Source organism: Lactuca serriola, chromosome 5 (genome assembly GCF_051521515.1).
Source record: "Lactuca serriola cultivar US96UC23 chromosome 5, Lser_US96UC23_V15, whole genome shotgun sequence".
NCBI classification, from domain to species: Eukaryota; Viridiplantae; Streptophyta; class Magnoliopsida; order Asterales; family Asteraceae; genus Lactuca; species Lactuca serriola.
The window spans coordinates 193,547,047-193,619,135 of record NC_136412.1 but is presented as its reverse complement, the minus strand read 5'-3'; the positions used below and the strand labels follow the sequence as shown (position 1 = coordinate 193,619,135).

At 39.1% G+C, this 72,089-nt stretch overlaps 1 protein-coding gene across 1 annotated transcript; it reads left to right on the top strand.

The window, feature by feature from the left end:
- The first annotated feature begins 185 nt into the window (after positions 1-185).
- Positions 186-602, top strand: LOC145050065 (protein SMALL AUXIN UP-REGULATED RNA 12-like). Its single transcript, XM_078998379.1, has one exon. It carries the CDS (start codon positions 186-188, stop codon positions 600-602), a length of 417 nt encoding a protein of 138 aa, XP_078854505.1.
- Positions 603-72,089: the final 71,487 nt, after the last annotated feature.

Here is a 72,089-nt window from a genome sequence, read left to right as displayed (position 1 = left end):
AGTTTCCATTTATTTTGTTTTTTTGTTAATAAATTAATATGACAAAATAGATTTTGTATTCATTTATGATACTACGTTTAAAGTCTACGTTGGAGTTCTAAATACTCCCTCCCTCGAAGCTTTTCTACCTCCCCTCTTTATCCCAATAATCGCTTCACACCGCTGGTTTTCTGATTGAATCTGCAATGAAGAGGGTGAACAAAATCAGCCAGATCGTCCGCCTCAAACAAGTCGTGCAACGTTGGCGTCGCCGCATCCCCTCTGCCGGATCTCTTGCCGTCTACGTTGGTGAAGAACACCGCCGCTTCGTCATTCCCACCCGCTTTCTCAACCTACCTGTGTTCGTCTCCTTACTCAACAAAGCGGAGGAAGAGTTCGGCTTCCAGACCACCGGCGGACTCGTCCTCCCCTGCGACGTCGTTTTCTTCAAGGAGTTGCTGAACGTTCTGGAGAGAGACGAAACTGGATTCGGTGCGTTAGATTTGGATGATTTTTCGGAGATGTTTTCCGATTTGGCCGCCGATTCTTATTCTCTTTGTAAAAAAGCTACAATTTCCGATGCTCATAGCTTCACTCCGCTGCTGCAGAAAGCCAAAGTTTGAAGGTTCATCCTCTTTCCTGCCTGAGGTTCGACTCTCTTTGTTTTTTCTCATTAGAGAACGTCAGAACTAGGGCTTAAATTGCAGTTTTATATCTTTAGCGATTTAAGATTTGGGCTAGGGTTAGGGTTTCCAGTTTTGTGCATACATGGTGGATCGATTTTGAATTCGATACCTCTTAGTTCCTTTTTTAAGTTCCCTTCGTTTCCGTAGGGATTTTGATTTTCAATCATCCTTGAACCTGATTTTTCTTTTTTGTAAAACGGGTTACAATGTGATGAAGTTTTCGATTCAACCCAATTTTGGGGTGCTAGGTTTTTTTTAGATTACAAAGGCATGTTTCGCCAATTGTGGTAATGGTGATGATGATTTGTGTTCGTTATGTTGGATTAACAATGAAAAAAATGTACTCCTAAATTTCAATTACTGCTTGTTCTGTTAGTTCGTTGTTGTGTGATTGGATAATAATAATTATTGCTCACTTTTGTATTATAAAAATGGCATTGCTTGTTCTAATGTCATTATACATTGTAATCTAGCTTATAAATTATTTTTTATCAAATACCTTAGTTTTTCGGTTAATATGTGAAACATATCTTAAATCTATTAATTTCTGAAAGCACTATCACTAAACCATATTCATCGCTTTCAAACATATATTCGTTAAAAACAACAAATTTCCATTCTTTAAACACCTTCGGAAAAAAAAAACTCATATTCATTGTTCTTAAATGTGACTTAATGGAAGTTGTTGTCCACAAAGCATATAGTTTTTTCTTCTACATAATCATTAAGGCCCTATTTGATAGCCTTTTAATGGTTCGTTCTAATCATTAAGTCATTAAGAGCGATTGATTTGTAACCATTTAAGAGTATTTGATTCATCAAATTTGTGCATTTGAAAGTTTAAATATGGGAAGTGATTTGTACACAATCATGAAAGTTTAAATATAGGAAGTGATTTGTACACAATCAATTTTTTCAATACACAACAATTATTGTTTTATATAGTTATATAATACAATATTTTAAAACACAAGTTGTCATGTATGGATAAAAAATGTTGTGTATGAATCAACTCACTTTGAATATTTATGAACTATTTATGAACCATTCAACTATGAGTATGCTCGAACTATTTGGTGGTTCAAGAGTTCCCTTCTTACCCTTAAACCCATTTTCACTCTTCTCTTTCCTTTTTCTCATGCCTCATCCACACTTCCTCCACACTCATCAACGTTGGCATCGTCCTCCTTCCCTGGATCCACCATCCTTGCTACCGTTGTCGATTTCTTCTGGTATCTACCGTTGTCGATTTCTTTTGGGATCTGGCACAAGTGTGCTACCATCATCGATTTGTTATGATGTTATCTAAACCGTTTACCATTGTCACCTTTTTTTTTATTTGTTGCTAAAATTGGTAAATCCCACAAAATACTTTTACTATCTATGACTCGGTTTATTGGTTGTACCCTAAATGCTATAGGTTCTAGGGTTTTGTGTTCGTGTTCTTCCCATCTCGGTAATCACCTGTATGATTTTTTGTCATTAACCTATATGGCATTATATGTGTTCTATACTCTGTTCCTAATGTATCTCGTAAAACTTTAGGCTTCATGGTGTCCGAATCTTGAATTGTGGAAATGTCTGGTACTTCGTATGATTTATGTCATTTTACCTGGATGTATGTTCATTTGTTTGTCAATATAACTATGCTTGTGCTCACGATCTTTTTTTAGTTGAATGATGTTTATGTGTACTAATTTGTTCACGCTAGCAATAAAAATACGACAATTTTGTTGTAAAGTTTGCAACGAGTGTTTCATCGCTTTTTATTTCAATGGTATTGGCTAATAGGTGTGGTATAAGCTTATGTTGGAACACAATTTGAAGTAGTTCTATTATTTAATAGAAATTTCATTTACTTTATTTTTAAGAATCGGTTGGATGTTGTTGTGTAATTGTAAATAGAAGAGTTAAATGGCAATTTAATGCCACTTGTCTTTTGTCTATAAAACAATATTGTGTTTTTTCCGCTTATTGAATCTACATTGCTAATTACAATTTTACACTTTCTCCGTTCACAAATTCAAAAACACCAGTAAAATGTTAATCCCGTTAAATCAGGGACATAATTGTCGATATTTTGGTATACACTCTATCAATTAAATGAAATCTCAAATTAATTCCACAAAATTAGGAATCAATTCATCTTGGGAAAATGACTTAAAATGACAACCAATAACACAAAATTTGTTCATTAGGTCATTAAACTTTTAATTATATCATATAAGAAAACAAACTTTTTATTTTGGTTTTAAAATACAATCGTCTGTGATTTTTATCAATTAAAATAACAATAAACAACGTATTTGTCCTTGTCATATTTAACTAAACGCCTATTGTAGTCGTTTTTTTCAAACCATAAACGATAACCATTAACAAAGTCATATTGGTTTGTGACCTTGTCATTTTAATCGGTAAAAGTCTATGTAATTGAAGTTGTGGTTTGAGAAAAATAATTATAATAGGCTATCAGTTAGACGTGACAATGGCAATGACGGTATTCGTTGTCATTTTAACCGATAAAATCGTAATCATTGGTATTTTAAAACCATAATAAAAATTGGTTTGCTTATTGTATACAGTTAAATTTAGTGACCTAAAGAGCAAATTTCAAGTTTGTGGTTGCCATTTTAAGTCAGTTTTTGCATTAATCTTCTACTCTTCAACCTACTAATCGTTCACGAGAACCTTATACTCGCCTTTGTTTCTTCCTCACAACTTATATCTCTCTTATTTGGGGGTTAGTAGATATTATTTCACCGATGTGTGTCGTAATGGAAGATGTTATCCAAATGATATATCTTACGCTTCCATTCATGAACTCATAAGGACTTGATAGCTGGAAAAATTAGGCGATTCAAAAGGGGTTATACGAGTGTTTGGGATAAAATATGCTAACAGGTTCCGGTGCAAATTCACTACAAAACACATGTATAAGAAGTCAACTAGAATGGTAACACCATTACGATCCAAGCTAAAATTGGAAATGGTGAAAAACTAGATATGGAGTTAGATAAACTAATTATCTCCGATTCGTTTCTACTACATGGTTGGAAGACCTACAAGTTGCCTCAAGAAAACATTTTTGCATGCCTATATCTATCGGTTGTAACCGACTAGGTTACCTTTGATTAATTATTTTTCCTTTGTTGATATACGTGATTTTTGTCAATAAACTATTTATTAAAATGGAGACTATCGATTGCTATGATATTGTTGGGTTTTAGTTCAAAAATAGTTTCCAAAAACTCAAAATATTAGCAATAGAAGTCTTGTAAATTTCGAACTTAATAACAAATTACAACCCACCAAGAATCTTCTTGCAAGAAATGGAAAGATAAAAAAAACACAACCATAGAAGGAAGAAGTAACAACAACCTTGATGAACTTTGGGTCCTCTAGGGGAGGCTTGGAAGTTAAAGAAGATGGATGAACTTTAAGACACAAACACTTGATCAACCTAATGAGAATGCTAGTTCCTTTTGTTAACTCTTAAGCTTAGAAGCAAATACCCAAGTATTTGATCTAAGAGAGCATAAAACAAGTAAGAACTCCTTAAGATTTTGCAAGAACAATTCTAGAGAGCATGGAGAAGGGAAGTTACGGTTTTGCATGCAATAGTGAATGATCAAAGTGCAAGCAACTAGTCTTAAGTCATAAAGCAAAGTCCTTAACCATTAGATCTTAGTTCTCTAAGACTATTATGTCCCTATGTCATCAGCATGCATGTCTTAGGTTGATTACTTTACATTAAACAAATGAAAAAGCCATGCCCTTCACTAGCCAAACTAGTTTCAGCTATGCATAAAAAAAGAAGACAAAATGTTTAAATTTTATAAACTCAAAATCTATATAATATAAACTTTGTCTTTAGGTAAAAGACAAAAGACTCAACTAGTCCAAGATCTTGTACATGACTTATTAATTCATTCCTTATGAAATAAATATGTTTCCAATTCATTATAAGAGTTTATGAATATTAATTAAAATCAGTTTCTAATAAATAATCAATTGTATCAAGTTGTTGTTAGTGTGACCCTTAGTATCACATGTTAATTAGTAATATCATTCTAGTATGACTCTTGAGCATATTAGATCTTTCAATCTCCCACCTGCACAAGACTCATATTAGATTGATATAGACAGTGGTGAACGTCTAATAACATTTCATTGCCCCATCAACATACGACTTTGTGCCATTCTAAATACACCGAATTCACAGAAACCCAAGGCTACAATTGGTGTATAAGTGTAACACCGTAATTTTTCAAACAAATTTTCACATTTTAAAAACATATTTTTCATTCATAAACATTTTAAAATCTCATCGTTTCACATATCAATCCATATAATACAACCCAAGATCATAATGTATAAAAACTCCCCATGTGTGTACTGATCATGTCGGCGCCTTCCCGCGATCCTCACTGGTACTTGAAACACATAACACCAAACACTATAAGCATAAATGCTTAGTGAGTTCCCCAAAATACCACATGCAACACATATTAGCCACTCGAGGCTATAACTCTGTATGACGCTCTAGTCAAAGTGTCTCAGTGGGACCCTCCAGTCCCATAACTCTGTCGACCCTCTGGTCCTAACTCTGTGGACCATTCGGTCCTAACTATGTAAACTTTGAATCACATATAGCACAGAATCACATAGATATCACATCATGTAATAGCAAACAATATACTCTGTCACATAACTCTAATTACCACTCTAGGTAAAGTATAGTGAGAAGACTCACCTCGGGTAACTCGGAAAACCTCGAACTCTGAAATACTGCACTAGCCTCCGCCTAATCACATAAATAATTACTCTAATTAATACAACTTCTAAAGGCTAGGCTAACCCCTCTCTATAAGTTCTCTAAGAAGGGTAAAAGACCATTCTACCCCTCTAATGGCTCATAAGTCCAAACACTGACTAAACCCTAAAAGTCAACAAAAGTCAACGGGCAAACTTTGACCCGACTCGTCGAGTGCACTCATGTGACTCGGCGAGTACATGTGTGTCCTCTTCACTCCTGGTTCTCACTCGACTCGCTGAGTCAACCCTACACTCAACGGGTTATCACACGTCGCGAATCGCGGGGCAACCCGACTCGACTCGTCGAGTCCCTTATGGGCTTGGCGAGTTCCTCCCATGACAACACTCATCTGACATCCTGAGGTCAGATCTGTTTCTCTAATCTATAGATCTGGCTTCCCCATGACCAATAAACACGTAAAGGTCGAATCTTGCTACACATGTAATGCTCCCAAGGCTTATTTTGGTGAAATCCCTTCTAATATGGCAACCTATGTCCATTTCCTCCATAGAACCACAAAAAGCAGCATGGTTCAGGCTCTCTGGACCTCAAAAGGTCCAGATCTAGAGTTTAGCACTAAATGGGACACTATACTCAACTAAACAAGCCATAAAAGGGTATAGAAAACCCTAAATTTAATGCCCTTAAGCAAAATAGAAGGATAGGATTGAATATCTACCTCAAACTTGAAGATCCAAGCTGAAAACCCACTGAAATGCAATCCTCTTGACCTCCCCTTGCTGGAAACACTTTCTCCTTTGCAAAATCACACCAAAAATGATCAAAAAGGCTCAAACTCTCTCACAACTCGCTCACAATCGCTAGGGTATCTGTCTCTGGACTGGCAGCCGCAAATGGAGGCCATAAAGGCCTTTAAATAGGGCACATACCCCGAGAATTAGGGTTTCAATCCATAGCGCGGACTCGTCGAGTCCACCCTTTCCAACTCGTCGAGTCCGTTCATTAATCCAGTCAGCAATCGCGGTCCTACTCGACGAGTCTACGACTCAACTCGTCGAGTTCCTCTCATTTTCTCAAAAACAAATGATAAAATATAATAGCTGGAATTCTGGATGTTACAATAAGGTAAGTTTATCAGTTATCCTTTTGGTTCAGACATCATGTTGAACATGAGATATAGATCGCAACCAATCTCATATAAGTGTTCAACTTTACATCAGCCCTTAGATGTCTAACTATCAACGAATTATAGTAACTAATCCCATCTTGACTACATACGCCCCTTCCATGTTTCACATCACACCTGAAAGTAGCTTTTATAACTACATGTTTAAAGACATCGTTTGACTATATCAAGGCACAACATTTACCACACTTAAGACCCATATATGTATCTCAGGTGTTAAGGATATACATATATTACCTTTTATCAAGTATCATTTATGACAACGATCCATGAAGTGATCTTGAACGAGTACGTCAATCAAATACTTGTTCTCTATCAAGTACTTATGAAACTGGTTACAACACTTTATCAAGTATTCCAATTCATATTAGCCTTATTTCATTATTGCTCCCACAGTAGTAACCGATTATAGATTTTAGAGTGTATAAATTTACTCAAGGATTAAACATGTTAATAAATAACTCAACAAATATTTAATGAAAAGATCATATGCCATATATATCATAGTCATTACAATATATGATGCTACAAAATGTTCCAATATTCAGTATTAATGCATATATCAAATCCAATCACTAGAATAGCGAAGTCCAAAGTCTCGAGCATATCCTTCAAACTTTATTGAAGAATGGGCTTTGTGAAAGGGTTCGCCAAATTTTGCTCGGTGTGAACTTTGCGAATACTAATTTCACCATCTTTAACTTTATATCGAATGAAGTTGAATCCCCAGATTATATGCCTAGTCTTCTTGTATGATTTGGGTTCTTTTGCCAAAGCAATTGCACCCTTATTGTCACATAAGACTTCTAGGGGATTCTGAATGGAAGGCACCAAACCTAGATCTCCAATGAATTTCTTCATCCAAGCAACCTCTTGTGCAACTTCTAAAGAAAGGATGTATTCTAAATTTGTAGTGGACTGTGCTACAACTCAAACGAACCAAAACACGACCCAATTTTTTTTTTTGTTTAAATAGTACCAAAAGCTAACAATCATTCATAATATATAATGAAACCGTACCTCGCAAATCTCAAAAAGTTATAATAGATGTGTCATGACAAAAGAACTGTATCAATATATCATAGCATCTGAAATAACCTCCCAGGATAAAAGCTAAAGCTGTGGTGTGTGCGATGCCATCATCCCAAGCTCTTCCTTTTGCTAGCGGAAGTACCTGAAACAAAAACTGAAAACTGTAAGCACGAAGCTTAGTGAGCTCCCTCAAACTACCACATATCATACAACAACACATAAACAACTATTGGGCCTTTCCCACTGCATCGGACTGATGTCCGGACACTGCATCGGACCGAAGTCCGGAACTAACCAGGGCGTTGCCCTCTGAATCAGACCGAAGTCCGGAACTATCTGGGACCGTGTCCCCTGCATCGGACCGAAGTCCAGAACTAACTGCATCATACCGAAATCCGGAACTGACCGGGACCGTGTCCCCTGCATCGGACCGAAGTCCAGAAACTGACTGAGCATAACATAGCATAAACATATCAACTAGCATAAGCACATATACTGCATACTACATCGGACCGAAGTCCGGAACACATAGCACAAGGACATGCTTGAATCACAAAGACATCAAGCACACTGAACTACTGCACCGGACCAAAGTCTGGTACTACTGCTAACTAAACGGGCCGGCATTGTGGTCGTAGACCCGTTCCTACTGGAAGGAAAACTCACCTCGTGCTGCTGGCTGCTGAGATGCTAACTCCGACAGTGGCTGGCTGCTGCTCTGGAACTGTTCGACTACAAATCCCAAAAACACTAGATCAGGTACTTATAAATACCCTCAGGGTAAAATGACTATTCTACCCCTGGTCAAAGTCAACTCCCTGGTCAAAGTCAACTTCCAGTTGACCGCACTCGTCGATTCAGGCCGCAGACTCGCTGAGTCCCCCTATTACTAACTCTGATTTTAACTCTCCGAGTCCCTTTCCCACTCACTGATTCAACCTGAACTCACAAATCGAAGAAAGATGGGGGACTCGCGACACGACTCGTCAAGTCTGAAGAACAACTCGCTGAGTCCTAACGTGCAGATTCCATACAATCGATTCTAATCCATTCCAGAGCATCTAACTCGCAGATCTAAGCTCCTGGGACCTTCTGAACACATAAAGTTGCCAACTTCACATGTAACTAAGAAGGAATGAAGCTATTTCCCTCAAACTCTACTTTAATCGGGAAAACTCATCCGACTTGCCGAGTTCTATGAACAACTCTTCAAGTCTAAGGCAATCTTCATCGGACTCGCCGAGTTGCTCATCCAACTCGTTGAGTCCACGGCTATCTTCATATGACTCGCCGAGTCAACCTTGAGACTCGTCGAGTCCATTCAGTCCTTTTTCCATACAGACCTGATTTGAGCCATGCAGCGGATCCAAATCACAGATCCAAGCTTCTAGGGCATGCTTATCACGTAAAGTTGCAAACTTTACGTGCATGCATGGATTTAAAGGCTTCGAATGCCAAATCTAAGCTCTTAATGGGGTTCCAAGCTCAAGGGGGACCTCAATCACGACCACAACTGAAACTTTACACTTTTAGAATGTAATGAGGATCCATATCTGAAGTGCAACTCGGTCATAAGGCTTTATCACCAAGGATTTGGGGTTTTTGGGCATAAAAGCAACAATTTGGGGGCAAACAAGATCTACTAGATCAATAAGCAAGGTGGAGAATTTATTACCAGAAAAGATGACCATAAAGGAGTGTGTTCCGGATCTACTTTTTCTTCCTTGAACTCTTCAACCTTCTCCTTCTTCTACTTGCTCCAAAATGCACCAAAAGTTCCTTTATAAGGCAACAATCACTCACACAATCTTTAAGGAGGCTAGGGTTTGATATGAAATGCTCTGAAGGTGATGGAGGCGAGGTTGGGGCGCATAAATGTGTTTAAATAGGGTGTGGACCCTTAAAATTAGGGCTTCATCCAGACAGGCGGACTCGCCGAGTCCGAGCATAAGGACTTGTAACATCCTGAATTCAGGTGTGTTTCTTAAACCCTTCTTCTTTTCCCAAGTTGTCAAGTTAAGCCCTTAAATGAATTGTTAGGATTGTGAATACGCTGGGCGTACATAAGAGTACATTGTGCGTACTCGCGCACTTATTTTGGACGCAGACTCGCCTGGGTACGCTGGGCGTAACGAGTCCAGATGAAAACCCTAATTTGGGGCTTATACACTATAAAAGGAATGCTATGGCCTGGACCTCAGCCCCCATTCCAGAGAGTGAAACCCTAATAGAGAGTCCTCCTTTGTTTCTAGCTAGTGTGTTGGTGTTCTAAGCTTCTAAGTGTCATTTCAAGGTGGTGGAAGAGAAGTAGAGGCCATTTTGGAGACTAGAAGTTGTGAACAAGAGTAGATCTGAGCTTTTCAAAGGTTGGAGCTTCTTCTTGAGGTAAAAAGCTCAAATCTTGGCTTGTTATTTGTGTTGTGTGCTTCTTGGACCAATATTTAGTCTTTTTGGTCCCAAGATGGAGACTTGATAAGCAAATAGTCTCCATTGGCCTAGATCTATCATATTTCAGGACTTTAAGGGTTGTATGATCATAAAAATGCAATCTTGGACGTGGATATTGAGCCATGCATGAGATCTAGACCTTTTGCGGAGAAAGGAAAAGTGTTAGAGGGTGTAAGGACCTTTACAGCCATGCAAAGGCTTAAAGGTTCTGACTTTATGGGATAAGAGGTCTAGAATGAGTCAGATCTGATAGTTGAATGAGTGTCTTAACCGTTTAATACCAAAAATCCAGGAAAGGCTGAAACTGAGACTTACGTTGGGCGTAACTCTCAGTACGCGCAACGTAAGGGGTTGAGACCCCGTTTGTGACTCGCCGGTGTACGCCCCGCGTACAGAGAAGGTACGCACCGCGTACTGCCTTCTGTTGACTTCCATTGACTTTTAGGGTTTTGCTCAACATTTGGACTTTCAGGGTCAGGAAGGGTAAAATGGTCTTTTTCCCTTCTGTGGAATTGTAGAGTGGATCTAATCTAGCCTTTGAGAGCCATTACTTATTTTAGAATGATGTTATGTGTTTAGGCGGGGGCTAGACTAGTGTGTTCGTGTGCGAGATTATCCGAGATACCCGAGGTGAGTCTTCTCACTATACATTACCTAGAGTGGTATATTTGTGCAGACCCGGGGGGTCTTGTGTGCTATGTGTATGTATGAGATTATGTGCAATGTGATATACGTATGCTATGTGATTATATAGACCGGACCGGAGGGTCCAACGATATAGACCGGACCGAAGGGTCCAACGATATAGACCGGGCCGAAGGGCCCAATGAGCTATGACCAGACCAGAGGGTCCAACGAGCTACAGGACTGGAGGATCCCTCTGAGACACATCGACCGGAGGGTCAAACTGTAGCCTCGAGAGGCATATTTGTTGTATGTGGTATTTTGGGGAACTCACCAAGCCTTGTGCTTACAGTGTTTGTGTGATTGCGTCGGCATGACCAGTACACACTATTGGAGTTTTATATGTTTGACCTTGGGATATGATTTTATAAATTTGTTATGCGACACTTTGAGAATTGGAATCTTTTTATGAATGAAATTGTGTTATTAAAAAGTGAAAAATTGTTTTGAATTTCACGTTGTTACAAGTTGGTATCCGAGCCTTGGTTTGAGGGATTCAGATGCACCTTCGGGCGTGTCTGGACTCAAACTGAGGGTTTGAGAAAGTTTTAATAAAATAAACAATTTTTCTAAAGAAGTAAAAGAGAGAAACATGAGAAAGCAGTGTGTACGGTCAGCCAACGCCCGAATGGTGATTTCCCAAAATACCCTTGCATTATGTGTTATGATTATGATATGCATGCTAGAGTAGGCTAGGTATTCATATTAGGACTAGAGTGGCCTGATTTGTGATGCCTTAGCTTAGGGTGATTTCTGCTGCTTGAGAGTGAATAGGTAGCAGTGAGGAGCTTATGAGAGATCTACCGAAGGGTAGCCTATGCTAGCGAGATGTAGAGTACTTGTGATCTGGGATCCAAGGAGGAGGACTTGGAGTGAATACTGATGCGGTGTGGACGGTAGTATAAGGGCCCGTACTACCGAAGACACCGTATTAGTGCGCAGTCCAAGTAAGAATCCCTAGGATACTAGGAAGCAAGTAGGGTTGAGTTATTAAGTGCGAGTATGCTTGAGCGGGCCTATGATATTTTATGTTGTATTTCAGAGAGACATCATGGTTGGGACACGCCACACACCTGAGAGTAGTGGTGTTAGTGATGAGGAGATCCGCAGGTTGATTTATGAGGAGGTGGTTGCTTCCTTCCGAGCCGAGATACTGGAGATGTTTGGGTCTATCAAGACCACTCTGATTGAGACTTTTGACGAGCGTTACGCTACTCTTACTGATGCTGTTGTTGATGTTGCCACCATAGTCGTCGCTGCTGCGAGGCCGTAGGGGTGTGACTCGTTGCTATACCGAGAGTTGAGCAACACGAAGCCACCGGAGTTCGACGGGACGCAGGATCCGATCGCTGCGATGAGATGGATTTTAGACATTGAGGGATGTTTCTATACTTTCTCGTGTCCGGAGCATTTGAGAGTTCGGTTTGCACTGAACCAACTTCGCTTGGAGGCGAAGGACTGGTGGAAATTTGTGACGGCAGACTTCACTACAACAGAGCTTACTGTGGTGACCTGGGACTGGTGGAACGTTTAGCCCAGGAGTTCTTTTCCCTCAAGCAAGGAACTGAGTCTGTTACGGTGATTACGAGGATGTTTCATGAGAGGGCGTTGTTTTGCCCTGAGCACGTGTCGACCGAGCAGGCACATATGAGTCGATATTTAAGCATTTTGATGAGGGAGATCCATGAGTTCGTGGCGAACTCGTCATATCGGACATTTGCCGAGCTCCAGGCAAATGCCCGTAAGAGGGAGATTGAGCTGGAGACCCAGTTCAGGGAGGAGGCCAAGTCTCAGAGCAGGGACAGGCAATCGGCATAGGCGCAGTCGGTAGCCAAGCGAGCAAAGCCCGCTGATTCGAGATCTTGGGGTTCGAAGGGCTGCACTTGTGGAAAGTGAGACAAGAGTCATGAGGGAGTGTGCAGAGTTCGGGTGTGTTACAAGTGTGGGAAGGAGGGACACTATGCGAGGGATTGTCCCCAGGGATTCATGGTTTGCTTCCGTTGGAACCAGACCGGCCATCGGAAGGCCGAGTGCCCTCAGTTGCGGTAGGGATCGACACAGGGATCTGCACCTGCTGCCCGATCTATTGAGGCCCGGCCGGTTAAGGATGAGGCTACAAAGGCTCGCGGGAGAGCCTTCCAGTTGACAGCGGAGGAGGTCCACGCAGTGCCCAATGTTGTGGCTGGTATGTATTCTTTCTCTTATTTATGCTGATTTATGAGATGTTGTGCTTATATTGTGATATGCGTAGGTACTTTTCTTGTGAGTTATGTACCTTCTTTGGTGTTATTTGACTCGGGTGCAAGTCGGTCATTTGTGTCAATAGCTTTTAGTCAGCACATCAGTATCCATTGAGAGCCGTTGAGTCAACCTCTACGAGTTTCCATAGCTGACGAGCGAGCGGTGTATGCCACTGACGTGATTCGAGGTTGTGTGCTCGAGATTTTTAGCATTGAGTTTCCGATTGATTTGGTCCCAATTGCAATGGGGGATGTCTGTGTCATCGTGGGCATGGACTGGTTGAGCAAGTTTGGAGCGGTTATCAACTACGAGCGATAGTTGGTGACCATACAAGACCCTAGTGGGGGAGTTCTTACGATTTATAGCGAGGGTACCCGTTCTGGGTCAGCATTCTGTTCGGCTGCCAGAGCGAGACATAGTTTACAAAAAGGCTGCAGTGGGTTTGTAGCCTATGTGATGGATGTACGAGTGGCCGCCGAGATGCCGAGTTCGATTGATGATGTTCCGATAGTGTGCGAATTCCCGGATGTGTTCCCCGAGGAGTTTCCGAGTGTACCACCCGAGAGGCAGGTTGAGTTCCGCATCGATTTGATTCCGAGGGCAGCGCCTTTCGCCTTGCGCCGCCAGAGATGCAGGAGTTATCCTCACAGCTTCAGGAGCTGCTGGGGAAGGGGTTTATTAGACTGAGTAGCTCACCGTGGGGAGAGCCGATCCTTTTTGTCAAGAAAAAGGATGGTTCACACCGGATGTGCATTGATTATCGGGAGTTGAACAAGTTGACGGTCAAGAACCGTTACCTACTACCGAGGATCGACGATTTGTTCGACCAGTTGCGGGGGGAATCTTGGTTCTCCAAGATTGATCTAAGGTCGGGATATCATTAGATAAGAGTACGGGATGAGGATATCCAGAAGATGACGTTCAGAACTCGTTATGGGCATTACAAGTTCGTGGTGATGCCTTTCGGGCTCACCAATGTACCGGCGGCGTTCATAGATCTCATGAACAGGGTGTGCAGGCCGATGTTGGATCGTTTAGTGATCGTGTTCCTTGATGATATTTTGGTATATTCGAGATCCAGAGAGCAGCATGAGGAGCATTTGAGGGAGGTCCTCGGAGTTCTGAGATCGGAGAGGCTTTATGCCAAATTCTCCAAATGTGAGTTCTGGTTATGGGAGGTCCAGTTCTTGGGCCATCTCGTCAACCAAAATGGGATTTTGGTCGATCCGACCAAGATTGAGGCAGTTATGAGGTGGGAGGTGCCGAGATCGCCCACCGAGATCAGGAGTTTGCTTGGGTTGAGGGGCTATTATCGGAGATTCATTAGGAATTTCTCCAAGATCGCCATGCCACTCACCAGGTTGACCCGGAAGGGTGTCGCTTTTTCATGGGTTCCTGAGCAGCAGAACTCATTTGAGACACTTCGCCAGAGATTATGCGAAGCCCCGGTGTTAGCCCTCCCAGAAAGGATGGAGGATTTTGTTGTATATTGTGACACATCGATATCAGGGTTGGGTGCAGTACTTATGCAGAGGGGGCATGTGATAGCATATGCATCGAGGCATATAAAGCCTCATGAGACGAGGTATCCCGCCCACGATCTGGAGTTGGGGGCAGTAGTGTTCTCCCTCAAGATCTGGCGTTACTATTTGTATGGGGTTCGGTGTACTATATACACAGACCACAAGAGCTTGAAGTATTTGATGGATCAGTCCAACCTGAATATGCACCAGAGGAGATGGTTGGATGTGGTAAAGGTTACGATTGTGAGATCCTGTACCACCCGGGCAAGGCTAATGTTGTAGCTGATGCCCTGAGCCGTAGGGCGGAGAGCGCCCGATTCGAGACATCTGTATGTGAATGACAGTGATGACTCTGGTGTTGGACACCATTCGGGAGGCCCAGGCAGAGGCTGCGAGGCCGGATAACCGTAAGAGAGAGCGGGTGATTGGGCAGGTACCAGAGTTTGTTACCGATAGCCGCGGGCTTATGACCTTTCAGGGTTGGATTTGGGTGCCGTATGCAGGTGGGGCGCGCACCACATTGATGGAGGAGGCGCATCGATCGAGATTCTCGATCCATCCCGGGGGCACTAAGATGTATTTGGATCTAAAGAAAGACTATTGGTGGCCCTGTATGAAGAGGGACGTAGCATGGTTTGTCGATAGGTGCTTGACCTGTCGCAAGGTTAAGGCTACACCAGCGTCCGCATGGCAAGTTGCATCCACTTGAGGTTCCCCAATGGAAGTGGGAAAAAATTTCCATGGATTTCATCACCAAATTGTCGAGGACCGCGAGGGGTGTCGATGCAATTTGGGTGATCGTTGACCGGATGACGAAGAGCGCTCACTTTCTTGCTATCAACGAGGGCTCTTCTGCAGAGAGGTTGGCCGAGTTGTACGTGAGAGAGGTGGTATCAGATGGAGTGCCGATCTCGATTGTGTCGAATCAGGATGTACGTTTCACTTCCAGATTCTGGAAGAAGTTCCATGAGGAAATGGGCACGAGGTTGCATTTCAGTACCGCCTACCATCCACAGACGGACGGGCAGAGTGAGCAGACGATTCAAACGCTCGAGGACATGCTCCGAGCATGCGTGTTGGACTTCGGTGGAAGTTGGGACACGCACTTGCCGTTGGTTGAGTTTTCTTATAACAACAACTACCATTTGAGTATCGATATGCCTCCGTTTGAGTTATTGTATGGGCGGAGGTGTCGGACTCCCATCTGCTGGGGAGAGGTCGGGCAACGAGTGTTGGGTAGCACTGAGTTAGTGCTTCAGACGACAGAGCAGATACATCAGGTCAGACAGAGATTGTAGACAGCTTAGAGTCGCCAGAAGATTTACGCCGACAGGCGACGATCCGAGCTCGAGTTTCAGGTCGGAGATTTTGTACTCCTTAAGGTGTCTCCTTCGAAAGGAGTGATCCGGTTCAGGAAGAGGGGCAAGATGGGGCCCCGGTAGATCGGCCCATTCAGAGTGTACGAGAGGGTGGGCAGGGTAGCATATCGTTTGGAGCTACCTGCAGAGTTGAGCCAGATTCATGATACCTTCCACGTGTCTCAGCTGAGGAAGTGTATTGCCGACGAGTCGGCAATGGTACCATTGGAGGATATTCAGGTGGATGCAAACCTGAATTATGTTGAGAAACCGATCGCGATCTTGGACCGGAAGGTCAAGATTCTAAGAAACAAGGAGGTGCCTTTGGTTCAAGTCCAGTGGCAACATCGGAGAGGGTCCGAGCTGACTTGGGAGCCGGAGTCAGAGATGCGGGAGTAGCATCCGGAATTGTTCGCGGCATGAGACTTCGAGGGCGAAGTCTGGTTCTAGTGGGGGAGAATTGTAAAATCCCGAATTCAGGTGTGTTTCTTAAACCCTTCTTTTTTTTTTTCCCAAGTTGTCAAGTTAAGCCCTTAAATGAATTGTTAGGCGTGTGAGTACGCTGGGCGTACAAAAGAGTACGTTGCGCGTACTCGCACGCTTATTTTGGACGCAGACTCGCCTGGGTACGCTGGGCGTACCCAGGGTTATGCTGGGCGTAACGAGTCCAGGTGAAAACCCTAATTTGGGGCTTCTGAACTATAAAAGGAATGTTATGGCCAAGACCTCAGCCTCCATTCCAGAGAGTGAAACCCTAATAGAGAGTCCTCCTTCGTTTCTAGCTAGTGTGTTGGTGTTCTAAGCTTCTAAGTGTCATTTCAAGGTGGTGGAAGAGAAGTAGAGGCCATTTTCGAGACTAAAAGTTGTGAGCAAGAGTAGATCTGAGCTTTTCAAAGGTTGGAGCTTCTTCCTGAGGTAAAAAGCTCAAATCTTGGCTTGTCATTTGTGTTGTGTGCTTCTTGGACCAATATTTAGGGTTTTTGGTCCCAAGATGGAGACTTTATGAGCAAATAGTCTCCATTGGCCTAGATCTATCATATTTCAGGACTTTAAGGGTTGTATGATCATAAAAATGCAATCTTGGACGTGGATATTGAGCCATGCATGAGATCTAGAGCTTTTGTGGATAAGGGAAAAGTGTTAGAGGGTGTAAGGACCTTTACAGCCATGCAAAGGCTTAAAGGTTCTGACTTTATGGGATAAGAGGTCTAGAATGAGTCAGATATGATATTTGAATGAGTGTCTTAACCATTTAAGAACAAAAATCAAGGAAAGGCTGAAACTGAGACTTATGCTCGCCGTAACTCTCAGTAAGCGCAGCGTAAGGGGTTGAGACCCCGTTTGTGACTCGCCGTAGTACGCCCCCCGCATATAAAGAGGGTATGTGCCGCGTACTACCTTCTGTTGACTTCCGTTGACTTTTAGGGTTTTGGTTAACCTTTGGACTTTCAGGGTCAGGGAAGGGTAGAATGGTCTTTTTCCCTTCTGTGGAATTGTAGAGTGGATCTAATCTAGCCTTTGAGAGCCATTGCTTATCTGAGAATGATGTTATGTGTTTAGGCGGGGGCTAGACTAGTGTGTTCGAGTGCGAGATTATCCGAGATACCCTAGGTGAGTCTTCTCACTATACATTACCTAGAGTGGTATATTTGTGTAGACCGGGGGGTGGGGGTCTTGTGTGCTATGTGTATGTATGAGATTATGTGCAATGTGATATATGTAGGCTATGTGATTGTATAGATCGGACCGAAGGGTCCAACGATATAGACCGGACCGAAGGGTCCAACGATACAGACCGGGCCGAAGGGCCCAATGAGCTATGACTGGACCAGAGGGTCCAACGAGCTACGGGACTGGAGGGTCCCGCTGAGACACATCGACCGGAGGGTCGAACTGTAGCCTCGAGAGGCATATGTGTTGTATGTGGTATTTTGGGGAACTCACTAAGCCTTGTGCTTACAGTGTTTGTGTGATGTGTTTCAGGTACAGTGAGGATCACGAGAAGGCGCCGACATGACCAGTACACACTATTGGAGTTTTATATGTTTGATCTTGGGATATGATTTTATGAATTTGTTATGCGACACTTTTAGAATTGGACTCTTTTTATGAATGAAATTGTGTTTTTAAAAAGTGAAAAATTGTTTTGGATTTCACGTTGGTACAGGACTCGTCGAGTAGCCAACTCAATTTGTGTGATCATCCCGTCTCTACTAGACGAGTCGGGCTACAGACTCGTCGAGTACCCCTTAAGAAACGAAAATACTTATTTAAATTACATACCAGAAAATGGGGCGTTACAAATTTCCCCCACTTATCTTAGACTTCGTCCTCGAAGTCCGTTGCTGCTATATCTGAAAATAACTCTAGGTAATGCTCCCTCATTTCACCCTCGGTCTCCCATGTCCACTCTAAACCCTTTCGGTGTTGCCACTGCACCTTCACTAACTGAACCACCTGGTTCCTCAAGGTCTTCGTCTTTCGATCTAAGATCGCAACCGGTCTCTCGATATAATTCAGGCTGCTATCCACCTGGATATCCTCCAAGGGTACAAATGCTGACTCGTCCACCAAACACTTCCTCAACTGTGAAACATGGAAAGTGTTGTGGATCTGACTAAGCTCTGCTGGAAGATCCAACCGATAAGCAACCCGACCCACCCGGTCCAAAACACTAAAAGGACCAATGAACCTAGGGCCCAACTTACTCCTCTTCCGGAATCTGATAACACCCTTCCAGGGTGATACCTTCAGGAGGACCATATCGCCCACCTAAAACTCCAAGTCCGAACGCCTCCTGTCGGCGTAACTCTTTTGTCGACTCTTCTCAGTCTGCAATCTGCTACGGACCTGCTGGATCAACTATGTGGTCTTGAGCACCACATCGGTGCTCCCGATGACTCGCTGACCGACCTCACCCCAACAAATCGGGGTCCTACACTTCCTCCTTTAGAGCATCTCGAAAGGAGGGTGGTCAATACTAGCGTGGTAACTGTTGTTATACGAAAATTCCGCCAAAGGAAGATACATATACCAACTGCCACCAAAATCTAGGACACATGCCCGAAGCATGTCCTCGAGAGTTTGAATCATCCTCTCGCTCTGCCTGTCCATCTGGGGGTGAAAAGCGGTGCTAAAAAGATGACGAGTCCCCATCTCGTCATGAAACCGTTTCCAAAACCTGGAAGTAAAACGGACGTCTCGGTCCGATACTACTTATACAGGCACTCCATGTCGTGCCACTACCTCACGCACATAGATATCAGCTAGCTTCTCGGCCGATATGCTCTCCTGAGTCGGTATGAAATGGGCGCTCTATGTCAGCCGATCCACTATGAACCAAATCGAGTAAACTCCATGTGCGGTCCTGGGAAGCTTAATGATGAAATCCATAGTGATATCCTCCCATTTCCATTTCCACATAGGAATGTCTAACGGCTACATCTTGCCGTGGGTCTCTGGTGTTCTGCCTTGACCTTCCTGCAGGTCAGGCATCTTTCTACGTACCAGGCTACGTCCCGCTTCATGTAGGGCCACCAATAATCGGGTCGAAGATCTCTATACATCTTTATCGCCACTGGATGGATAGAGAATCGAGACTTATGAGCCTCGTCCATCAACACCTGCCATACTCCGCCCCAGTACGGTACCCAAACTCTCCTATGAAGGGTCAACAATCCTCGACCGTCATAGTCGAAAGAAGCTATTCGGCCCACAATTCTCTCACACTTTTGCCTCTCCTCCTTCAGGCCCTCGACCTGTGCTTCTCTAATCCGCTCCAACAATGGAGTAATCATTGTCATCCTCAGACATATATCTATGGTTGGTGCCTCCATCGCCTTGGGGCTCAGGGCGTCGGCCACAACGTTGGCCTTGCCCGGATGATAAAGGATCTCACAATCGTAGTGCTTTACCACATCTAACCATCGACGCTGCCTCATGTTCAAATTCGGCTGGTCCATGAGGTACCTTAGACTCTTGTGATCCGTGTAAATGGTATTGCTGACCCCATAGAGGTAATGTTTCCAAATCTTGAGGGAAAACACCACTGCCCCCAACTCTAAATCGTGCGTCAGATAGTTAGCCTCGTGAGGATTCAACTCTTTAGAGGCATAAGCTGTCACATGCCCTCACTGCATCAACACTGCTCCCATCCCCGTGATCGAAGCATCACAATAGACTACAAAATCATCCATTCCCTCTGTCAGGGTGAGAATCGGTGGCTCGCACAATCGCTGCCTGAGGGTCTCAAATGCTGCCTGTTGCTCAGGCCCCCAGCGAAACACCACTGACTTCCTAGTCAGTCGGGTAAGTGGAACTGCTATCTTGGAGAAGACTTGGATGAATCTCCTGTAGTACCCTGCCAACCCTAGGAAGCTCCAAATCTCAGATGGAGACCTCAGGACCTCCCACTGCATCACGGCCCCTATCTTGGCCGGATCCACAAATATCCCCTTCTGGTTGATGAGGTGCCCTAGGAACTGCACCTCGCGCAACAAGAACTCACAGTTGGAGAACTTCACGAAAAGTCTCTCCCTCCTCAAAGTCTCTAGCACCTCCCTCAGGTGCTCCTCATGCTGCTCCTGAGTCTTGGAATAAACCGAGGTATCGTCAATGAGCACTATCACAGGCCGATCTAGCATCGGCCTGCATACGCCGTTCATAAGATCCATGAACGTGGCTGGAGCATTGGTGAGCCCAAACGCCATCAACACAAACTCATAATGACCATAACAGGTCCTAAAAGCTGTATTCTGGACATCCTCACCCCTGACCCGCATCTGATGATAACTGGAGCGCAGATCAATCTTGGAAAACCAAGATGCTCCCTGAAGCTGATCAAACAAGTCATCTATCCTCGGGAGTGGGTAACGGTTCTTCACCGTTACCTTATTCAACTCTTGGTAATCAATGCACATACGGTGCGACCCATCCTTCTTCTTCACAAATAGGATCAGGGCTCCCCATGGTGAACTGCTCGGTTTGATGAAACCCTTGTCTAGCAGCTCCTGTAACTACGTAGACAAATCTTGCATCTCTGGAGGAGCCAACCAATATGGCGCCTTGGCTTTCGGAGCCGCACCCGGAACCAGGTCAATCCGAAACTCAACCTGTCTCTCCGGAGGTATCCCAGGAAAATCCTCCGGGAATACGTCCGGGTAGTCTCGCACTACCGGTAAATTGTCAACAGTCGCCTTGCCCTTCTCTCGGGCATCCAAAACATAGGTGACGTACCCCGCACAACCCTGATGGAAGTGCCGTCAAGATCTCGCTGCCGAGCAAATAATCGGTCCGCGTTGTGGCCTCTCACCCTGAATCACTAACTCTCCCCCACCAGAGGTGCGGACCCTCACTAGCTGTAGCTCACAATCAATCACCGCCCCATTAGGTCGCAGCCAATCCATACCCACTATAACCTTATTCCCTCTCTAGGGAATAGGAACCAAATCCACTGAAAACTGCTCATCAAATAGCTGCAGCGAATAAGCCCTATGTACTCTCGCGACCCTGACGGTCCTGTCATCAGCTATCTTAACCTCAAGTGGACAATGCAGCTCCCTCGGAGCTCTGCTAAATCTCTTGCTAAGTGCAAGTGAAACAAATGATCGGGTAGCCCCCGAATCAAACAACGCTGTAGCTGATATGCCGTTCACTAAGAACGACCCTATATAAAAACATATAACTATAAGAAACAATCAACAATAATAAAGAGATGAAGGGGAGATACATACCCGTCACCACATCAGGAGTCGCCCGCGCCTCCTCTGCTGCCATCTAAAAAGCTTTACTCTTTGCCACTGGCGCCTCACTTCGACCCTGACGGTCATCTGTAATCCTCAATGTTGCAGGGACAGGTGGTGTCACCTTCCCTGCTGCTGCTGCTGCTAAAAACTCGGACACTGGGACATTTTATGTCCCCTCTGATTGCAATGGAAGCAAATCAGATCAGATGTTGTGGTAATGGTGGGAGTAGCTGTACAATCTCTGCTCATATGCCCGGTCCGACCGCACTTGTAGCAACCGGGACTCCCTGCCTTGCACACCCCATCGTGCAATCTCCCACACTTGCCACACCGACCGTGGGTCTACTGACCTCTAGATCTGTGATATGATGCCTTGGGCTTTTTGCCCGAAATCCCTGTGCCAGATACTGTCTCTGGCTTCCTCTTCTTCTCCATCTTTAAATCAATCTCTCTCACGAGCCCTAGAAATCATGTCATCCAGCGTTTTACAGTTGGACCGACTTATAAACTGGCGGATATCACTCCGCAACATCTCATGATAACGAGCTTTCTTCATTTCCTCGTCAGCTGCATACTGAGGAACGAGAAGAGCCCTCTCCCTAAACTTAGCGGTAATCTCTGCCACTGTCTCGGTAGTCTAGGTGAGATCCTGAAACTCCCTGGCTAATTGTTGCACCTCGATAACCGGTGCAAACTCGGCTCTGAACCTGGTGGTAAAATCAGCCCAAGTCATCGCATCAAGTGCTGTGTCATCCTCGATGACATACCCGTTCTCCTCCCACCAATCTCGTGCCCTGTCCTTTAGAAGATAGGATGCTAGTCTGACCTTGTCCCCCTCGGGACATCTGCTGGTGCGGAAAGCATTGGCGACATCCGCCAACCACCTGGTACTCACTACGGGGTCCGGCGCCCCATGATAGTCAGGAGCTCCACAGGCTCTGAACTCCCTAAAAGTGAGCGTGCGCGACCCCATTATGGTCGCCACCTCAGCACGAAAGGTGCTCAACCTCTCATCCATCAGCTCCAAAATACCCTCCTTGATCGAACCAAAGATCACAGGAGTCTGCTCGAGTATGATGCGAGTAATATCTGAAGAGAGAAACTCCCTAGTCTGATCATCTAAATGCTTGGCTCCCGAGCCTGGTCCTGATCCCTCATCGGCACCTAAACTGCCAATTGCTGGTCTAGGGCGTAAAACCACCATTCTGAAACACATAACGACAATGATAGAAATACTGATATATCTCGAGGGATCACTATTACTACAAATTTCCTGGTTTCGCCTTGGCCTTCCTTGATTTAAGTACGGATCCTCTGCTTTCCGTAGTATAGGCCCTACTACCTTCCAGATCTATCTGTACCTTCCCCCAAGAACTGCCTCGATTCCACCAAGTTCCTTCTACTACTACCGCTGATCTCATGCTAATCTCGTCCTGGGCTTGCCCTAGGGTGATCACCAACCCACTCTCTACCATCAGCTGCATAAGAAGTCCCCACTTTCTTCCCCTAACTAGCTCACGAATACTATTACATATCACTCAGACTAGATAATTCTTCGAATGAGGTATCCTACCCTATAACGGTTGGACTCAAACGAGAGCTGCAAAATAGAGCTAGACCTAACCTTCTGAAATTATTTAGTCCTTGCAATATGTAACTTAACATATTCGTTTACTAGTTAGTGAAAGACAACTAGAACTCCTAAAAGCACAAAGCAAGCAGTATTCAGGCATTAAGTACATAATCAAGCGTATACCACTCTGGCTATCATTCAGACTAATCTACACTAGCATACAATGATAAGATCATACTATCAGGCATAACCTAACCAGGCTATCCTACTGTTGTCTACTCAATACTAGCATGCAATTCTCATAAAGCTGAAACACATATAGCAGGCACATAAGGCATCCTCCTAGATCCTTAGTCCTATTCTAGAATGTTGTTCTAATGAAACTGAAACTGATAATCATAACAAAAGCTTGTATGGGTAATTTGGGAGTACTTACTTGAGCTCGGCTGATCGCATGCACCACACCCCTTTTTAAGAAAACTCCTTTTCTTTCTAAGTTCTTTTCAAAATTTCTTTTCGAAAACGTTTTGTGTTTTTAAATCTTTCACCTTTTCCTTACTTTGACTTCGGACACACTCGAAAGTATGCCTGAATCCCTCAAACCAAGGCTCTGATACCAACTTGAAACGACCCAAAATACGACCCAATTTTTTTGTTTAAATAGTACCAAAAGCTAACAATCATTCATAATATATAATGAAACCGTACGTCACAAATCTCAAAAAGTTATAATAGATGTGTCATGACAAAAGAACTATATCAATATATCATAGCATCTGAAATAAACTCCCAGGATAAAAGCTGAAGCTGTGGTGTGTGCGATGCCATCATCCCGAGCTCTTCCCTTTGCTAGCGGAAGTACCTGAAACCAAAACTGAAAACTGTAAGCACGAAGCTTAGTAAGCTCCCCCAAACTACCACATACCATACAACAACACATAAACAATTATTAGGCCTTGCCCACTGCATCAGACCGAATTCTGGAAACTGCATCGGATCGAAGTCCGGAACTAACCAGGGCGTTGCCCTCTGCATCGAACCGAAGTACGGAACTATGTGGGACCGTGTCCCCTGCATGGGACCGAAGTACAGAACTAACTGCATCAGACCGAAATCCGGAACTGACCGGGACCGTGTCCCCTACATCGGACCGAAGTCCGGAAACTGACTGAGCATAACATAGCATAAACATATCAACTAGCATAGGCACATATACTGCGTACTGCATCGGACGGATATCCGGAACACGTAGCACAAGGATGTGATTGAATCACAAAGACATCAAGCACACTGAACTACTTCATCGGACCAAAGTCCGGTACTACTGCTAACTAAATGGACCGGCATTGTGGCCGTAGACCCGTTCCTACTGGAAGGAAAACTCACCTCGTGTTGTCGGCTGCTGAGATGCTAATCCGAAAGTGGCTGGCTGCTGCTCCGGAACTGTCCGGCTACAAATCCTAAAAACACTAGATCAGGTACTTATAAATACCCTCAGGGTAAAATCACTATTCTACCCCTGGTCATAGTCAACTCCCTGGTCAAAGTCAACTTCCAGTTGATCGGACTCGTCGAGTCAGGCCGCAGACTCGCCGAGTCCCTCTATTTCTAACTCTGACTTTAACTCTCCGAGTCCCTTTCCCACTCACTGATTCACCCTGAACTCACAAATCGAAGAAAGACAGGGGACTCGCGACACAACTCGTCGAGTCCGAAGAACAACTCGCTGAGTCCTAACGTGCGGATTCCATACAATCGATTCTAATCCATTCCAGAGCATCTAACTCGCAGATCTAAGCTCCTGGGACCTTCTGAACACATAAAGTTGCCAACTTCACGTGTAACTAAGAAGGAATGAAGCTATTTCCCTCAAACTCTACTTTAATCGGGAAAATTCATCCAACTCGCCGAGTTGTATGAACAACTCTTCGAGTCTAAGGCAATCTTCATCGGACTCGCCGAGTTGCTCATCCAACTCGTCGAGTCCACGGCTATCTTCATATGACTCGCCGAGTCAACCTTGAGACTCGCCGAGTCCATTCAGTCCTTTTTCCATACAGACCTGATTTGAGCCATGCAGCGGATTCAAATCACAGATCCAAGCTTCTAGGGCATGCTTATCACGTAAAGTTGCAAACTTTAAGTGCATGCATGGATTTAAAGGCTTCAAACGCCAAATATAAGCTCTTAATGGGGTTCCAAGCTCAAGGGGGGCCTCAATCACGACCACAACTGAAACTTTACACTTGTAGAATGCAATGAGGATCCAGATATGAAGTATAACTCGGTCATAAGGCTTTATCACCAATGATTTGGGGTTTTTGGGCATAAAAGCAACAATTTGGGGGCAAACAAGATCTACTAGATCAATAAGCAAGGTGGAGACTTTATTACCAGAAAAGATGACGAAAAAAGAGTGTGTTCCGGATCTACTTCTTCCTTGAACTCTTCAACCTTCTCCTTCTTCGACTTGCTCCAAAATGCACCAAAAGTTTCTTCACAAGGCAACAATCACTCACACACTCTTTAAGGAGGCTAGGGTTTGATAAGAAATGCTCTGAAGGTGATGGAGGCAAGGTTGGGGCGCATAAATGTGTTTAAATAGGGTGCAGATCCTTAAAATCAGGGCTTCATCCAAACAGACAGACTCGTCGAGTCCCAGCATATGGACTCGTCGAGTAGCCAACTCAATTTGCGTGATCATCCCGTCTGTACTCGACGAGTCGGGCTACAGACTCGTCAAGTACACCTTAAGAAATGAAAATACTTATTTAAATTACATACCAGAAAATGGGGCGTTACAACAACACTCTGCTTGGAGCTCTTCCAAGACACTGCACCCCAATTGACAATGAATACATATCCTAATTGTTACTTACAATCATCTCGATCTATTGTGAATGAAGCATCAATGTAATACTTTACACTTAAGCTTTCATCAACACCTCCATAGACGATGAACATATCTTTAGTTCTACGCAAGTTCTTAATTAAGGATGTTATTCACAGCTATCGAATGACTCTCCCCTGGATTTTGTTGGAACTTGCTTGTCATGCTCATAGCATAAGCAAGATCATGTCTAGTATAATTCATGGCATACATGATAGATCCAACTGCCCAAGCATATGTAATATCTTTCATCTTGTCTATCTCAGCCGTTGTGCTATAACATTGGGATGAACTTAGTACTAATCGATTCTCCATGGGTATAAATCCTCTCTTAAAGTTTTCCATATTGAATCGTTTCAAGACTTTGTCAATGTATGTACTTTGTCTTAGACCTATTAATCGTTTTGATCTATCTCTATAGATTTTGATTCCAAGAATATATTGAGCCTCACCTAGATCCTTCTTTAAGAAGCACTTTCCTAACCAAGACTTCACACCTCGTAAAGTTGGAATGTGATTTACAGTGATAAGTATGTCATCCACATATAGGACCAAGAAGGTCACCGAGTTCCCATTAGTTTTCATGTAATCACATGATTCATCTTCGTTTCTAATAAAACCATCCTTTGTGATTTCATCATCAAAACTTTGATTCCAATTTCGAGATGCTTGTTTTAACCTTTAAATGCATCTCTTGAGCTCACACACTTTATTAGGATGCCTTTGGTCTACAAAACCTTCAGGCTGAACCATATAGACATCTTCTTCCAAGTGCCTATTTTGAATCTCTGCGTTCATGGCTTCAAGCCACTTTTCAGATTCAGGATCTGCCATTACATTTCGGTAAGTGACGGGCTCATCAACATTCATCATCATGATGTAGTCATCAATGAGAAATCCATATCTCTGAGGTTCTTGATGAATTCTACCAGATCTACGAACGCCTTGTGATTCAACAGGTTGAAGAGTACTGATCTCTTCATCTTCAAAAACCTCTTGTTCAGTACTAGTTAGAACTTGAGTTGCATTAAGTTGTGGTTCTTGATCTTATTCAAGTTCCATGTGCTTCCCAATTGCTTCATCCATTAGAAACTTTATTTCTAATAATTCAACTTTTCGTGAGATAAAGATCTTTTTCTCACAAAGGATGTAGAAGTAATATCCTAAACAATCTTTGGGTTATCCTACAAAGATGCATTTGGTAGACCTAGACATGAGTTTGCTGGAAGCTTCTTGTCTAACACAGGCTTCACAACCCCAAACTTTCATATAAGATAGGGATGGAGCTTTTCCATACCATATCTCATAAGGTGTCTTGTCTACCTTCTTAGTTGGTGCCATATTCAAAATACGGGCTATGGTGAGTAAGGCATAATTCCAAAATGATAAAGGGAGAGTACTTATGCTCATCATGGATCAAACCATATCAAGTAAGGTTTGATTTCTCCTCTCAGACACACCATTAAGCTATGGTGTTCTGGATGGAGTAAGTTGTGAGATAATCCCACAACTTCTAAGATGATCTTGAAACTATTGGCTCAAGTACTCACCACCTCTATCTGAATGAAGGATTTTGATTGTTTTATTGAGTTGATTATCAACTTCACTTTGAAACAATTTAAACTTTTCAAATGCTTCATGTTTATGTTTCATCAAATACACATAACCAAATTGACTGAAGTCATCAGTGAAAGTGATATAATATCTTTCACTATATCTTGACATTGTTTTGAAAGGACCACATACATATGTGTGTATGATTCCTAATAAAACACTTGTCCTTCACTAGTTCCAGAGAAAGGATACCTTTTCATCTTGCCACATACACAAGATTCATATATGTTAAATGACTCAGTGTCATATGCCCCCAAAAGTCCACTCTTTTGGAGTTGGGATATGTGCTTCTTGTTTATGTGTCCAAGACGACAATGCAATAGATATGTTTGGTTCAAACCTTGTTTGATCCTTTTGGTGTTAACATGATAAAGGGACTTATTTTTTGAAGTGTCATCTAGATTCAATTCATAAATTCCATTTATTGGTCTAGCCTCAAAATAGAATATTCCATCCAAGAAGGAATGAATATTATCATCAACAAATTGAAAATTAAAACCAAATTTTATTAAATAGGAAAACTAATACAATATTTCTAGTGACAGAAGTAATCAAACACACATTGTTTAATGTTAAGTATAGAGCAAATGGTAAATGTAAATCAAAATGTCCTATTGCTTGGACTGCAACCCGTGCTCCATTGCCCACATGCAATACCATCTCATCTGTCTTCAGTTCCCTACTCTTTCTGAACTCCTATAATGAATTACAAATATGAGTTCCATAACCAGTATCTAATACCCAAGTGTTAGATGAAAAAGTAAATAGTCTCATTTCAATCACGAAAATGGATATACGTGAAGGGCCTTCCCTGATCTTCTTTTTCTTAAACTCAACAAGGTACTTAGGACAGTTCATTTTGTAATGCCCCACATCACAACACTTCTTTTTCTTAAGTATACAATCCCTAGCAAGATGATTCTTTCCATTGCAGTAGTTACAGTCATAACCAGAATCTCCTGTTAACTTCTTCTCGACTTTCTTCTCTTCCACTTTCTCAGCAATCTTTTGTTGAACAACTGAACTCGAAAATGATTTCTTAAATGAGCTTTTTTTTTAGTTTCCACCACTAGGCATCTTGTAAAATTTCGTGACACTATATTTTGAATAATAGGCCACAACTTCGTCATCAAAATTCATCGCCAAACTTTCTTCGATATCTTCTCCTTCACCATCAGAACACAACTCCTTGATGGTTGTTTTTTAGACTAAAGCTACGGGACCACCAAAGTTCATTTTGTTTGCCTCATCACCTATCTCTTTCACTTCAGACTCATGAGCTTTGAGCCAAGAATGAAAGTAATATTGAACACCAGTTCAGTACGAACGACACCATATTTTGTGTGCTTGTAAATCAACTCGTTAAAGTGATCATTGTAGACTTCGATACTTTAATTTTCCTTTGGCTTGAAATCCGCTAAGTCTGATAAACACTAAGTCACTGAACTTTTCTTCGTTCAATCATTTCCTTGAAATTTATCCTTGAGTTTGTTCCAGATCTCCTATACGGTCTTGCAACCATGGATGTAATTGTACACAACCGATGGTAAGGCTCCACGTAAATCACGAATGCATCGGTTATCGTTGGCTTTTTCTTGTTACCCTGAGCAATTATATATTTATTTTGACCAGTTGTTCCTGCTGATTGAACTCGATCATTACGAAATGAACCTTTATCAATCAAACGCCAGAGATCTTCATCAATTCCATTGAGATAATCATTTATTAGATCATCCCACTGATCATGATATTAATGAAGCAACATCGAAATCTTCATGGTTGAACCAAGCAGATAAGAATATTTCATCATAGTATTTACACTCATATTTGCCATTGATTCGATTTGAAAAGAAGAAAAGCTTGAAAAGAATGAAATAAGAATTAAATTATTGATTAACGATTGTAGAATCGCTAGATCACAAAGATCAATCGAAGATATATGTTTTCACTTGCTGAAAATGTTGAATCAGGAAAATTAAGTCAACAAAATGAAAACGAAAATGAAAATCTTCAATAGATTTGCTAATTCATGCTCTGATACCAACTGAAGAGTTATTTAATCAAGTATATGAAATCAAACTTAATATGAACCTAATCTGTTTTCGGCTCATATGATCTAGAGATGGTACAAGTACATTTGAGAGAAACGTTTAAGCTCAAAGATGTGTGTGTGTGTATATATATATATATATATATATATATATATATATATATATATATATATATATATGAGTTTTTTACCTTGTAAACTGTTTAAGACATAAAAAATAAATTAATATGTTTTTAGAACTATAAATACGTATTTTTATGTATTTAAAAGTATATATATATATATATATATATATATATATATATATATATATACTTCTATACTATATTATAATACATACATCCCATTAGTCTTAATTACAATTTATTAAACACAATTTACAACAAAATAAAGCATCTCTTAAAAAAATGTCTTAAAAACAACTTATGCAGCTCTCTATACAAGTAACTAATGCATAAAAATGATAAGGGACAAATATATGTGGAAAAAGCAACTAATTTGACTGGACATCACATGGATCGATCATGTTCTAATTATATCCGTCGATTACTCTCTACGATCAAATACGATCCAATGGTTCCAAACACCTTCAGTCTTCTTAGAATCTTCTTTCAAATTTTGAAACCAGACATACTCTCTATTTCTCTCTCTCTCTCTCTCTCTCATCCTCACCAATCCACCATCCTGATCGATGTAGGAAAAAACCTACACCAGTCGCAACCGTCTCTACCCCTCTCGATCTTTCTGTCACCCACCATCAAAACCCTAAAGATTCACCGCTCAGATCTTCCACGTTCTCTCCGATTTGAGGGTAATGACTGTTGTTCAGACTTCAGAGGTTTTTGTTTGGGTTCTTATAAAGAGCCATAACCCTAACCACAAAGAAACAATCACTGCCCATATCTCTTATGTTGCTTCGACACGAACACCAAACATCCATGTTCCGGTAAGAACTTTCAGATCTCTATGTCTATTATAAACCCTTAATGTTTGTTATTATCTTTTGTCTATGTCTATTTCCTCATCTTATACTATTCATCTGACAAAACTTGAAATTAAAGATGGAAATTGCATCAAGATTCTGGTCCACAGAGAGACCTAGAGGATCATAACATACCATAGCATCCCAGGTGATTTATTAATCAGGTAGGCATTTTGATTTTTATTTTCATGGGATTTGTTGATCAATTTTTGGGTTTTATATAAAAACAGGATGTTCCTGAGGGAAGGAAAGAGAGCCATGAAGCACCATGTTAGTTTATAGATGTCATGCCTCTCTTTGATCCACCAAGCCATGATAATGTAGATACAATACTACACAATAGGAAGGGCCATAAATATTTAAGCTACGAACATTTTAAATGTGTGTTGTGTGTTTATTATACTCTTAACATTATTTATCATTGTTTTTGATGCTTAATCTTAGTTTTGTTTCTGTTTTTCATTAATTTAACATAATTTGGTTGTTATGGTTATGATTTGGTAGTGTTTCTCAAGGTGTTTGTTCCAGGAGTTTTTAGTGGGTTTGTTGAGACTGTAGGATCTGCTTTAAAGCATTATCGAATTGCAAGTGTGCAAATATGGCGGATATGGATCTAAAACACATCGTGGTTTTCAATTTTTATCTAAAAGATAGTAGATATCGGTTTGTATTTTTTAAAGCATTATATAATTGAAAATGTTGAAATAGCTCATACTCTCACTTTCCAATGATTTAGTATTTAATGTAATGTTGGAGCATTTGTATTTTTTGTAGTGATTAAGGAGTTTTAATAAAATCTAGCTTCTGCGCTTTTTTTTTGTTAATATTTCATATAATGATATTTTTGTGTTGATATACATATCTTAACTATACATCTTTTAATTATGTGCAACTTTCCGTCAATTGGTTTTTAGATTTAAACTATAAATAAAATGGTGATATATCTTTTAATATATTAAAAACTAAATACGAAGAATGCTAATTAGTTCTCACTATTATGTCTAATATATTATGTTTAAAAAATATATCAAACGACATACTAATTTTCTCCTGATACAAATTATGTGGGAAAACCAAATTTTTGATAAAAAAATTACCTACTATAAAATATAAATTTTGATTTAATTGAAAAAGTAATGCAATTTTATATTTTTAAGTTACGAAAAAAGGAAAAAAAAAGCATCGTACAACTTTATACAACTACTGTTACAATTACCTATGTAGTTGAAATGACACTTTTAAAACAAATATACGAATTCGAGTAATTAACTTGAGCTTTGTGTCACTGCCTCATTACCACTACATCATATCATCACTGTCCACACTTAAAAGTGAAACCATCCATCATTCAAATTTACAAAGAATATAATTTTTAATTTATTTTATAATTAGTCAAATATTGATAAATATATTAATTTATATAATAGACAATGCATTATTACGATTTTTTTTATAAATATCTTCACTATTTCTAATAAGAAAACAATGAGTTCAATCCCAGATATACACAAACTCTCCGTTAAAAAATATATTTCTGAAACAAAATTAATCGTCAGAAGAATAATTTTTCGTCGCTGCATTGTGAAATGAAAACCAAAACAAAAGATGAAGTAACAACGTACTTTTATTTTTAACAAAAATAATAATGTATATAGAAAGGAAACTATACATCGAAATGAAACAATTTGATGACCACCGAAACGAAAAAAAAATTTGGACGAAAATTAATCGCTGGAATGAAACAAATCTCCGCCGCCGCATCGCGCGGGTATCCGGAAATGACTTGAAGACCGCCGAAATGACACTAACTTTTGTTCGGAAACTAATCGCCAGAATGAAACAAATCGCCGCCGCCGCATCGCGTGGGTACGCTACTAGTATATATATATATATATATATATATATATATATATATATATATATATATATATATATATATATATATATATATATATCAATTAAGTACATGTTTATATGCAAAAAAAGTTGTTCAATCATAAACATGTTCATATATATATATATATATATATATATATATATATATATATATATATATATATATATATATATACTATATTATAATACATACATCCCATTAGTCTAGATTACAATTTATTAAACACAATTTACAACAAAATAAAACATCTCTTAAAAAAATGTCTTAAAAACAACTTATGCAACTCTCTATACAAGTAACTGATGCATAAAAATGATAAGGGACAAATATATGTGGAAAAAGCAACTAATTTGACTGGACATCACATGGATCGATCATGTTCTAATTATATCTGTCGATTACTCTCTATGATCAAATACGAACCAATGGTTCCAAACACCTTCAGTCTTCTTAGAATCTTCTTTCAAATTTTGAAACCAGACATACTCTCTCTTTCTCTCTCTCTCTCTCTCTCTCTCATCCTCACCAATCCACCATCCTGATCGATGTAGGAAAAAACCTACACCAGTCGCAACCGTCTCTACCCCTCTCGATCTTTCTGTCACCCACCATCAAAACCCTAAAGATTCACCGCTCAGATCTTCCACGTTCTCTCCGATTTGAGGGTAATGACTGTTGTTCAGACTTCAGAGGTTTTTGTTTGGGTTCTTATAAAGAGCCATAACCCTAACCACAAAGAAACAATCACTGCCCATATCTCCTATGTTGCTTCGACACGAACAACAAACATCCATGTTCCGGTAAGAACTTTCAGATCTCTATGTCTGTTATAAACCCTTAATGTTTGTTATTATCTTTTGTCTATGTCTATTTCCTCATCTTATACTATTCATCTGACAAAACTTGAAATTAAAGATGGATATTGCATCAAGATTCTGGTCCACAGAGAGACCTAGAGGATCATAACATACCATAGCATCCCAGGTGATTTATTAATCAGGTAGGCATTTTGATTTTTATTTTCATGTGATTTGTTGATCAATTTTTGGGTTTTATATAAAAACAGGATGTTCCTGAGGGAAGGAAAGAGAGCCATGAAGCACCATGTTAGTTTATAGATGTCATGCCTCTCTTTGATCCACCAAGCTATGATAATGTTGATACAATACTACACAATAGGAAGGGCCATAAATATTTAAGCTACGAACATTTTAAATGTGTGTTGTGTGTTTATTATACTCTTAACATTATTTTTTTTCATTGTTTTTGATGCTTAATCTTAGTTTTGTTTCTGTTTTTCATTAATTTAACATAATTTGGTTGTTATGGTTATGATTTGGTAGTGTTTCTCAAGGTGTTTGTTCCAGGAGTTTTTAGTGGGTTTGTTGAGACTGTAGGATCTGCTTTAAAGCATTATCGAATTGCAAGTGTGCAAATATGGCAGATATGGATCTAAAACACATCGTGGTTTTCAATTTTTATCTCAAAGATAGTAGATATCGGTTTGTATTTTTTAAAGCATTATATAATTGAAAATGTTGAAATAGCTCATACTCTCACTTTCCAATGATTTAGTATTTAATGTAATGTTGGAGCATTTGTATTTTTTGTAGTGATTAAGGAGTTTTAATAAAATCTAGCTTCTGCGCTTTTTTTTTTTTGTTAATATTTCATATAATGATATTTTTGTGTTGATATACATATCTTAACTATACATCTTTTAATTATGTGCAACTTTCCGTCAATTGGTTTTTAGATTTAAACTATAAATAAAATGGTGATATATCTTTTAATATATTAAAAACTAAATACGAAGAATGCTAATTAGTTCTCACTATTATGTCTAATATATTATGTTTAAAAAATATATCGAACGTCATACTAATTTTCTCCTGATACAAATTATGTGGGAAAACCAAATTGTTTATAAAAAAATTTCCTACTATAAAATATAAATTTTGATTTAATTGAAAAAGTAATGCAATTTTATCATTTTAAGTCACGAAAAAAGGAAAAAAAAACATCGTACAACTTTATACAACTACTGTTAATATTACCTATGTAGTTGAAATGATATTTTTAAAACAAATATACGAATTCGAGTAATTAACTTGAGCTTTATGCCACAGCCTCATTACCACTACATCATATCATCTCTGCCCACACTTAAAAGCGAAACCATCCATCATTCAAATTTACAAAGAATATAATTTTTAATTTATTTTATAATTAGTCAAATATTGATAAATATATTAATTTATATAATACACAATGCATTATTACGATTTTTTTTATAAATATCTTCACTATTTCTAATAAGAAAACAATGAGTTCAATCCCAGACATACACAAACTCCCCGTTAAAAAATATATTTCTGAAACAAAATTAATCGTCAGAAGAATAATTTTTCGTCGCTGCATTGTGAAATGAAAACCAAAACAATAGATGAAATAACAACGTACTTTTATTTTTAACAAAAAATAATAATGTATATAGAAAGGAAACTATACATCGAAAGGAAACAATTTGATGACCACCGAAACGAAAAAAAAGTTTGGACGAAAATTAATCGCTGGAATGAAACAAATCTCCGTCGCCGCATCGCGCGGGTATCCGGAAATGACTTGACGACCGCCGAAATGACACAAAATTTCGTTCGGAAACTAATCGCCAGAATGAAACAAATCGCCGCCGCTGCATCGCGCGGGTACGCTACTAGTATATATATATATATATATATATATATATATATATATATATATATATATATATATATATATATATATATATATCAATTAAGTAGATGTTTATATGAAAAAAAACTTGTTCAATCATAAACATGTTCATATATATATATATATATATATATATATATATATATATATATATATATATATATATATAGTATATTATAATACATACATCCCATTAGTCTTAATTACAATTTATTAAACACAATTTACAACAAAATAAAACATCTCTTCAAAAAATGTCTTAAAAACAACTTATGCAACTCTCTATACAAGTAACTGATGCATAAAAATGATAAGGGACAAATATAAGTGGAAAAAGCAACTAATTTGACTGGACATCACATGGATCGATCATGTTCTAATTATATCCGTCGATTACTCTCTACGATCCAATGGTTCCAAACACCTTCAGTCTTCTTAGAATCTTCTTTCAAATTTTGAAACCAGACATACTCTCTCTTTCTCTCTCTCTCTCTCTCTCTCTCATCCTCACCAATCCATCATCCTCATCGATGTAGGAAAAAACCTACACCAGTCGCAACCGTCTCTACCCCTCTCGATCTTTCTGTCACCCACCATCAAAACCCTAAAGATTCACCGCTCAGATCTTCCACGTTCTCTCCGATTTGAGGGTAATGACTGTTGTTCAGACTTCAGAGGTTTTTGTTTGGGTTCTTATAAAGAGCCATAACCCTAACCACAAAGAAACAATCACTACCCATATCTCCTATGTTGCTTCGACACGAACACCAAACATCCATGTTCCGGTAAGAACTTTCAGATCTCTATGTCTGTTATAAACCCTTAATGTTTGTTATTATCTTTTGTCTATGTCTATTTCCTCATCTTATACTATTCATCTGACAAAACTTGAAATTAAAGATCGAAATTGCATTAAGATTCTGGTCCAAAGAGAGACCTAGAGGATCATAACATACCATAGCATCCCAGGTGATTTATTAATCAGGTAGGCATTTTGATTTTTATTTTCATGTGATTTGTTGATCAATTTTTGGGTTTTATATAAAAACAGGATGTTCCTGAGGGAAGGAAAGAGAGCCATGAAGGACCATGTTAGTTTATAGATGTCATGCCTCTCTTTGATCCACCAAGCTATGATAATGTTGATACAATACTACACAATAGGAAGGGCCATAAATATTTAAGCTACGAACATTTTAAATGTGTGTTGTGTGTTTATTATACTCTTAACATTATTTTTTTCATTGTTTTTGATGCTTAATCTTAGTTTTGTTTCTGTTTTTCATTAATTTAACATAATTTGGTTGTTATGGTTATGATTTGGTAGTGTTTCTCAAAGTGTTTGTTCCAAGAGTTTTTAGTGGGTTTATTGAGACTGTAGGATCTGCTTTAAAGCATTATCGAATTGCAAGTGTGCAAATATGGTGGATATGGATCTAAAACACATCGTGGTTTTCAATTTTTATCTAAAAGATAGTAAATATCGGTTTGTATTTTTTTTAAAGCATTATATAATTGAAAATGTTGAAATAGCTCATACTCTCACTTTCCAATGATTTAGTATTTGATGTAATGTTGGAGCATTTGTATTTTTTGTAGTGATTAAGGAGTTTTAATAAAATCTAGCTTCTGCGCTTTTTTTTGTTAATATTTCATATAATGATATTTTTGTGTTAATATACATATCTTAACTATACATCTTTTAATTATGTGCAACTTTCCGTCAATTGGTTTTTAGATTTAAACTATAAATAAAATGGTGATATATATTTTAATATATTAAAAACTAAATATGAGGAATGCTAATTAGTTCTCACTATTATATCTAATATATTATGTTTAAAAAATATATCGAACGACATACTAATTTTCTCCTGATACAAATTATGTGGGAAAACCAATTTTTTTATAAAAAAAATTACCTACTATAAAATATAAATTTTGATTTAATTGAAAAAGTAATGCAATTTTATCTTTTTAAGTTACGAAAAAAGGAAAAAAAAAGCATCGTACAACTTTATACAACTAATGTTAATATTACCTATGTAGTTGAAATGATATTTTTAAAACAAATATACGAATTCGAGTAATTAACTTGAGCTTTATGCCACAGCCTCATTACCACTACATCATATCATCTCTGCCCACACTTAAAAGCGAAACCATCCATCATTCAAATTTACAAAGAATATAATTTTTAATTTATTTTATAATTAGTCAAATATTGATAAATATATTAATTTATATAATACACAATGCATTATTACGATTTTTTTATAAATATCTTCACTATTTCTAATAAGAAAACAATGAGTTCAATCCCAAACATACACAAACTCCCCGTTAAAAAATATATTTCTGAAACAAAATTAATCGTCAAAAAAATAATTTTTCGTCGCTGCATTGTGAAATGAAAACCAAAACAATAGATGAAATAACAACGTACTTTTATTTTTAACAAAAAATAATAATGTATATAGAAAGGAAACTATACATCGAAAGGAATCAATTTGATGACCACCGAAACGAAAAAAAAGTTTGGACGAAAATTAATCGCTGGAATGAAACAGATCTTCGCCGCCGCATCGCGCGGGTATCCGGAAATGACTTGACGACCGCCGAAATTACACTAACTTTCGTTCGGAAACTAATAGCCAAAATGAAACAAATCGCCGCCGCCGCATCGCGCGGGTACGCTACTAGTATATATATATATATATATATATATCAATTAAGTAGATGTTTATATGAAAAAAAACTTGTTCAATCATAAACATGTTCATATATATATATATATATATATATATATATATATATATATATATATATATATATATATTATATTATAATACATACATCCCATTAGTCTTAATTACAATTTATTAAACACAATTTACAACAAAATAAAGCATCTCTTCAAAAAATGTCTTAAAAACAACTTATGCAACTCTCTATACAAGTAACTGATGCATAAAAATGATAAGGGACAAATATAAGTGGAAAAAGCAACTAATTTGACTGGACATCACATGGATCGATCATGTTCTAATTATATCCGTCGATTACTCTCTACGATCCAATGGTTCCAAACACCTTCAGTCTTCTTAGAATCTTCTTTCAAATTTTGAAACCAGACATACTCTCTCTTTCTCTCTCTCTCTCTCTCTCTCTCTCTCTCATCCTCACCAATCCATCATCCTCATCGATGTAGGAAAAAACCTACACCAGTCGCAACCGTCTCTACCCCTCTCGATCTTTCTGTCACCCACCATCAAAACCCTAAAGATTCACCGCTCAGATCTTCCATGTTCTCTCCGATTTGAGGGTAATGACTGTTGTTCAGACTTCAGAGGTTTTTGTTTGGGTTCTTATAAAGAGCCATAACCCTAACCACAAAGAAACAATCACTGCCCATATCTCCTATGTTGCTTCGACACGAACACCAAACATCCATGTTCCGGTAAGAACTTTCAGATCTCTATGTCTGTTATAAACCCTTAATGTTTGTTATTATCTTTTGTCTATGTCTATTTCCTCATCTTATACTATTCATCTGACAAAACTTGAAATTAAAGATGGAAATTGCATTAAGATTCTGGTCCAAAGAGAGACCTAGAGGATCATAACATACCATAGCATCCCAGGTGATTTATTAATCAGGTAGGCATTTTGATTTTTATTTTCATGTGATTTGTTGATCAATTTTTGGGTTTTATATAAAAACAGGATGTTCCTGAGGGAAGGAAAGAGAGCCATGAAGCACCATGTTAGTTTATAGATGTCATGCCTCTCTTTGATCCACCAAGCTATGATAATGTTGATACAATACTACACAATAGGAAGGGCCATAAATATTTAAGCTACGAACATTTTAAATGTGTGTTGTGTGTTTATTATACTCTTAACATTATTTTTTTTCATTGTTTTTGATGCTTAATCTTAGTTTTGTTTCTGTTTTTCATTAATTTAACATAATTTGGTTGTTATGGTTATGATTTGGTAGTGTTTCTCAAGGTGTTTGTTCCAGGAGTTTTTAGTGGGTTTGTTGAGACTGTAGGATCTGCTTTAAAGCATTATCGAATTGCAAGTGTGCAAATATGGCAGATATGGATCTAAAACACATCGTGGTTTTCAATTTTTATCTCAAAGATAGTAGATATCGGTTTGTATTTTTTAAAGCATTATATAATTGAAAATGTTGAAATAGCTCATACTCTCACTTTCCAATGATTTAGTATTTAATGTAATGTTGGAGCATTTGTATTTTTTGTAGTGATTAAGGAGTTTTAATAAAATCTAGCTTCTGCGCTTTTTTTTTTTTTTGTTAATATTTCATATAATGATATTTTTGTGTTGATATACATATCTTAACTATACATCTTTTAATTATGTGCAACTTTCCGTCAATTGGTTTTTAGATTTAAACTATAAATAAAATGGTGATATATCTTTTAATATATTAAAAACTAAATACGAAGAATGCTAATTAGTTCTCACTATTATGTCTAATATATTATGTTTAAAAAATATATCGAACGACATACTAATTTTCTCCTGATACAAATTATGTGGGAAAACCAAATTGTTTATAAAAAAATTTCCTACTATAAAATATAAATTTTGATTTAATTGAAAAAGTAATGCAATTTTATCATTTTAAGTCACGAAAAAAGGAAAAAAAAACATCGTACAACTTTATACAACTACTGTTAATATTACCTATGTAGTTGAAATGATATTTTTAAAACAAATATACGAATTCGAGTAATTAACTTGAGCTTTATGCCACAGCCTCATTACCACTACATCATATCATCTCTGCCCACACTTAAAAGCGAAACCATCCATCATTCAAATTTACAAAGAATATAATTTTTAATTTATTTTATAATTAGTCAAATATTGATAAATATATTAATTTATATAATACACAATGCATTATTACGATTTTTTTTATAAATATCTTCACTATTTCTAATAAGAAAACAATGAGTTCAATCCCAGACATACACAAACTCTCCGTTAAAAAATATATTTCTGAAACAAAACTAATTGTCAGAAGAATAATTTTTCGTCGCTGCATTGTGAAATGAAAACCAAAACAATAGATGAAATAACAACGTAGTTTTATTTTTAACAAAAATAATAATGTATATAGAAAGAAAACTATACATCGAAAGGAAACAATTTGATGACCACCGAAACGAAAAAAAATTGGACAAAAATTAATCGCTGGAATGAAACAAATCTCCACCGCCGCATCGCGCGGGTATCCGGAAATGACTTGACGACCGCCGAAATGACACTAACTTTCGTTCGGAAACTAATCGCCAGAATGAAGCAAATATATATATGCAAAAAAACTTGTTCAATCATAAACATGTTCATATATATATATATATATATATATATATATATATATATATATATATATAAATATACATATTTTGACATTTTTTTAAAGTACAAATACATTTTTTAGAAATATTAATATGCATTTTAGAAGTACATACACACACACTCACACACACACACACATATATATATATATATATATATGTATTTTTTATATTGTTTTAAAGTATAAATATATGTTTAGAAGTATAAATAAATACTAATATTTCTAAAAAAGTAAAAATATGTATTTATATTTCTAAAACTATATCTATAAAATACATATTTTGAATTCTAAAAACAATGTTTATGTTTTAAATGGTATAACCACACAAAACACACACATACACACACACACACACACACACATATATATATATATATATATATATATATATATATATATATATATAGAGAGAGAGAGAGAGAGAGAGAGAGAGAGAGAGAGAAAGATAGGTGCAAATGTTTCCAACAACTATTATGTGCATCTTAGAACTAATCAAAATTAATAAAAAATAAAATCATTAATAAATCATAAAAGGGTATAATAGTAATCTATGTACTTGCTTATATGGAAATTCCTAAGATATTTGAGCAATTCTCCTTAAATCACGTCATTCTACATCTCAAAAACCCTACTCCATGAACCGATCACATCTGCAATGATTCTCCCCCTTCCCACTGTTTCTCGTCTTTTTACTATCCTCCAATCGATGAGGCAACCTCACCATCAACGACAGCTACCGCCGATTGCTGCCTTCCTCTAATCCCATCTTCAACGCATCATTCACTCTGTCGACATCATACCCCTTGTTCAATCACCGATCACCACCACCTACTCATTCCTTTTCATCACCATTAATCACGATAGTAGTAGTATCAGGTAGATTTTTTCCTACTTTTTTTTATTGAAATTGTGCTTTTTTTCTCCTTTTCCCATGATTTCATGAATCTTTCTCATGCTTTCGGTGCTATTTCTGGTGTTGTGAAGGTGCTTGGTGTTTAATAAAACTTGTTGAAGGTGTTTGACATTATGTTTCAAGGTAAAGCTATGACAATTGGATAATGCACAAAAGGTGTTCGATAGAATGCATAAGAGATGTTTCAAGCAAAATTCTCGGTAATTGACTAATTCCATATTTTAAACATAGTTTCTAGTAATTTTTTACAATCATCATGTTTATGAATGATTTGACCAGTTGTATCTATGGTAAGGATGAAATTTCCAAGAAAATATTGCTAACACACCCATGTATTCTGTCATATTCTATGTATTCTACCAGAATATATATCAAGATTTTGAAGAATCTATGCATTATTAAACTTGTAATTCTCAGTAGGATACCATTAGTGTTTGTTTTTCACTTTTTCTCTCTTGCAATGTATAAAAAAAACCTAATTGGTGTTGTTTTTTAGAAGAAATTTGTGTATTATGATGTGAAAGTTAAGTATGAGGTGTGAATGGATTTGTGTGTATTCTGTCAGAATTTATTTATATAAATCCATACTTTCAGGATGTCTTTAATAATGTTTGTTAACAACAAGTATATTTCCTTACCTGGTAATAATAACAAGTAATGCATGTTATTCTTTCAGAATGCCTTCAAGAATGAATCAAATATTGATCATACAAAAGAAAGACTTGGAATGGTGTTTAAAAACAAGTATATTTGCGAAGAATTACATTCTTACGATAATACGTTACATTTTTGTAAGAATAATTGGAATCAAGTCGATTATTTGGATCACTGAAGAAGATTAAGTTAATTTGTTCAATAATTTTATATTCAATAATGCAATTTTGTAATAATTTTATTCATTTTTTATGACATTCTGTTAGAATATTTTTTATTATATTAAAATGTATAAGGCTGTTATTTTATAAGAATATGTATTAATTTGTATTTAAGTTTAGATGTTTATGAATAGATATAAGAATGTTGTAATTATTCAATTGAGGGTTCAAAAAAATGATTCTTTAATAATATTCTAGTAGAATACCATTCTGAATGAATCATAGAATATCATTCTAACAAAATAACATTTTGATAGAATAAAATTAGTTTGCACTTACAAATTAGGTTTCAAATTGAATTAATTTACAAAACTCATATTTTTTAAATCAAGAGCATTAATTATCCCCTAAATCTCGAATTTTATATTTTTAAATTTGTCTTACTTAACTAAAATACGCTTATAATGGATTTAGATGGTATTTTTGTGTTATCATTAATTTAATAATATTTATTAATCACTTACTTAAAATAATTGAAATGAGTGGTCCACAATCAATCATACATGCACATAATACTTATCAAAAACTAAATAACCTAAACATATATATATATATATATATATATATATATATATATATTTAATTAAGTATTGTATTTATGTTCATTTTAAATGTTCTATGTGTATATATATATATATATATATATATATATATATATATATATATATATATATATATATATATATATATATATATATAACATTTCAAATGAACATAAATACAATACTTAATTAAACATTTTTTCGAATATAAATACGATTTTTCTGCATTAATACGTGTAATATGAAAAAAAACTTATGATAAAAATGTAAAAAAAAAAAAAAGAGTTAATGTCATAAACGCCATTAGTTATATGTCGTTATATATAATTTTCCCCAAAATTTTATTTTGTTGCATCAAAACCATTATTTTATGGATACCATTTCAATTCTTAGACCATAGCTGTGTAATATCTGGAATCTAAAAGGTCAATTTTGGAAGTGAACCCCTCATTTCTAAAGATCAACTCGTCGAGTTTGGGGCAAGAAAGTCAACGTGTTGTAAAGTTGGGGTGTGGGTTTTTGGAAGACCAACTCGACCAGTTGGGGTGGATCAACTCGACGAGTTGGACGGGGTTTGGAAAACCCTAAAATCGGAACATTGCACCCTAAATCTCGAAACCCTAAGCCATTTTTGGTGATTGTGAGCTAATCTTATGCATTCTTGGTGAGTTTGAAGAAGAAGTAGCTTGAAGGAGGAGCAAGAATGTGTAGTAGGATTGTAGATCTCGAAGTTTGGTTTCATTTCTGATTCATTTGAGGTATAAAGCGTCAACCTTGTACATGGCATGCTTAGATCTAGTCTTAGGATGCTTTGTTTCATGTTGTGGTTCAATTATAATGGTTGTTAAGATTTAGACGTCCCATTTGGGCAAAACCTTCCGGATCCAGGGTCTTGAGGGGCTTGCATGGCATAAAGGTGCCAACTTTGTGGCCATAGTAGCCCTATGCAACCACTAAACTCTTGTTTTGGCCTTTCAAGCCCCAAATGGCCATACATGTGGACACAATTTAGGACTGTGAGTGATATTTTGGTTCTTATGGTCCAGATCTATGACCTCATGGTCTACCTTGTAGCTTTGGTGGCTTTGGATTAAGAGTTTGGCCCTTTTTGGGCTAGGGTTTGAGCTTATTCTCTTTAGGAAGGGATTAATGGGTTAAGTTGGAAACTTTACCCTTCTAAAAGGTATTTCCAGTCTAGAGCTAGAGTATTGGGTTCAGATCCGAACAACAAAGGCTTAATGCATTAAGAAGGGGTTAATAGAATAAAGAACTCGACGAGTTCATCAGAGGAAACTGAAGAGTTGATTTGAAGTGTACTGATTCTATTGAAATAGAAGAACTCAACGAGTGTGGGGAAAACTCGATGAGTTGATGTGAGATATCGCGATTTTTTGGTTTACGAAAACTCGACGAGTTGAAGGAATAACCTGACGAGTTGAGTCAACTCGGAGCGTTGACTTTGACTTTGAATTGGATGTTGAATTTGACCAAGGTCGACCCCTGGAGGGTTATAAAGTACGTAATGGGTTCTAAAGGGTATTTCCATATAAGGGTTTGGGCCCAATTTGGAAAATTGGGCCAATGATGGGCTTTCATGGATTTTATAGTTTGGGCCTTGATGGGTCGGGGGTGAAACGGTCATTTCACCCCAAGTAAGGATTATGGATCATGGTTTGGAATCTAATTGCTTATTGGGTGATGTTTCGGTATGGATAGCTCGGGGAATTGTCAGGGCAGCAGCTAAGGATTTCGTGCAGTAAGCTTCACCATTCGAGGTGAGTCTCCTAACTGGTTGTATGGGTCGAAGGAACCAATGTAGGTCCATTTGGTTTATGTGTTGTAGGAAGACCCGGGGTTATCCTTAGGCATTATGTATGAAAGACCAAGAGTTGGCTCCTGGCATACTTGATGTTGATCATCTAAGTAGAGTAATATGTATGCTAGTTGTCTTTGTGATACTTGCATGGAAGAACAGGAGGTGGCTCTTGGCACTTGTCTGTAAGGCCTAGGGAGTGGCCCCTGGCTTGGCAAGAAAGACCACGAGGTGGCCCGTGGCATAATGGAAAGACTATGTGCGGCACATAACACCTTTATTGATTATGATAAATGAATGATATGTATAGCTCACGGTTATGTATGGAATGAATGGATCAGTTGATATGTAAGGTATGTGGTATTTAGGGAACGCACTAAGGTTCGTGCTTATGGTATTCAGTTTTGGTTTCAGATACCTCCAGTTTGCAAACAGAGGAGCTTAGGACGATTGCAGCACATACACCTGTGTTTTCCGCAATGTTTGATTTCTGGGAATGAACTCTAATAAATGTTTTATAAATGTTACAAAGCTACAAATGTGTTTTAGTTATATTAAAAATGAAATTTTTGTTCTTGAATTTTGGGATGTTACAAGTTGGTTCTAGAGCCTTGGTTTGAGGGATTCAGGCATACTCTCGGGTGTGTCTGAACTCAAACGGAGGGCTTGATGAATTTTTTATAAAATAAACATTTAACTACAAAAGAATTTCTAAGCAAAGCAAGGGGTGTGATGCGTGCAATCGACCGAGTTCAAGTAAGTGGTTCCCAAAATACCAACACATGTTTGTTATGTGATATGATATGATTATGTGATTAACATGCTAGATTAGAGCTAAGGATCTAGGAGAGATGCCTTTGTATGCTTATATGAGCTTGTAGATTTGCATGCTAGAATTGATAAGCTAGTGGCAGGATGACCTGTGTAGGTTATGCCTAACTGTATAAGCCTTCAAATTGCATGCTAGTATAGATTCCTGATTAGAGGATAGAATGGATTGATTGGAGTATGTTGGTTAGTTTTTCCATTGTCTGAATGTTGCTTACCTTGTGCTTTTTGGGACTCTTAGCAATATGAGTTGGCTACTAAGTGAATATGTCAAGTCATATTTGGCATAAGCTGGATAATCTTAGAGTGATGGATTTGACCCTATTGCACAGCTCTTGTCTGAGTCCAATCGTTCTAGAGTTGAGTCTTTTACTCGAAGGATTATATGATCTCTATTGCATGTGGCTATATTCATGAGGTAGCTAGTTGACATTAATGGGAATCGTTCAGCGGATGAGAACTGGGTGGGTTCGCTAACCTAGGAAAGCCTAGGATATGCGGCAGTTGGTTAGTAGTATGGTTCAGTGAGTACTGACATAATAGGTTGAAGAAGTGACTTAGAGGATTCAGGAGGATTGTTGAGGAAAGTATGGATAGGTGTGGAAGGTAGTATTGCGCCCGTACTACTGAAAGCACAGGATCTATACTAGAATTAGTGAGAGTCTTCGAGAATCTAATAAGCTTATGAGAGGTGGATTCTTGGGCGATTTCTGATTGTTGGCTTGATCGTGTTGCAGTTTGAAGATGAGCTCTCTGGGAGATGGTCCTGTTTCGGGTTCCTGCTCAGGTATAGGTGTAGAGCCAATTAGCAAGAAGTTGCGGGAGTTCATTTCATCGGAGATCACTCGCTGTGTTTTGGAGATAGTGGGCGAGTGCTTGGGCATGTTCTGTGCGGAGATTATGTCTATCATTGGAGCTCGCACACTGACATTCTAGGAGTTCCATGCTTGTAGAGCTCCTGCATTCCATGCTAACACGTTCAGGACGAATTTTTGCCCCAAGGAGGCGAAGGTCAGATATGCTTCCTGCCTGTTGAAGGATCGGGCACGTGATTGGTGGGAGGATATCGGTAGTGAGTTGGGTAATGATGCAGTCAATGCTATGTCATGGGATGACTTCTCGAACAGGTTCCTAGCCGAGTTTGCACCGATGATTAAGGTGTAGTAGTTGGTGCGAGAGTTTCTCGATCTCCGCCAGACTACAGAGACTGTGGCAGAGATCATTGCCAAGTTTTATGAGAGGGCTTTATTGGTACCACAATATGTAGCAGATGAGGAGATGAAGAAAGTGAGGTCTCATGATATGCTGCAGGATGACATCAGGAAATTTGTGAGTATTTCAGGGTGCGAGAACCTGAATGATATGATCGCTAGAGCCCGAGAGCAGGAGATTGATTTGGAGCATATTGAGAAGAGGAGGTCAGATCAGGTGCACATTTTAGAGGGTCCTGGGAAGAGACCCAAGACTTCCGATCAGTTGTTGAGAGGCCTGCAGGTCTGAAGTCAATGCAACACATATGGGAAACTACACGATGGAGTCTGCCATTCCAAGTGTCTGGGCTGCTACAAGTGTGGCCGGGTTGGCCATGTCAGCAAGGGCTATCCTCAGGGAGCAAGTCCATTATGCTTTCACTGTGATCAGGTGGTCTACAAGAAATCCGAATGTCCGATGCTAAGGGGAGGAGCAGTGAGAGCGCCTACTCTAGCTACTTTGAGGATCACCGATGGACGAGCTGGTAGAGCAGGAGCCCAGCCAAGAGGAGTTGAGTTCTACAGGGATGTATCTTTTGCCTTCTTTCAGGTTATTTATATCCGTGTTTATGGTTGTTTGAATCTTACATCGGTTTGGATAAGCATACATTCGATTCATTTCTTTGTCCATGTATGAGTTATATCTTCAAATATTGTTATATACCATTTGCATACCATGAAGTACTAAGTGGTTAGTGAAAGGTCGTTTCCCTTTTTGCTGGTTGGGAGTGGTTAGTGTTATCTTAGGTTAGGGTAGAGATCGGTTCAGGGACATTGTGTAAAGGTCTACGGTCAGGGACCGCAAGATGATTATTCAACATTGTCAAGATTCCCTGGATTCAGTTATTGTGCTTCGATTAATTTGTTGGAAACGCCAAGAGAGGTGGTCTATCGCCGAGGTTTTGCTATGAGCATCGGTTAATTGGACTTCAAAATTTCAGTACGGTATCATTTCAAGGCATCTGGAGTTATCACTATTGCTAGGATTTAGAAAGTGTTCATCTAGTCTTTAGAGGTTGTATGGTCTTTTAAGTTCAGCTAGTAATGGGTCGCTAGCATTAGTAAGAACCGATTGTAAGTAGATCGATCATCGAAAGGTAGGAACGATCGGAAATCCTTCCATTTCTTGTATGCCATGGAGAGTTAGTCGGATCGAAATGGGGGAGAACCATTTAGGTACCCAAGATAGAAGAAAATGAGAAATTGGGATGAGCTCGTATCCCTACCAGGAACGTAAAAGTGGCCCAAGTGGCTGCTTGAATGGAGGATAGTGTGAGTTGGAAATTCGGGAAACTTCCTGACTTTGGGACCACATCTAATTGATGTGTAGTGGACTATGGGGAACCAGGTTGAGGATCCCAGATAAGACATGAGTTCAGTGTGGGACGTTAGACCGTGTGTGTGCTCGACTTTGGGTGTGTTCAGATTGGTAATCAACGCTAAGACCATGGTCAGCGGTTGAGCTAGTGTAGAAGTGTTGTAAGACTGCAGGGTGGCTCGTAGCATTCACTAGTTAGCAGGTAGTGTAGAAGTGTTGTAAGGCTGCGGGGTGGCCCGTAGCATTCACTAGTCAACAAATAGTGTAAAAGTGTTGTAAGAGTGCCGAATAACCCGTATCATTCACTAGTCAGCAGATAGTGTAGAAGTATTGTAAGACTGCGGGGTGGCCCGTAGCATTCACAAGTTGGAAAATATAGTAGAAGCATTGTAGGAGCCCGTAGCATTCAATAGTTGATAGATAGAGTAGAAACGTTGTAAGACTGCAGGGGTGGCCCACAGCATTTGTTAGTTCTCCGTTAGTATAGTGATGTAGTAAGACTACGGGGGTGGCCCGTAGCATCCACTAGTGGTGAGTTAGTATGGGAATGTTGTAAGACTATGGGGAGGCCCGTAGCATTCATCGGTCCCTATTCGATAGTGAGAATGTGACAGATTTGTGATTCACTCACAGATTCTTCAGATGATTTATACCAGGGTGGGTCAATCACACGAATATATGTAGGCCACAATATGGTCAGATTCGGGATACGGTAGGTTGTTGGTAACCAGGCGTGATGTAAGACTACAATGTTTCTGGTAGCATTCACTTTTCGTATTAGATTCGGTGGCGACAGGTAGTCGGACTGTTATGATCGGGAGGATCAGAAGGAATAATGGAGCCATGAGTGGGAATATGGTTAGGGAATATTTAGATAGCCGAATTTCTCTTCGGAAGTTGCACGCCATGACTGTGAGGTTGCTATTTGGCTCAACAACCGGGTAGGAATCCGATATTCCGGATAGCGACAGTGATTTGGGATTTTGCGTAGAGTAGCTTGTGGACAGGAAGACGCTAAGTCACTTGTAATTGGATTAAATAATCTCAAAGTAATAGATTTGGCCCTGTTGTGCAGCTCTTGTCTGAGTCTAACTGTTGTATGGATGAGTCTTCTACTCGAAGGATTATTTGAGCCTCTTTTCGAGTTAAGTGTTCTATAGCGGTATATGGTTAGTGACTTTGTCTCTATCGAGATGACAATGTGATCCGAGATTGGAATCATTTTGTGTGGTGCGAGACTCTATGAGGATGGCTTGGTGCTAGTTTGGTGTAAAGGGTCTGACAGGGATTCAGACCATTGAGAGTTAGGTTTCGGATTCTAGATAAGTTGGGTCAGCTTCCATTCGAGAGTTTGAGGATTCGTTCTTCATTGGATTGGGGAAACTAATCCAAGATTGGTTTCGTCAGATCTGGATAGATCATTTTTGGGAGTCTTATGATTGTAGATTTCAGGTCTCAGAAGGTAGAAGTGGCTTGCAAGGGGTGAAGGTTCGGGAGTTATTTCCAAGATAGAAGTCTTGGTTGCCTTAGGAAGGACATCTATTACATGCGGTGATGATAGTACCCTCAGGATGGCGGGTGTCGGTACTCGTGGGAAACATCAGTTGGTTCATGGCAGCTAGTGGTGACCACGGGCATAGCATGGAAACTATACTCGGGATAGGCGACTGCAGCAGACTTCGAGGACGAAGTCTAGTTTAAGTGGCGAAGAGTTGTAACATTTGGAATCTAGAAGGTCAATTTTGGAAATGAAACCCTCATTTTTAAAGATCAACTCATCGAGTTTGGGGCAAGAAACTCGACGTGTTGGAAAGTTGGGCATGCATTTTTGGAAGACCAACTCGATGAGTTGGGGAGGATCAACTCGAAGAGTTGGACGGGGTTTGGGAAACCCTAAAATCGGGACTTTGCACCCTATTTAAACAACTTACGCCCTAGGGGATGTGACAACCCGAAATTTCCATTCTGTACAAACTATATCACTTCAATAGAAGTTGTAGCAGTCATAGTTAATTTTCAGACTTTTCGCGTAAGTTTGAGTAATTCAGGGTTTACACTTCAGGAAATATCAGGAGAGTGGGTGCACTAGAGTTTTGTGCAACACTGTTATTCCAACACTCTATTATATTAGAGATCATTACAGGAATAAAAATATTTTCTGCCAAAAATATCTCAGGACTATAAATAGAATTCTGAACCAAATTCATTCATTATTCACATTTCCAACTAGAGAAAAGCCATTTTCTCTCTCACGGATCTTCGGGTTTTTATCCCAAATCGTGAGTACCTCTTTCTAGTAAGGTTAGAAAGCTTTATATGTGTTAATAACATGATTTAGAAGGCTAAATCACTAGATCTAGGAGTTTACTCCCCAAGGTGTTCTTGGGCGGTAAACTCCCGAAACCGAGCCTAGCTTGTTCCTTGTGTTATGCTACTGCCTTAGACTCAATTGTAGGTGTATTAAGGACAAGAAAACAATCAAAGAACACAAACAAATGAGAGTTTACGGCCCAAGTGTATCTTAGGCCGTAAACTCCATAGAAATGGACCAAAGGGTGTTTTTAAGACACCTAAAGCCCTAGACCTTTACATGGAATTGTTTCCCACTTAACTGAAGGACCAAAGCACATCAAAATCACTTATCAAAGTGATTTTACGGCCAAGACTTTGTTCTTGGGCCGTAAACATGAAAGAATGGCACCAAAGTGTGCCTAATGTCTTCATATGCTTGGAATAAAAGCCTAGAACTTATACCACCTATGCTTGAGGCTTGAAATCAACAAGAACACCATTCCAAGGGAGTTTACGGCCGTAAAATCCAAAGGAAATGGCCTTAGGGCCGTAAACTCCTTAATGGAGTGTTTCTAGACCTTAAACCCTTCCAAGGATTTAACCACCAAGTTGGAATAATTCTAGGAATCATTTGGAACTTCAAAACACACAAAAAACCCATGGTTGGGAGTTTACGGCCGTAAACTCAAGAGTTTACAACCGTAAACTCCATGTGTGTTAGTATATGAGGAGTAAACTCATATATGGGGTCGTTTGGAACCCTAAACACAAGTGCCTTGTCCCACAATAGCTTAGATGCAATCCTTAGGGCTTAAAACACTTATATAAAGTGTTTATTATGTCTAGGATGTCTTAGCTTTATCAACTAGTAACTTAAGACTAATTGAGTGCATATATGTGTGCTTATATGTTCATTAGGATCGTAGTGTGTGTACAAGTCATCACTTGACACCTAGCAATCCTATACCGTTCAGTTCATCCCAATCACCAACTTCAGGTGAGTTCATACCCCTTAATCAATGTTTTAAATGATTTTAAATGCTTTAATGGGGGGGGGGGATACAAGTAGAAAACAGTATGTTATTAAATCAATCTTATGTATTTTATAACTGTGTTTTCACTCAGTAGATTTCACATATTTCAAAAGGTGTCACATGAAATGGTTTTCTATCTTAAAATACTTTAATAACAAGAGTATTAGTTTTGAAATGTTTATTAAAATGACATCAAGTCACTCTTAATTATTGTTCAAAACTCCTAGATATCTTGCAAAACCATTATTTTACCTTCTTGAATCAAACTATACTTATGCGCATATGTTCATTTATATGTTAGAGATTATAGTTTTCATTCTTCGTTCAGTTTCCCACACCCTGGTGTATCGAGGGTGCATAAATCTACTTGAACAACCACTTACTTTCCAGTTAATTATCATAGGGATAGTTAGAAGGAACAAAACATTATTCCTATTACAAGGAATCACACAAGAGTCAGTTCATTCATGAGTCTATACTAGTACATTACCTGATACATGAGTACATTTACAGTTGATTACATGATACTTGAGTACGTTTACATATACTTACATGATACATGATCACGCTTACATGAACACATTACATGAATACCATACATGAACACTGTTACTTAGGTGCATTATCCTGTATTTACTTACCTGGATACTTGTACTTAGAACTACAAGGATGATTTATTAGTACTTACTGTGTAAATTATCTTTCCTATCCCAGTTCAATGGGATAATTCGGCGGGACTTACCATTCCGAACCCCACTGATTAGCACCAGTGGTCGATGAATGTCTACGGATGTTTAAGGTTGTTACTTACTTAGTAGTCAGTGACGGGACTAACCATCCCTCTGTCCAACTGTTGCAACAGTGGATGAGTTGTGAATCTTTGGAGGATCATTAGGTTAACGATCGATATTAGGAGATCGATGTTGGGACTAACCCTCCCTCCACCCTGCTGCCGCTACAGAGGATGAGGGGACACTCTCCGGATGTCCATAGGGTCTATCTTTCGCTTCGGCGATGTCGTGTTTGTCCTGGTAACTCAAGACAATAACACTTACATGATTGCATTTTTCCTGATTACTTTATTTTGTGATACTTTCACATAAACGAGGAGTTAGAACATTCGGGTCTTGTTAGAAGACTACATAGTCATAACAAAACATTCGGGTCTTGGTAGAAGACTACACTTCATACTTATAGAGCATTCGGGTCTTGGTAGAAGACTACATAGTCATAACAAAAGATTCGGGTCTTGGTAGAAGACTACACTTCATACTTATAGAACATTCGGGTCTTGGTAGAAGACTACATAGTCATAACAAAACATTCGGGTCTTGGTAGAAGACTACACTTCATACTTATAGGAAATAAGGGATTTTCTAGGGTTTTTCATACTTACATCCACATTTTCATTTAAAGGTTTACATGGCCTTCATGATAGATTTTCATAAGCAAGACAATGACACTTAATTACTTATGAATTCAGCAGCTTTAAAGCTGATACTCTCTTTCAAAATAACTTGTATTCTCAGGTCAACAGTAGACAGGTACGATGGCCAGGTTTTGAGAAGACGGAGCAGGATAGACTCGTCTTTTATTTTGATTGTATATTTTTGGTGTCTTACTACAATGAAAGAACACACATATATTAAAATTCTACTTGTAATGCAATGGATGATGTTGTTGCTTGTTTATTATATTACACTGTTGTGATACTGTACATGACGTCCTCCACCCCTGAACGTTTCCGCCGTTCGTGGTTTTGGGGTGTGACAGATTGGTATCTGAGCATTGTTTATAGTGAATATAGTATATCAACCCATAAAAGATATACTAACTATAAATACATCGGGATTAAAACACTCTGTCTCAGAGTTATACTTTTAAATAATAAAATATTTAAGTAAGTATACGTGCCTGCATTCATACTAAAATCAGTGTCACAATGACAAGAACAAAAGTATTACGATTGTTGAATATCACAAGTAAGCCTGGGGATATATGGTCAGTCTTGGGAATGGCATAGCCTGATCAACTATGCTGGTCCGAGGAGTGATTAGCATATGCCTAAGAATGGTTGTGATATGGCAACAAGTCTAAAAACTTACCAACACAACCATAAAGAAATACCATAGGGGTATTTAGTCTTACTGTAATTATCTTAGTTAGTTCGTCTATTTTAGCTATTTCTTATATCCCTTTTCTCACGTAGATTAAAATGGCTGGATTTCACCATGGCGATCCGTACTTCCCAAACCAAGGCAATGTTGGTTGGCTAGAGGCAGAACCAGAAGATGATCACCCAATCCCTTTGGATGATCACCATGCTGAGGGTTTTTCTGATAGTTCTGACTCAGAGCCAGAAGTCAACAACCTACCCCTAAATGCTCAAAACCCAAACCTGAACCCCCGCCCTGTGTTTCAAGGACCCACACCTCTGTGGGCCACTAACTTGATTACATGGAGTCATGAACAAGGTCAGCCCATTCCCTACAATGGAGACCGAAGTTTCTACAACCTCACTGAAGGGGGTTCTGCTGATAGAGTCCTACCGATCATGGTGCGTAGGATTTCTCGGAACACGATAATGGCTCAGGCGACTATAAATCAAGTCTTGGAAGTTGACGCCAACTCTAGTGTTAACACTGTCCACATTCGCCAAATAGAGTCTGCTCATGAAAGGACTCTGGTCTGCAATGCAAATCTGCAGAGGGAACTTGTTGAAACCCGAGCTGAAGTTATAGAACTTCGAGCTCAGCAAGCAAGGTCGGACAGGCGTATAAGGGACATTAAACGTCTACTGTCGGGATCGAGAACTCATGCAAGCAGTTCTCGTCACCGATAGAATATCGTCAACTCATCTTTTGGATATAACCTAGTTTATGTAAAAATTTGGTCTAATTTCCTATCTGTATAAATCTTAGACCTGTTAGGTCTTGATCTAGTCTTAATTCTGTCAACATTTTCCATCTTGGTTGATGTAAGGCCTACTTCTAGGCCATTTTTCCCGAACTTGTTACATCTGTAATTCCAGTATTATTGACAGATATCTAATCTTATGGAAATCATTATCTAAATGTTGTCATCTTCATTTAAATCATTCCATTCATTTTGTTGTTGGACTATGGGGAGTTAGTCCATGAGAAACATTCATTAATCATTTATTCTTATCCATGTCGTCATCTTTTAAACGTACAGTTAAAGATACCGCCACACAGAAGTACAAGACGTAACCCAAACAACGAAGCACCGATGCCACCACCTCCACCACCACCTGTACCTCTTCAACCACCTAATCCTTTCGATGCCAACATGTTCCAGGCAGCTTTCATAGCAGCAGTTGCAGCTGCTGTGTCAGCAATCAACGCTCCTGCCCCTAGTGGATCAGAAACAGGTGCACCACCCTCGAACCACGGCGAAAGCCATGGACACCCTCGGGGATGCACCTACAAGGACTTCACAAATGCCAAACCCCGCAGCTTCAATGGTACTGGTGGGGTTACGGTGTTAAGACAGTGGATTGAGAAGATGGAATCTGTCTTCGAGATCTGCGGATGCCAAGAAGGCAACAAGGTCAAGTTCGCAGCTTGTACCTTCTCTGACAGAGCACTAACGTGGTGGAACAGCCATGTTAACTATCTGACTTTGGTGGTGGCGTATTCCATCAGCTGGGAAAAGTTAAAGGACATGCTGATGAAAGAATACTATCCTTGAGGCGAAGTACAAAAACTCGAGCAGGAATTATGGGGTCTACAAATGGTTGGATCCGACATCACGACCTACACAAATAGGTTCCGTGATCTGGGAAACTTATGCCCTGACATGGTTGCTCTCCGGAGCAAAAAGATAGAGAGGTATATCTGGGGACTTTTGCCCCAGATCCAGTCAAGCGTGATAGCTTCCAGGCCTATTACTTTCGATAGCGCCAAAGAGCTAGCACAGTCTCTCATAGACCACAGGAAACCTCAAAACCCATCAATCCCTATACCCGTACCAAAAAAGTCCAACCCCGACCACAACAGGAAGGGGTGGAATAAGAGGAAAAGAGGGGCTTCGAAGGGATCCTCCAAGAAACAACAACTTGTGGCGATCAATGCTGCCACAGTTACTCCTATTGTCTCTGCGAACCTCTTACCAGCAAAAACATATGCTGGAACTCTCCCGAAGTGCACCAAGTGCAACATCCACCACCACAGACCTTGCAAGGAGATGCAGTGCTCTAACTGCAACAGGAAGGGACACACAGTCCGTTTCTGCAAGACTCCAACAGCTCAGGCCGCCCAGGTTCCTAACGCCGGTATGGGCCAAGCTTGCTACGGTTGTGGCGAAGTGGGCCACTACAAGAGGAACTGCCCTAAAGCAGGAATGGCTGGCGGAGTAGGAAGAGTTATGGCCCTAGGCCACGAGGAAGCGGTAGCTGATCCTACGATAGTTACTGGTACGTTTCTCCTCAATAACTCATATGCTTGCATACTTTTCGATAGTGGAGCCGAGAAAAGTTTTGTAAGTCACAAATTTGCACACCTGCTTAAACAAAAACCATGTGCATTAGATAATTCATTCACGGTAGAAATGGCTAACGGGAAAACAGAGAGTACAAACTGCATATACGTAGGTTGTACCTTAACTTTAGATGGCCATACTTTCAAGATAGATCTTATGCCAGTCCCAATTAAATGTTTCGACGTTATCATCGGTATGGATTGGTTGAGTCTTCTTCGCGCCGACATTATGTGCTTCGAAAAAGCAGTTCGTCTTAACCTTCCTAACAATGAAAATTTAATTATCTACGGCGACAAACCTAGTACGAGCCTTCGCATCATCTCGTGCATTCAAACCCAGAAGTGCTTGCGGAAGGAGTACCATGCATTTCTCGCACACGTCGTCGATACCAGTCAAGAACTGAAAGACATCCAGAAAATCCCAGAAGTACGCGACTTTCCCGACATATTCCCAGAAGAACTTCCCGGTTTACCACCACAACGCCAAGTCGAGTTCAGAATCGACTTAGTGCCAGGGGCTACCCCCGCAGCCAAATATCCTTATCATCTGGCACCGACTGAAATGCAGGAACTTTCCAGTCAACTTAACGAACTTCTCAAGAAGGGATTCATTCGACCAAGCTTCTCACCCTGGGGAGCACCGGTCTTGTTCGTCAAGAAGAAAGATGGATCGTTTCGCATGTGCATCGACTATAGAGAACTCAACAAACTTACCATTAAAAATCGTTATCCCTTGCCCCACATTGACGATTTATTTGATCAACTTCAAGGAGCCAACTACTTCTCGAAGATAGATCTCTGATCCGGATATCACCAACTACGAGTGTTAGAGGAGGATGTTCCCAAGACAGCCTTCCGAACTCGTTACGGGCACTACGAGTTTGTAGTGATGCCGTTCGGATTAACTAACGCGCCCGTAATATTCATGGATCTGATGAATAGGGTGTGTCGTCCTTACTTGGATCAGTTCGTCATCGTCTTCATTGATGACATACTCATCTACTCTCGAAGTAAGGAGGAGCATAGTCAACATCTCCGTAAAATCTTAGAAACATTGCGATCGGAGAAGCTCTACGCGAAGTTCTCAAAGTGCGAATTTTGGATTCGGCGAGTCGAATTCTTGGGCCATGTTGTTAGCGAAGAGGGAATACACATGGACCCTTCTAAAATTAAGGCCATCGAGAACTGGTCAGCACCAAAGACACCTACTGAAATTCGTCAATTTCTAGGTCTAGCTGGCTACTATCGCAGGTTCATTCAGAACTTCTCCAACATAGCGAAACCTCTTACCACCCTGACCCAGAAAGGCGTGGCATTTGACTGGGAAGAGAAACAAGAAAGAGCGTTCCAAATGCTCAAACGAGCCTTGTGCACCACCCTGATACTATCCCTTCCCGAAGGGATAGAATACTTCATTGTCTATTGCGATGCATCCAATCAAGGACTCGGATGTGTTCTGATGCAGCGAGGTAAACTCATCGCCTATGCCTCGAGACAGCTGAAGACACATGAGGTTAACTACACAACCCACGATCTTGAACTAGGAGCAGTTGTGTTTGCTCTGAAGATCTGGCGACATTACCTGTATGGTACAAAAAGCACGGTCTTTACAGACCATAAGAGTCTACAACACATTTTCGATCGGAAAGAGCTTAACATGAGACAACGACGGTGGGTCGAGCTACTTAGTGATTACGAGTGCGAAATTCGTTATCATCCGGGTAAAGCCAATGTAGTAGCCGACGCCCTAAGTCGGAAAGAATATATTGGTCGTAGAGTCAAATCTTTGACTCTAACTATCCATTCACACTTGTCCACACAAATAAAGGAGGCTCAGCTCGACGCTTTGAAACCTGAAAACGTGGCTGGTGAGTCCCTTAGAGGGATGGATAAGAACTTAGAAGTCAAGGGTGGCGGAGCCTTGTACCTCATGGATCGGATCTGGACACTGAAACACGGTGGCTTCAGAGACTTGGTCATGACCGAAGCTCACAACACACGTTATTCCGTCCACCCGGGTTCAGATAAGATGTATCTGGATCTTAAAAAGTTATACTGGTGGCCTAACATGAAAGCAGATATTGCTACCTTCGTGAGTAAATGCCTGACTTGCGCAAAGGTGAAGGTCGAATACTAGAAACCCTCCGGTCTTCTACAACAACCGGAGATACCAGAATGGAAGTGGGAGCGGATCACTATGGACTTCATAACCAAGTTGCCCAAGACGACGGGTGGACTTGATTTCATATGGGTCATCGTCGATAGACTGACCAAGTCTGCACACTTCCTACCGATCAAAGAAACAGATAAGATGGAGAAACTTACCAGAGCTTACATTAGGGAGATTGTAAGGTTGCACGGTGTTCCTTTATCTATCATCTCGGACTAAGATAGTAGATTCACTTCGAGGTTATGGCAGTCATTACAAAGTTCCCTAGGAACTAGGCTGGACAGGAGTACAACCTACCACCCACAGACCGACGGGCAAAGTGAGAGAATTATCCAAACCTTAGAAGATATGTTGCGTGCCTGTGTGATTGACTTTGGAAAAGCTTGGGATACTCATTTACCCCTTGTTGAGTTTTCCTACAACAACAGTTATCATACGAGCATTAAGGCAGCTCCATTCGAGGCCCTCTATGGTCGAAAGTGCAGATCCCCTCTGTGCTGGGTTGAAGTGGGTGATACCCAGTTAGCTAAGGGACGAGTTCCCGAAAGCACTCTCACGGGTCCGGAGATCATTCGGGAAACGACAGAGAAGATCGTTCAAATTCGTGAATGATTAAAAGCCTCTAGAGACCGACATAAAAGTTACGATGACAAGCGTAGGAAACCATTGGAGTTCCAGGTGGGTGACCGAGTCCTACTGAAGGTCTCACCCTGGAAGGGCTTGATACGCTTTGGAAAGCGTGGGAAGCTCAATCCAAGATACATTGGGCCTTTCGAGATTCTCGCAAGAATCGGCCCTGTGGCTTACAAGCTCAATCTACCGCAAGAACTCAGTAACGTACATCCTACCTTCCACGTGTCAAACTTGAAAAAGTGTCTATCCGACGAGACTCTTGTTATTCCACTCGACGAGATCGAGATCAACGAGAGCCTCAACTTCGTGGAGGAACCAGTAGAGATCATTGACCGAGAGGTCAAGCAAACAAAGCAGAGCCGTATCCCGATAGTGAAGGTGCGCTGGAACGCAAAGCGTGGACCGGAATTCACTTGGGAACGTGAGGATCAGATGAAACTGAAATACCCTCACCTTTTTGCTTAGTTATTTGTAATTTCTTATTTGCTTGAATTCTAATTTCGGGACAAAATTCCTTCTAACGGGGGGATGATGTGACAACCCGAAATTTCCATTCTGTACAAACTATATCACTTCAATAGAAGTTGTAGCAGTCACAGTTAATTTTCAGACTTTTTGTGTAAGTTTGAGTAATTCAGGGTTTACACTTCAGGAAATATTAGGAGAGTGGGTGAACTAGAGTATTGTGCAACACTATTATTCCAACACTCTATTATATTAGAGATCATTACAGGAATAAAAATATTTTCTGCCAAAAATATCTCAGGACTATAAATAGAATTCTGAACCAAATTCATTCATTATTCACATTTCCAACTAGAGAAAAGCCATTTTCTCTCTCACGGATCTTCGGGTTTTTATCCCAAATCATGAGTACCTCTTTCTAGTAAGGTTAGAAAGCTTTATATGTGTTAATAACATGATTTAGAAGGCTAAATCACTAGATCTAGGAGTTTACTCCCCAAGGTGTTCTTGGGCGGTAAACTCCCGAAACCGAGCCTAGCTTGTTCCTTGTGTTATGCTACTACCTTAGACTCAATTGTAGGTGTATTAAGGACAAGAAAACAATCAAAGAACACAAACAAATGAGAGTTTACGGCCCAAGTGTTGGGTTTTGAGCATTCTAACACTCATATGGTGTACATGCAACCCTATAAACCTTGGATCTATGTTTTCTCTATTATACATGCAAATAAGAACTTTCCAAGGCTTTAATCCTAACTAGCATATTATGATGTTCTTAATCTACAAAGTACTAGTTAGAAGACATACCTTTTGATGTAGCTTGATGTCTTCAAGCTTTAAGAGCTTAGCCCCAATAGTGTGGAAGCCTCAAGTGGAATCACAAATCACCAAGACACCTTGGAAGACTTTAGAGAATATGAATACTTGGTTCTCTCTTAGTGAAATCGGCTAGCCCTCTTAGTGTATCACACTAGTGCCCATTTCACCAACCAAAGACATCTTTATATAGTATGGAGGATTAGGGTTAAACCCTAATACCCATGACCTTTCATTTCCTAGGATCCATGGGTTAAACACTCCATGGACTATCCATGAAAGCTTAGCCCAACCTAAATGAACTTGGCCCATTCCATATATATAAGAGTCCATATTTAATTAGTTCCTTTTTGATCACTTAATTAATTATAAATTAATTCTTGATCAATACTAATTAAATAATATGATTCCATATTAATATATTAGAACTTATAATATATTAATATTAATCGTAAACATACTATTCTCAAAAGATTATCCATATAAATTGTGTCGGTGAAGTGCAACCCAAATGGACCATGCCGGGTTGGGTCAAGTACATACCAAATATATTTATGGACTTAGACATTAATCCAACAGTCTCCCACTTGGATAAGTCTAAAACTATTATTGCGTATGACTTCAAACCTAACTGGCAATCGTAGCTCTTAAAGCTGTTGTCGAACTCTGATCTTGTCAACGAACTTGTCCATTAGATAAGGGATCATATATTCCTCCATTCTAGATATCATATGGACTGAGACATGGATTATAATCATTCTCTCTGTCCATTTGTTGTTTCCCGATTTCCGATTTATGACGACTGACTAATTGAACAAATCAAATCAGTCCTGGCCCGGCCGAGCACTTCCATTTGTCATCATCAAATCATCGAGGGGCCCACAAATATCGCTTTTATCCCGAAGGTAAAAGGAATGGATAAACTTCGACTCATATGGCTTGTTCTACTACTTGTTGAATCATACACAAAGGCACGTTTTATAACACCGAGTTACCATATGCGTTTACGTGCAATCAATGTACTATCAACTCATAGTAACAACTCATATCTCTAGGTTTGAAGAATATAAGATATTATCGTCTCATGATCACTCATGATAAAATCCATGAAGTGATTCCAATGAGCGCGGGTTGAATCCAATACTCAGAACTTATGAGCACTCATGATTGTTGTAGCCTTGTCCAACACCTTAGACCTCTACAACCCATCATGACAGTCTTAATTCATATCTACTTCCAACATATGACCGACTGTGGATGGTTTGAATAACTTAGTCATTCCGGAAGAATAACCCAGTTTATTCGGGAAGTCAAAACATGCAAAATGAAACACAATAATAATTGAATCCAATATGGTATCAACCCTTTGAACATAAATAAAACACCTTTTATTTATCACCATATGATTACACATTATTCATTGTATACTGTTTCAGCTATCAACTTTATTCTTGAATTTAAAACAATAGTTGTCCCATGCTCCAAGCATGCACACTATGTTTTCTAAACACTAGTCATGCCATACACCAAGTATGCATACTATGTTTGTCTATGATCTTTACTTTGTGAACTAGATCAATTGAACATAACTTCAATGATTCTCTTTTCACACTCCCAAATCCTTACTGCAAATGCAAGAATTCCAAATTCATGCCATTTACTGAAATCTGTTAGATTCTAAACTTATATGCATTGATCCTCTTGTAATGATTATGTAAAAAGTCATAAAGACTTGACAACAACCATTACAGAGTATTCCAAAGGAGATCAGCTCCTTGGAAACATCCTTCTTGCATTAAGTTTCCTAATCTTAAATAGATTGAAAATTCTAACTTTGAAACATTTCCAGATTCCATTTTGACTATCACTTCTGAACAAGAGTTGCCTCCTTACAGACTATGTCAATATGGTCCTTCCAGAATTATCACTATACTTCCAACTGTCCTTGAGCAACCAATCTTTGGTAAACCTTAGATTGTCCTCGACAATTGTTTAATCCTTTTAGTCATATCCAGTTCTAAACCTTTTCCCTTCTTAATGCCCCAGGCATTTGGAAAATTTTAGAACGGATGAATATAGCACATGTAATTGATCCTATATCCGAAGCATATGGGACACGATTCATGATGTCTTACATAAAGACTAAACCAGTCTTTTGCTATAATATTTCCATTTCAATTTGCCAAGTTCTCATAATTCAGATTATGAAAAGGGATGCCGTAATCATAATCGAATTTTAGAACGCAAATAATGGACCCATATACAGAATTTCCTTATGTTGAGCCACTCCAACATGAAATTCATATATATCCTTGACTAAATGATTAAAACCTCACGATCTAAACTTATAGATTTGAGATGAAGTATAATTTCCTCTCCCTTAATTATAGCAAAACAACTTTTTCAACCCCTGCAACCTCACGAATTGAAACTTTTTGTTTTCTATAATTAACATTGCTAACTTGCAATACATATCATAATGATCATGCTCCCACTAACATGATGATTATTAGCATAACACTTATGCTCCCACTAGCTTTGACATGTACTCAGAAATCAGCTGGACTTCTAGAAATCAATACTTCATTGACTTTCTTACCAAAGTTCAGATTTCTGATACTAGATTGTTTTGATAAAACTTTATCAAAAAATCATACACCTTCCCTTAGATAGCACACTTGTGTGTCTAAACAGTTATGAAGAGGTATGCCATAATCATAATGGTTAGACCTTTTTGCCACTTCTCACAAGTCCATATTAGTGTGCTGGTTAACCACACGCGCTCCACTAACGACTTTGAGAATGCAAATATCACAATTGCTATCTAGATAAAATCTACTTAGTGAAAGTGTTTCCTCACCATCATTTTCATGAATCGGAGAGAAACCTTATGACACTTAGATTTATATGGTGTATGAGTTCCTACCCATATGAATTTGTCAAACCATAATCACAAGACAAAGATAATGACAAATCCAAAACCATATGGATTGAACTCAATCTTAACTTCTTGCCACCTGGCAGCTCAAGGGCCTGCCATTGCTTCCAAGTTGTTATGCAACAAACTGAGAACTCTAAGAACTCATATGCAAAGCCAACTTTAACTGGAATGGGCACAGATATGTCAACACGATAGGTTATAAACCTCAAGTCGTGTGCTAGTGAAGAACTTCAGGTTTTATTCTTGATTATTTCTTGAGACTTTCAAGACCTTTAAGACTCCCACTGTCCTCTTGACCTATAAGACTCCCTTGTCAAATATCCAAGAGATAGTGTGGATTCTAATCAAGACAAACACTTCACACATTTGGCCTAAGTTGATCTTTGTTTTATCCAAAACATCACAACTTACCAATTTCAAATGTACAAGAGTAGAAAACTTTTACTCTTACATTTGACAAGTGCTTTAAACCTTCTTTAAGACATGTCACTCAAGTTACAATCTTGGAGTATGACTCTAAGACTTGTATTGGAATGAAGTATGACTCATCTTCTTGATTTAACCATTTCAACAATTCAAGATCCCTCTTCTTAGTCATAAGAATGCACTAAGATTTCCTTAGAGAACTAATTGTGATATGGTTTCTTAATCATTAGATGATCACAAAAACGGATACTAAAGTACTCTCCCATCTTTTCAGATTTGAGAAACTTTTATCCTTCTGCCTAATTTGATTCTTCTTATTCGCTCTGCCATACATTGGAACCTTTTCCAATGTCTCAGAGTTACACTTAAGCTTGTAAGTATAATCATATTTACTAAGCTTTAGTAAACTATGACGAATAGTCTTATCTGTCTTTTGTGGTGGACTTAATCAGTGCACAAGAATGTGTACTCGATCCCTTAGTCCATTACCTGATTCACACATCCATGTGAACAAGTAATTAGTCTTAATTTTCCAAAACTTGAAAGTTCTCATTCATCATGCTATATAACTTGCATGATTCCAAGTTTCGGTCCAATTGAAACTTGAGTGATGAGAATCTTTCCTTATTTGGTAAATCTAGACATTACCACAAATGAAAGAATCAATTTCATATTTCCACTCTTGCTGTTAATGGAATCTTATAAGCAACAATTTTTCCTCAAATGCCATTGTAAGGATATTTTAAAATAAATAAAATCAAAAATTTTCGATTATTTTAAAACTTTGCGGAAAAACTAATCCTTACAATCCATATGAAAACTTGTTGTTATCTATTCCTAAGCAAAAATATCATAACTCCTAAGAACTAGCTCAAGAATCCGATTTTTCAAGCTACGCAATAGAAATCCATCTACGCGATCAGATTCAACATATTCTTTCTTTAAGTTTCTTCACTTTTCTTTGATTCTTAAAACATCACCATGCGACCCGGTCACACCATGTATCAAGAATCTCAGAATAGAAACTTAACAGAGTTAGATAGTGGACTTTACCTGAAGTAGAGTCAAACTTATTGACTTTAACATCCTTAGGTAAATCTGGCAGCTTCGCAACCAATGCCCCTTTCTTTGGCAATACAAACATATGGACCCTTTGATAATAGTACACGAGACTATCACAGACCTAGCTTTTCTCTTTACCATTTGGTCAACTGAGTTGACTATGGCCGATCCCAAGCTTAAGAACAAGCATTGTCCTCAATGCTTAAGGTAAGGGCAAAAATGACCTAAATCGGAGGATTGGATGACGGGAGATGTTTGTGGCGGTGGTTTCGTGAAATTACGACCAGTAGAACTCCGACAATCTTGAATTTTCCGGTGAGGTGGGTGCTGGAAGGTTATATGAGAGGAATGGAGTGGGAGGTCAAGATGATTAAATGAGGGAGAATGGAAGCTGAACATTTTAATCTATGGGTCAAAAAGGGTCAATTTCGGTCAATGTTGGTCAAGAAAAGTCAAAAGGTCAACTCATTAAAACCTTTGGTCAACACTTGGTCAAATAATAGCCAAAAATAGCCCAAATTGCCCAGCACAGTGCGCGGGTCGCGCAGTGTAGCACGCGGGTCGCGCAGACCTTGCAGTTAAGTCTTGGGCCAATGTCGCTTCATCACACCTGGCCGCGCAACCCACCCGCGCAACAGCACGCGGGTCGCGCAACCTCCTGATCCTGATCTTCATTTTTGCTTCATTTTTCTTCGTTTTTCACCCGTTCTTGCTTTGGAAGGTCCCAAACACCTAGAAACTCTTGATTTCTTCAAAAACAACTCTTTTGAATCCCAAAAGCATCTTCAAAACTCATTTATTGAAATTAAAAACACGAAAACACAATGCGTTCCAAAAATGCCATTCTTTAACGTCTTTGGCGAGACGCCTCCAAACTTCACTTTAACACTTTGGGGCGTCCAAATGGACGACATCTTGGACATTTGAATCAAAACCTTCATTGAATGGCTTCAATCGATGTCCATTAACCTTGCAAATTTTCCCCATGTCTACATTTTTTAATTTCCACACCTCCATTGAGACTCTTTTCTTGTATTTGACTTTCTTTTTACGGGAGAACCATATCGGACTTAGTCCTTTGATAATAGCAATCATCCAACCATATTCTTTCTTGTACATGTTCAGTAAGGTGACCAACTCTTCCCTCTTTGACATGGTGGTTGAGTAGGTGACCGGTTGGGCGTCTTCTTTCTCGGGATAGGTAGCCTTTGAAGAGTCCGATAAATTTATCGCTTCCAGCTCTTGTGGTTGGTCTACCATTGGAGTTAGTTTCTCAATGGTAGTGGGTGGCTCAACCTCTCTTTCATTAACCCATATCACTTCCTCTATAGTTTCATTGTCAGCTTTTTCAATTTCTTCTTCTTCTTTAACAACCTCTTCCACTTCTACTTCTTCTTCCTCTTCTTCATATAACACTCTTGGGCCATCAAAAGTTTTCTCATCTTTCAAAGGAATGCAACATGCGTTATGACATGGGCTCTCTTCAGATGGTAATTTATGTTGAGATTCCACCATACTCAATGATTGAGAAATTTGTGTTATTTGTTGCTCTAAGCTTTTGAGGCTAGCTTGAGTTGTTTCCTGGAAAATTTGGGTAGAAGTGGCAATGCTTTTCACAATGTCCTCTAAGGACATGCTTGGCGCTTCAGTTTGTTGAGGAGGATAAGGATAGGGTTCTTGGAACAGTGGAGTTGGTTGGTATTGGTTATTTCCCCATGTTTGGTATGGGTTTTGGTAATGGTTATTTCCCCAAACTTGGTTGTTGTCCCACCATTGATCATGTTGAGGCTGATCATAACTCCATTGGTTTGACCGGTAGTAGCTTCCTTTCTCTTGCACTTCTTCCCATTCTCCTTGTAAATATGGACACATGTCGGAATGATGTCCATTTTGGGCGCAAAAATCACAAAGAAGAGGTGTGGGCTGCACACTTTGGTTACTTTCAATCATCATAACTAACTGAGCTAGCTCAGAAAGTTGGTCTTCGGTGCAAGGAGTGTTCATTTCCAAATCATACTTTTTTTTTAATTTCGGGGTTTTAAATTAGAGTACCTACACAATGAGATGTAGGCATAGAGAAACAAACTGATTAAATCAAAACCAATCCCCGGCAACGGCGCCAAAAATTTGGTGGTTGTCGAGGCCAACACAAATAATAACCCTAAATATTACACACTAAAATAGTGTATAGTGGTAAAGGGATCGAATCCACTGAGATTGGTTCAATTTATAACTCTATGAAAAATCTCTTTGTAAAAATATTTGTAAAATGACAATAAAAATAAAATGGGGGGTTTTGGTGTTTTGAAATACTTGAAACAAACTAGAATTAACTATGATTTAAATAGACAAATGCAACAAAAATAAGAGTTTGATGTAAAATCAATAAGGGAGAGATGGTTGACTTAAAGTTTCCTCACTTTGACTTTTGATGAACATATCATTAGAATCCAATGGTGCAATACTTTGATTTAAATCCTTAATTTGGCTATAGTAATCCAAGGAGCTTGAGATTACCTAGACTTTTCTTAATTGTTGAAATGGCTAGAGAAGCTCATAACAATTTCCTTAGTCAAAGTCACTAATTCCAAATAGCATGTAATTAGTGAAAGTCAACTAGCATTAAGAACCAAAAAGTCACCAAATCCAAGAGGGGTCAAATGCTTTCACCACAATGTTGGAGGAAATGTTTTTATGATTGTGTGAAGCAAAAACAACACAAAAATCATTTGTTGCTTGCTAATTTGAGGATCCTTTACTTAATCAAGAAATTAGCCAACTAATCACCACAAACACATTTAAACTCATGAACTAAAACATACAAGTAGTGATAAGATGTTAAAACACAAAACATTCCCATAAAGATTTAAGAACATGTTCATGGATTCTTCAACATTCAACAAAAGTTCAAAGGATTAACCAAAAGTCAACCAAGATTAGTTTAGCCAAGCATGGCTAAACCCAAAGAAACAAAGTTAGAGAAGATTGTACCAAACATTAAGCAAGAATCAAGAGGTAAAAATATGATGTTCTTCAAGTGTTCTTGGCCTTCAAAAGTCTTCAAAACTCCAGAGAGAATCTCCAAAAATCGGATGTCCAAGAGTCTCCAAAAGATGGGCACCAACCTTCCTCAAATAGCTCAAAAGAAGAATTTCCGAAACTGCCCCTGCAGGAGGTTGCGCGACCCGCGTGCTGCTGCACGGGTGGGTTGCGCGGGTGGTCCCTGGATGTAGCATCTTTGAGGTTTTGGGCCTCCATAACTTAGCCCACTTGGCCCAGATCAAATCCAATCACCTCCTAGCCCATTTTCTTCAAGATTTTCTTCATTTTAAGCCCAATTTGACCTCTCCAAATCCTCCAAAGCTCGTGAACTCGCCCGATTAATAATCTACGCACGCTTGAATATTCCCCCGCATCTTGCAAATTTAAAGTTTATTTCTCTCCAAGCCTTCAAATAATCATCAAGATCACTCCATGCATCATCTCCACTACCCATCAAGCCCAAAATCCTCGACGTCCTCTTATTCTAATTGCTTTCCATACGTCCCGAACATTCCCTCTCCACTAGTCTCCATGAAATCTGCAATAAAGCTCACAAAACTGGAAAGTACCCGAAATTGGCCATAAAATAACAAAAAGAAAAATATGCATGGAAATTATCTAAATTATGAATGAAATATGTTAAAATAAACTATAAAAAGAAGTAAATAAAATGAACTATCAAATCACCCCAAGCTTAAACCTTACTTGTCCTCAAGTAAGACAAGACTAAAATGAACTCAGGATGAACTATCCTAAGAAAATAAAAAGAATTGATAGAACCGTAGAACCTGATCACCGTTAGTCAACATGGTGTGAATTGATCTTGCTATTACCTCACGAATTTTTCATCCGATGACAATGGAACCATAAACCACAGCCAGGACAACTCCTTTAGGTGAGTAAGGAGGGATGAGCAGTCGCAGCCTCAATGGAACATGCATACAATGAAGAATATCTGTAGTAGGGAGAAAGCAGTTGGATGGGCTCGGGTGGAGCTCTTCTTTAAATGTACACTTTGATCTCATGTTTGCTGGTTTCTCTCATGTGTAACTAGGTTTATTCGCTAGGGCACCATTGTAGGAATCAACTCACTTGGTGTTGGCCCAAACCTCCCGTAGTATCCGACTCGACAGTCGCCCTAATATCACCAATTTGCGAAAAACAACTCGATCTATATACAATAAAACATACCTAAATAAATGAATATCAAACGTCGGGTGACCAAAATGTTGGAAAATTTAGTTCAATAATTGAACCGGTCACCCTTCTCAGATTTCTGCAGCTGGGAATTTGCCTGCCCCCTTTTTTTCTTTTTTTCTTTTTTTTGTTTTTTGTTTTCTTTTTGTTACCATACTTGAAGGTAATGTAATAACAACCCTTTGACTCAAAATTTGGTTCCTAAAATGTGTAAGTGGAACCGAAAGGGTAGTAATATAATATGAATGGTCTAAGCGAGAAAATGACCATGTGTGGAGCATAAAGATATAATGTTAGCTCCTCTTCAAACTTGTGATTTTTTTTCAAAAGTAATGAGAATGTCCACATGCGGACTAAAAGATTTCTCTAAATTCCTAAGAAAATCGCAAAAAGATATGGTGATGTAAAGAGACCGGATATGGATTCTACTCGAGGACAAGCACTAGTGCTTCATCCTAAAGGTTCAAACATGATCAAGTGTGATCCTCTCAGCGGTAGTGACCGCAAGGCTAAGACATCCATTGCTATAGTATATCCTACAGTTATTAGTATTGTATGCATAATTCTTCATGAAAACTACATGTCCATGATCACTTACCCCTTTAAGCTACCAGCATCTGATCCCAAGTATGAAATCCCAAACTGCAGCTAATGGTCCCGGTTCGATGGGTGAGATAACAACAAGATCCTGGACCAATAATGATACAATAATTGTGAACTTATTCCATGGCATCCAGGGGTGAGAATAAACAGACAACAAAAATGCATGAATGTTAATGCCTAAGCTAAATGTTATGCAAAAATATAAAAGGTGAAAAAGAAAAAATAAAAATTTTTTGGATTTTAAAAAAAATGAATGAAAATTAGCTTAAATCTAAAATGTTATGCAACCTAATTAAAAATGCATGGAAAAAAATATAAAAGGAAAATGAAATGCCCCACCCCAAGCTTAAGAACAAGCATTGTCCTCAATGCTTAAGGTAAGGGCAAAAATGACCTAAATCGGAGGATTGGATGACGGGAGATGTTTGTGGCGGTGGTTTCGTGAAATTACGACCAGTAGAACTCCGACAATCTTGAATTTTCCGGTGAGGTGGGTGCTGGAAGGTTATATGAGAGGAATGGAGTGGGAGGTCAAGATGATTAAATGAGGGAGAAGGGAAGCTGAACATTTTAATCTATGGGTCAAAAAGGGTCAATTTCGGTCAATGTTGGTCAAGAAAAGTCAAAAGGTCAACTCATTAAAACCTTTGGTCAACACTTGGTCAAATAATAGCCAAAAATAGCCCAAATTGCCCAGCACAGTGCGCGGGTCGCGCAGTGTAGCACGCGGGTCGCGCAGACCTTGCAGTTAAGTCTTGGGCCAATGTCGCTTCATCACACCTGGCCGCGCAACCCACCCGCGCAACAGCACGCGGGTCGCGCAACCTCCTGATCCTGATCTTCATTTTTGCTTCATTTTTCTTCGTTTTTCACCCGTTCTTGCTTTGGAAGGTCCCAAACACCTAGAAACTCTTGATTTCTTCAAAAACAACTCTTTTGAATCCCAAAAGCATCTTCAAAACTCATTTATTGAAATTAAAAACACGAAAACACAATGCGTTCCAAAAATGCCATTCTTTAACGTCTTTGGCGAGACGCCTCCAAACTTCACTTTAACACTTTGGGGCGTCCAAATGGACGACATCTTGGACATTTGAATCAAAACCTTCATTGAATGGCTTCAATCGATGTCCATTAACCTTGCAAATTTTCCCCATGTCTACATTTTTTAATTTCCACACCTCCATTGAGACTCTTTTCTTGTATTTGACTTTCTTTTTACGGGAGAACCATATCGGACTTAGTCCTTTGATAATAGCAATCATCCAACCATATTCTTTCTTGTACATGTTCAGTAAGGTGACCAACTCTTCCCTCTTTGACATGGTGGTTGAGTAGGTGACCGGTTGGGCGTCTTCTTTCTCGGGATAGGTAGCCTTTGAAGAGTCCGATAAATTTATCGCTTCCAGCTCTTGTGGTTGGTCTACCATTGGAGTTAGTTTCTCAATGGTAGTGGGTGGCTCAACCTCTCTTTCATTAACCCATATCACTTCCTCTATAGTTTCATTGTCAGCTTTTTCAATTTCTTCTTCTTCTTTAACAACCTCTTCCACTTCTACTTCTTCTTCCTCTTCTTCATATAACACTCTTGGGCCATCAAAAGTTTTCTCATCTTTCAAAGGAATGCAACATGCGTTATGACATGGGCTCTCTTCAGATGGTAATTTATGTTGAGATTCCACCATACTCAATGATTGAGAAATTTGTGTTATTTGTTGCTCTAAGCTTTTGAGGCTAGCTTGAGTTGTTTCCTGGAAAATTTGGGTAGAAGTGGCAATGCTTTTCACAATGTCCTCTAAGGACATGCTTGGCGCTTCAGTTTGTTGAGGAGGATAAGGATAGGGTTCTTGGAACAGTGGAGTTGGTTGGTATTGGTTAGTTCCCCATGTTTGGTATGGGTTTTGGTAATGGTTATTTCCCCAAACTTGGTTGTTGTCCCACCATTGATCATGTTGAGGCTGATCATAACTCCATTGGTTTGACCGGTAGTAGCTTCCTTTCTCTTGCACTTCTTCCCATTCTCCTTGTAAATATGGACACATGTCGGAATGATGTCCATTTTGGGCGCAAAAATCACAAAGAAGAGGTGTGGGCTGCACACTTTGGTTACTTTCAATCATCATAACTAACTGAGCTAGCTCAGAAAGTTGGTCTTCGGTGCAAGGAGTGTTCATTTCCAAATCATACTTTTTTTTTAATTTCGGGGTTTTAAATTAGAGTACCTACACAATGAGATGTAGGCATAGAGAAACAAACTGATTAAATCAAAACCAATCCCCGGCAACGGCGCCAAAAATTTGGTGGTTGTCGAGGCCAACACAAATAATAACCCTAAATATTACACACTAAAATAGTGTATAGTGGTAAAGGGATCGAATCCACGGAGATTGGTTCAATTTATAACTCTATGAAAAATCTCTTTGTAAAAATACTTGTAAAATGACAATAAAAATAAAATGGGGGGTTTTGGTGTTTTGAAATACTTGAAACAAACTAGAATTAACTATGATTTAAATAGACAAATGCAACAAAAATAAGAGTTTGATGTAAAATCAATAAGGGAGAGATG

Coding starts and splice junctions, on each gene's coding strand:
- LOC145050065 (XM_078998379.1), top strand. CDS start 186: ATGAAGAGGGTGAACAAAATCAGCCAGATCGTCCGCCTCAAACAAGTC.